The sequence below is a fragment of the Epinephelus fuscoguttatus genome, linkage group LG14 (assembly GCF_011397635.1).
Source record: "Epinephelus fuscoguttatus linkage group LG14, E.fuscoguttatus.final_Chr_v1".
NCBI lineage: Eukaryota > Metazoa > Chordata > Actinopteri > Perciformes > Serranidae > Epinephelus > Epinephelus fuscoguttatus.
In genome coordinates, this window is record NC_064765.1 from 23,386,384 (window position 1) to 23,454,804 (window position 68,421).

Consider the following 68,421-nt stretch of genomic DNA (forward strand, 5'->3'; position numbering starts at 1 on the left):
TTAGAAATTTTGCCTTCCATTAAGAATAAAATTAAGCACTGGACCAGCGCTTTCTAGAAAGTTCACCCCTGTCAAAATACACACACTTCTAATTTGTGATTTATTATGTTCTTGAGGTGTTAGGAGCATTGCTGTTGAGTGAGAGGTGGTTTATCCACTCCACGGTGGGTACAGTATATGCGTGTGTGTGTGTGTGTGTGTGTGTGTGTGTGTGTGTGTGTGTGTGTGCAAGCGTTTTATGCGTGTTAGCCAGTGCATATGTGTCACAGAGGGGGGTGAAGCAGAGTATGCAGCCATCATTCACTGCTGTGGGTCAGCCCTCGCACGTGACAGCAGGTGACCAGTGTCAGACAGGAAAGGTCATGGGCCTGCAGTCTGCACTCTCGCACAGTTTACACGGCTTAAAAAATCCTGTGGACAACCAGGCAAAATCTGACTCTGTGAAACAGATTATCTGCCTCTCACGCAGTCATGGTGCTGTTCTGAAGTTTGGTTCGTGGTGAGATATTCAGTGGCTGGAGCAGCGAATCGTGCAAGCTCACTTAGCTGGATGCCTCTTTGCCTGATGTGTTTCCTCTGTCCCACTCTCCTCTCTCACTATTTCGCTTTCTTCACTGTCCCTTTTTCTACTAAACTTAGACAGCACGTAGCCTTTCTTCCTGCCTCGTCTGTCTGCATGGACCCTGATGACAGTGAAGTCTGGAGGCAGTGTTTTTGAACATCTTTCAGCCTGGCTACTCTCTGTGGGAGTCCTCTGACTTGAAGGCACTACCTTATTTGTCTAATGCGTGATGCACATTTGACATTCACCTGTGCGTGCGTGTTGTGTGTGTGTGTTTGTCTGGACCTTATTCTTGTGTTCACAGGCCCATTAGTTAGATAGATAAAATGCATTCCTTTTTCATCTCTGTATGGCCTGAGGGGTGTTTTTCCTTGATTGCATTACAATCATAGTAAGCGTTCCCTCATTAGTGGTAAGCATGTTTTAATATCTTAATTTAGACAGGTAATTTCACACAAACACATGCACATTTTTGTTTCTTATTTGTGTGAGCACAAGCAGCCAAATTTTTGTTTTCCTGCTTAAAATGTCGGTTGCTTTGTTTTTATTTTTCAGGGAGGATAAAATCTGCCTGATGAAGATTAGCTATGAAGTGTTACGTTACGAAACCTTTGTGCTAGCCCCTCCATTGTGGGAAAAGGGCATTGATAGGAAGGCAGATACAGCTGATCAATAAGTAGTGCAGTTTTCTCCCCAGGCCTTCTTCCATATCTCTCTCTTGTTTGTGTTTTGAAGGGGTCGGGGGTAGGGTCTGGTAAAGTGGTGGCGTGGGCGGGCTTGTGCCCCTTTATCAATCAGGATTTTAATTACACACGTCTAGGGCGACAGCTAGATTAGAAACCAATCGACGCTATCGGCCACAAAATCTAATTACTGTTTATTGACAGATAAGGGCAGGCCCCCTTCACTTTTCCAAATAAGATAAACCTCCCCCCTCGTACACAATGAAGAGCAGCTCATACTGTCCATGAAAGACTCTATGATAAGTAAACCCCCACCAGAGAATTCCTCTATGCTTATGGAGAGACGGCACCTCTATGGACTTCTCTGTTATAGATGACACAGGATCAGTGTGAGGGAGCCAAATTACACCTCTCCTTTAAACTGCATAAGCTTTGTAATAGTAGACGCTTTTTGCTAATACATGTGTGCTCTGGATTTCTTTTTTTTCACTCTCATCTCTGTAACCTTTAACCTCTTGTTTCACAAACTACAGTGTCTCCCGTTTTTGTAAGTTACTCCTAAATCAATGGGGTCTTAATGATGAGTAATGAGTGACCCTTAACCCTGCCGAGTGCACACAGGTGAACCATTGCATCTCCTGTAGACACACATCTCGCCTGAGGACTGAGTCCATCCTCGCCCTCCTCGATGTCCTCCTCTCTCTGGGCTAGAGTCTGCCCCCAGCACCTCCCGCACCCTCGCCCCTATCAGTCGTTTTACAGCCTCCGTCACCGCGCAATGCACTTTGCCTTTAAAGCCGAGAATCTGCCTCAGGTAAATATGGAGTAAATGATTGGATTATTGTTCTTTCATTTGGCTGTGTAGTAATGGCTGGATTATAAACATTGCAGAGTATAGATTTCCTGTCAGATCCTATGAATCAGACATCCTTATCTCATTTCCAGACTGCCGCTCCACCCCAGCACTGCCATCTCCCAGCCAGGGAGTCTGGGAGAGCATGGGGAAGCCGTAGTCGTGCATGCACGCACACATGTGGACATAAACATAAACAGACATCCAGACACAGTCACACACACATATGGGTTAGATGGGAGAGAGAGAGATAGAGAGACTGTTGTCACCCAGCACAGCACAGGCACTCCAAAGTCCATTCGAAGATTTCAAAAACCACTTAGGCCCCCTGTCCATATTTGTTAAGCAAGTAAATCTAAGGGCCACGGCGCACTGAATTCAAAGAGAGAGAAGAGACAGCGATGTAGAGAGCATGAGAGAGAGGGGGAAAGGGAGAAAGATGTCTCCTAAATGAAATTTAGGCGAGGGTTGGATGGAGTGTGGCTGACAGCAGGTGGAGGGAGAGAGGCTCAGGACCCTCTGATTTGGTTTGAATCGCGCAAAGAAAAATGTTTGGGTTTGAATTATGCAGCATTTTTGACCAGGGCTGGAGATTGATGCCTGATTCATCTGCTGCTCGGACATCAAGTCACAAGCTGATATGTTTCATGTTTTTCCATCTCTGCCCGCCTCTCCGCCTCTTCACTGAATTTCTGTTCACTGGATTACCAACACTGTAATTGGGTTAGGGAGCTGTGTGGACCAGTAACCACAACATGAGCATGCTTTTGTTGGAATACATCAAAAGTCACTGCAGAACTATGGAAAGTCAACAAAACAACACACGCAAAACTGGTATTACAGAAATGTATGCAGCATGTATACCCCTATGTACATGGTAACATTGACTCTAAAGATAAAAGCAACAAACAAAAATGTAAATCTGCATATCAGCTTACATTTTTTTTGTGTGTATGTATAGGTGCTATTCCAGTGCATTCCAGTTTAACCATTTAAGTACAGTAGCAGGCAGGACAGAAGGCAGGTGAAATATACTGTTATATGTCACAGGGATGGTGGCCAATTTCATAATGTATTTGATGGTGACTTTCAGAAAACCATGAGAAAACCCCTTGAAATCACATTTGATGGGAATAACCATTTAATACAAGCAGGGTGGAGGACTTTATAGGTGCTGGATTAAAGAAATCACGCTAAGGCAAGAATCTGTCAAAAGATCCGCACATTGCATTAAATGCTCCCAACAATTTTAATTGTGCAACGTTTTATCAAGATCTTCATCAAGTTCTCTCTTTGATCGAAATGTTGCACTATAAAAATTGCTGTGAGCTTTTAATACAGTGTGCAGATATTGAGTTTGGCGATATGTAGAAAATAAAATACCACAATATTTTTCACCAGATACCTTAATATTTCAATTATATTGCTATTGGTGCTTTCACAAAAAAATTACAAAAGATTTTTGATGAATAATCAAATGAGTAATGGGGATAAAACCAGGAAAAGTCAACACTTACAACATTTTGCTCCCCAAAAGATGATATCTAGTCTCATATCACGATATCGAGATAATGCTGATATATTGCCCTGCCCTAGTTGTTTGGTCTATACAGTGTCAGACAATGGTAAAAATGACAATCGGTGTTTCCCAAAGTTCAAGATGGCATCATCCAATGTCTTGTTTTGCCCTAAACACAAATTTTTTTCTGTTTTTTTCTGTCATAGACGAGTAAACAAACCAGAAAATATTCAAATTCAAGAAGCTGGAAATGAAGAACTTTGACAATTTCTTAAAAAATTCCTCAAACTGGGGCGTCGGTAGCGTAGTGGATAGTGCCGGCACACCACTTTAGAGAAACTTAAAGCAAAGGAAGGCTGCAAATCCTCACATGTGGGAGGCTGGGAGGAGGTAATAATTGACTTTTTTGATTAATTAGGAATCAAATATAAAGATAAATTTTCAGGTGATCAACTAATCGACTGATCGACTCATGGTTTCAGCTCTACTTTGAAGTACATTAAGCAAAAACCTCAAAGAGTTGAAACTGAAATAAAGATTCTACAACTCCATAAAATCACTCTTCTATTTATTAGCAATGATGGCTCCGAGCAATATCTCACATGACATTACATATTACAGCCATCCATCTCATGGCTCCTACTTTTAAGAGAGGATTGTTTATGTTAGCCAATAAAAAAAAAAAAAAATCACATGTGAATTCATAAATTTAGGCGATATTCTCCTTCACAGTCTGAATAATCTCTCTGTGGGTTGTTGAGAGCCGCTCACTGGTAGTTAATACGCCTAACAGAGGGAACTGAACAGGACCGCTGTTGTCATTCCTTAGTGCTGAAGCGCTGTGCCATTACATTTATAGATTTTCTCTTTGATGGGATAATTTGGTCTTTATATCTCTCACAAATGAAGTGATCCTCAGTGCTCCTTGTGCAGCTCAATGTGCAGGTCCCATTTTCAAATACAGTTAATTGCATTCGAAAAGAATCAATGATACTTTCACGGTGACAATATCATTCTTTTAATGTCACTTAATTTCCTCAGTGAAATGATTACATCAATAGCCTGGAACCCATTTCTATCTTTCAGCATGAATTAATCTATTAAGGACAATAATTACACGTTTGTAATGGATAGGTTTTTGTGCTCATGAGTAAATGCAGCCGAGTCTCCATTGTGCGCCTGGTTGTTGGCACTGTCCTGACTGTCATTCATTCAGTTTATGAATTACACTATCACCCTGGGAAAATAAATAAATAAAAGGTACCTCTGCTGCAGCTCCTTGGTGGCCTTGTTGTGAGATAGCCCTCCCTCTAGTGGAGATGACAGAGTCGGTTACTGCTGTCAGCTGGCTTCATGCTCTGCTCCACAGCTGAGGCAGTCAGTCAATGATGGAGAATGTGAGACATGTGGAGGAAAACCTTTCATGAGACAGGATAAAACAGAAATTATATCAACAATTACAAATCTTTTTAATCACTTTTCTTAATTAAAAAGGGACTCCAGAAGTTGTAAAGTCAAGTGTACTGCTGGGAAATGTATTTTTAAATTGTTTGACATGCTAATGTTTCTGGTATATGCAGTGTTTTGCCATAATAAGACAGTAGATCCTAAAATAGGGCCCAAGAAGACTACCAGGGGTCATGCAGAGGGGTACCTCAGGAACTAGTAGTAAGTTTAATTTCACAGAAAACTGCATAACAAACTACACTGAAATGCATATTTAGATCACCCCTGAAAATCATATCAAATGGAGTTTGTGAGCACCTTGGTGATGTGATACTGTGATCTCTGCAGCAGACGCGCCACTGCTATCATCCTGTTATTTATTCATCAATAGTGGAAACCAGCCGACTCCCGCTGAACCTTTTCACTTCTGCTGTCACCTGTTTCTCAGGTGAACATGTTTACCTACAACACCTCGGTGGTGGTGATGAGCAGAGAGGCACAACAAACCAAATTCGAGCCTCTGACAGAGCTCAACAGACTTCAAAATGAGACTGAGTGAGTTGCCTTACCGGGTTTGAGCTCTTAAGAAGCAGAGAAAATAGTAACGGTGGAATAATACGCAGAGAATAGTGCGGTGTTAGAGTCACGAGACAAACAGGCATTTCCTCGTTCCTTGAATCACATTTGACCCCTCGCGCTAGGGTCCTGCTGCCGGTGGAGGTGTTTGGTTTAGCCACAGGGCGCGCGCCGGAGGAGGAGTTGATAGTGTGGCTGCCGTGTGTGACAGTTAAACGGCGCGCTCAGACACACAGAGCCACACCACCTCCTCCACCACCACCACCACCACTACCACCACCACTACAACCTGGAGACGTCTACTGCGCGCTGTGCTCACGCGAGGATGTGGCATGACTTGTCCGAGTAAGGTACCTTCATCAACCTAAAGTTCGTCTGCTTGTTTAGTTTTTCTCAGTTTCATTTACGTGTCTTTATTTTTAATTTAAAGAGTTTTAAATGTTTTTTTTAAATGTAGCTTCGACGCACCTGTAGCTACTGTAAATGACATCAGTGTGCACGCGACGTAGCTCTAATTGAGGCATGTACAGTGCGCGCGGACCTGCTGCACTGTACCTTTTCCTCTGGGAATGGTGACTGAATTACGTTATCGATTTGGCTATTACTGTATGCATGAAGAGGTTAAATATGGCGACTTTACAAGGCCTGGCTGTCTGTTTATTCACAGAGGTAAAATTGTTAAATGGAAATCACTGACAATGTGGATTTATTTGCTTATTCTTCGCAAAAAAATAAGTTTTAAGGATGCTGGGTTGTTTAAGAGCCAAACTTTTTTTACAGCAGCAGACTTAAATGACACTTTGTAGTGTGTAAAATTGACATGTAAATGAGAAAAGTTGATTAAAGCAACATTATAAGACTATAATCTTTTTGCTTTGTAAAGTTAAGCATGTTGTAGTTTAACTTAAGCACTGTGTAAGCTGGAAAATTAGCTGGTGTTGTGTTTAAGTTCTGCTGTGTAAAAAACAAAATGAAGGCATTATCATTTTATGACACTAATTTAATTCACTTAAGGTAACCAAACTGCTTTAAGCTACTTAAGTTTGCAAGTGACTGATTAAAGTAACTTAATTTTAGAAAGTGACTACACACATGACATGTAAAGAGACACACACATACACACACACACACAAGCTGCACAGAGTGTATTAATGCAGATATATATGATGCCATAGGATAGAGATATCAAATAAAAGATATATCAATTAAAAAAATAATGTTCGATAATCAGCCCTGATCCTGGTCATCATACTCCACTAACTTTGTCACGCCATGTGTGATCAAGCGTTTGCACAGTGCACCTCTATTCTTTATTTGTATCAGATCCCTTCCTGTCAAATCAACTGTCACATGCCGTGATTTTTTTTTCATAACAGAGCTGATAAGAAGCAACAATAGCAGCAGCAGCAGCAGCAGCAGCAGCAGCTGCGTAACAAAAGTCTGTGTGGTGTCAGTCAAAAACCTTGGGAGGCCAAAGGGAAAATATGCAGAAATGTGATTTATCAAGTGAAGACGTTTATCAACAGGACAGACATCACAAAGGCTAGATAACCAGGATAATGCTGCAGTCTGTCATGAGAAAGGACCCCCTCTTGTGAGTCTCTGGCAAGTAGTTACTAAGTCTCTTGACTTAAATCATGCTGGGCCAGCTGTTTGTAGAATTATGTTGTGATTTGTGCAGTGATTTGACTCAGAATTAGGGGTGTGTTGTAAGTTTTGGTTCCTTTATTGAAGCTATTGTTCTTGAAATGTTTTAAAATATTTTCCCACCCTAAATGAGGAGAAACAGCTGAAAATTATGGTTTTAAATTATTACAATTCAAAGGAATAAGGAAGAACAATACACATATAGTTTGTGCCTTGTGAGGTGTACAGATGTGTTTTATTTCCTTCTTTCTCCTGTGTTTTGTGCAGTGTCCTATTGAAGTGTGAGAACAGTGTTTGATAGTGATTTTACTCCTCTGTAAGGAATTAAACTGACAGGTGTTTGATTTGGCATCAATCTTAATTGGATTTTCATTTATTTTGTCGTTTGTTTTTGTCACAAAAAGAGAGCAGATGCTGTGTGATCTGTGCCACTGTGGAGGCACTCTTGCTGCACATCAATAGGCCTGTGATGATCAATAGGGATTGCGTGATGTTTTTGCATTGATTATAGAAACGTGAGCCGATGAATAGAACCGGATTCCTCTCCAAGGGTTACACTGTTCCTGTTCAGCAGAGAAAAACCCGGAGAGCAGCAGGGGCGACCTAACACACCTTTTTTTCGCATGAATCTGCTGGTAGATCTCGACTCCTCCTCACTCACTCCTATTTTCACTGAAGTAGCTGAAGACCGTTGTCAGACACCTTGTGAGTTTTTGAGAAGTGGGCAAGCTGCTGCGATTTCCCTTCTTGACTCGGCCAAGTGTCGGCCATTGTCGGACAGCTCATTTCTCCAATAAGATGCCATGGTAAGCTCTGCTCTTATAATGTGGGGATACAGTAACATGGAGACCCTCACTGACTGTGAAATGGTATCTGCATTCTCGGCATTCTTACTGAGCTTGATCAACAGTGAAACACAGGCGGTTCTAAAGCTGGGGTTAGAGAAGACAGAGCTGGATTTTCCGCTGCTTTAGAAGCTGATGGGCTTCCAGAATATGAGTTATGGCTTGAGATCATCTCTCACAGGCGGTGAAAGGTTCACAATGGTACCTCACATGTAACACCGGCAAATGGAGCTAGCGACACAGCTCAATAAATACATTTACTGTCCTTAGTGGTTTGAAAGCTATTGCTTTTTGAGAGTGAAGTGCTGCGGATGCACTCGACTGCTTGCTGGAGCTTCTATAGTGTGGCTTAGGCTGGTGTCAGATTTGACTTTATTATGTGTTATATAACAGCGCAGGGTTCATTTTGATATCTTAAAATGCATAGAGTTGATTATGGCAAGTTTTTATGTTGTCGGGGTCGAGTTCTGAAATGTCAGCTGCTTGGTGAAGTTCTCAGGTGTTGTCATGTGAAGTGGTATTGCTTTGGCTTTGCTTGATATTGCAATGCTTATTGATGTAAGCAGACAAACATGATATAGAAATGTAGACAAAATGTTTTTTTCTTTTTGCAAATTCTTAAATTATAAATTACAAAATGTTATAAAAATGTTAAAATACTTTAAAAATTACTTTAAAATACAGTAAATGTTGTGTTTTCTACAAGTCAATACGGAAATAAATAATTCAATATTTTTTTTATATATATATATTCCACAAATTTATTATCTATACTTATGTTTTTATGTGAGTTTTGAACATCCAGAAACTCACAACTCTTTTTACTTAACTGAGATGGAAACTTTGACTGCTCTTCGAGTTGCATCTCTGTTGTTCATGTGATAGGTTGTTTTGTCTATGTGTGTGTGAGCCATGTGTGTGTGTGTTGTATCTGTGCATAGCGGAGTGTGTGAGCAAGCGTTTGGATCCCTCCTCCCTGGTGCTCCGCCGGCCCCTCTGTCGCTTTAAGTCCTGCCCCTCGGAGCCAGCCAACAGCAGCTGTTCCATATTCATCAAGCCCTTGAGTCTTAAAGAGCCCTATCCCGACCATGGAAAGAGTCATTCCTCTCGCTCGCGCTCTCATGCTCTCTCCATCTTAGCGTTCATCCCGCTGCTGCCTGCGCTTCTCTCTCTGTCTCACCCCCCTTTACCTCTCCGTCTATCTGTCCCTCCCCCCTTCACTCTCTCTCCCTCTCTTCCTCTTCCTCTCTCTCTGACATACACACACACTTTCACTTACATACACTCAGACACACACTCTCTCTCCCCCACACATAAATACATAAACACACACATACACAACACACATGCTCACGCACACACACGCGAGTCCAACATACCTGTGCAGGCTGGGGGGAGCGGTGCTGGAGGGGGCTTTCGGCAGCGTTGTCTCTGAGGGTGCTGTGCCATCATTTGGGGAAGAAGCGGGTCTCAATTGTTTTCTCTTTCCTCTTCCTCTCATTCCTGGAATGCTAAAACTGGACTGATGGACATTTCAGAACTTTGTCTTCCAGACCCTCTCAGCTATCATAACCAGTAGGTGCACCTTGCTTCTTTCTGTTTCTTCTGCCACTTTTAACCCCTCTGTTGTGATGCAGTTTTGTTTCTTCACTGTCTTTTCTTTCATTCTTTTTTTCCTCATATCCTCTTTTAACAGTGCCTGCTCTAGTTTCCTGAACTAGTCTAGGCACTGAACTTTTTCTTGTTTTAGCAGTGATGTACTTTCCTCGGCTTCTATCTTTATATTCCCTCTCACACCTACTCACACTCTTAAAAATGCACTTTCTCTTGTTCATTGTTTTAAGGGCTCTTAAATCATGTAAGGACTTGACAGTATAGAGCAACAGGGCAGGTGCAACTGTGTATGTGTGTGTACGAGTGTGTAGATTTATTGTGCGAGCATATCACGTATGCCAGTCTTTATAAATTTCACTCAGAGCATGGCTGATTGATTAAGCTCGCCCCTCTGCAAAAAGTGTGTATTTTTTTTTGTTCCTTAAAGAATTTGGGGTACCTGTCCAGTTGGGTTAGGAGGTTACTCGCTGATGGCTTTGTTCCTAGATCCGGCCGCCCGCAGAGAATAATATTTTAAGGAGATGAGATTAACATGAATCCGTGGAATTGGAGAGGATAAATTACACACTGTAATATTTGTAGCCCGAGAAAGACGAATGAAAGCACCCTGTAACCTCAGTGAGCCGGCAGGTCTGTCCCAGCCAGCGGCACACGAGGCAAGCTGCTGTCTCAACAGTTCCTGGCTGCTGGGACAGTCTGAGCTCACAGCACCTGCCACACTTTAACTCTGTAAATCCATCAGTAACTTACAGTTAATACAAAATAAACCTTAAGTTGTGAAAAATATATTTTTTAGTTTTATTTTTTATTGGAAACAGTTCTATATACTTACTTCAACATATTCCTGTTAATGTTTGAACAACACACTAAAACATTGGGCTTGTGTAAAGATTATCTGTTTCAATTAACAGATTATTTTTATATCATCCTTTATTATATATTTTATAAAATGCCATAGATAATATTGATAAAATGCAAAAGTGGGGATTTGCGTAGGACCTATCAGATGTTTAAAGATATTTCAGTAACCTCTTAAAGTTGCCTGATAACTCATTTAGAAAAATTGAATTTTAATCTGTTTCTTGTGAAATGTCCACATCATTCCAGTTTAGATTGTGCATTCTTATTATCAGCCCAAACTGACTGTTCTTGTAACTTAACTTTTCATGCACTGAGCATTTTTTAATGGTACCATAATTGAAGAGATTATTTTTTATTTCATCAAATGCTAAAGCAATACATGCAGTAAAAATACCTAACAGAAAATAATTTAGTGTAAAGTTAGACAACTGGATGTTGTAAGTGTGTATTGCTTTACTCATCCCATGTGTTTACACATATTCCTTACTTTGGGCTTTAATCCCTACAAATTGTGAAAGTCATATTACATATTACAAACATATTAATATCTTAGACATTCATTCAGTAATCACCTTAATTTTTTCTCCAAAATTGTTTACATAAGTTCACTTCTCTCTCTCTGATACACCTAAATACACATTTTTCAAAGTGTGTATTTCTGTAACATGTCAGGTGTTATATGTACAAGTGTATTTATATTTTTCATTGTGGTATTCCCTGAAAGTATTCCCTAAATTGTAAAGCACTATTAAAATAAATGTCTAGTTTTAAAACAGATCTTCACACCACAACACTATACATGTATATTTAAAATTTTAATACAGGATAATCCTGAAGTGTGAGGAGACATTGATATTTTTCCTTTTTTAAATTATTTTGCCTGCAAATGCACTTTCTAACACATTTTGAATCATAGTCATTCCAACAAGCAGAAACATTATTAATCATGAAAACATGTTCGATGATGTTGAAAATAATTAGTTTAAAATGTTTTCAGTCTCAGTCGACTTTATTTGACTTTATCTCCTTTCAGATAATCTGACGAAATTCAGAATTGCTTTTTACTTTTTAAATTTTTACTTTACTCTCGAATGTTACAGTGAATTTATTGAGTATGAAATAAAAAGTTCCTAAATTTGTAAATGCAAAAATATGTTTTAGTAATATATGTTTATGTTTGTTGATTTGCAAGGTATTTCTTCCAGTTACATATTAAAAATTAAGTGATGGTGTGCACTGCATTGCATTGTGTATTTAGTAAAAGAAAATACTGATTAATATTTAACAACACTCCACACAAGAAAAAAAAATTGTGTCTCATTTTCATACTATTTGATTAATTTGGATGCACGTAACATTTAAAATAAGGATGAACAAGGTATTTACTCTTTTAAAGCTGAGATGTGAACAGGTATTTGATATATAAATAACTTCAGAGACTCACTGTAGATGTGTGTAGAAATTGTTTGTGGTAAAATGTGGATGTCATGTATTTTTTTCTCACTCCTCAGCTAAAAATCCGTCACAATAACTTATCTAGAATTGAAGATAGTAAATAAACATTTTCCTGATTATGTGTCTGCCCACCAACAGTTAGTTATTTGTGGGATCTCTCCAGCACTGGCCTGAGTGTGCTGTTAATTTTGGTTCAGCAGTGGCTCTCTTCTGCTAATTGTACAGCGGTATTTGCAGCCCCTCACTGTGGGCTGGATGTATCCGTGATGCTTGGCTGAGAGGATTAGTGGGACGTATGTGCTCCATGTAATTAGCACAGTACTGTGGTGGAATCACTGTAGTATACTCTCTATAGATTGACCCGGGGGCATCGCCACTGCCTGGGAATTAGATGGAAACAGAGTTTTGCCTTCAGAATAGACAGACACGCTCCTCTTGTCTCTTTGCACACTGGCGAGATTTAGAAACGTGAGCGCATGCAAGTTTTCACCAAGTATTCTGATGACACGTTTAATTCTCTGACGTATGTATTTTCTCAAAATTGGTTCCTTACATCGCCGCTGGTATGCAGCCCGTTATACTCCACCTGTTATTTACTTTTGCTCGACATGTTCGAGTCTAAATACCTCTTGGCTCATGCAGCGAGACGAGCCATTTACTGTATGAGTCTGACAGGCTTATTGTTGATCTTGTATTGCAGTGGCAGTTCGCGCCACTCAGAAGTCAGCCAATGCTGAGGATTGTCAGTTTGAGTTCCTCTGTACTCGCTAGAAAACACATGCGGTCTGAGCGGCAGTGAATTGAGATGTGACTTCTTTCTGCTTCTAAATGCTCCATCAACACCCTCACTTTCCTTAAGCCCTGGCACCGCCACTGCTGTAAACTAACTAGGCTATCCAATTTCCCTTCGTGAAATAAGAGCTTTTTAATGTATTTTTTAGAGAAGCAGAAAGAAGTTAGCACACAATGATGAATTAGATTTCAATTTATTTGACTTCATTCCCAGCTTGCTGCATTAGAGCCTGCAAACACCCATCCCTAGCAGTCCGTCTGCTTGATTCTTATTAGGTTTCAGAAAACAAGGCGAGGGAATTGCATTAGTGTATCTTAAGTTAAAAGCTCTTTGCTCTTTGACCAAGTGTTTCATTGTTATTGGGTTAATCAGATTTTTGCTGTCTTCATGGAGATGCTATCGCAGGCTAGAGGCAGTGGTGGGTAACCAAAGCAGCCGTGCACAGACACTATCCAGATGGGATCAGCTTACGGTAATTTGGTTTCAGAATACATTACCAGAAGAGGCTCCTGGCCGAGAATGGCCACCCCGCTACGAGCCAGGAGCTGGTGGCCTCTGTAGCTGCAGCGTCCAGCCCAGCTGACCAGCCAGTCCACCTGTCCCACTCCCACCCTCCTCATCTCCCCGAGCTTATAGGGGCTGTTTTTAAAAGAAAACCTAATGTTTTAAAATTCAGTCTGTCACTCAATTCTAAATACTTCTTCCTTGTACCAACAGGGCTTTGTTGTCCAATTCATTAGAGAGATTCCTGAGTCCACTGGCCACGCTGGAGCCCTCTCATTTCTGGTATCTAGTATCATTACTTTCACTGTAAATATGTCACTCAGCTCAGGCTGAGCGGGGGGAGGGTGGAGCATGTTGTCCCTCTCCAGGCCAAATGGGGATGCAGAGTATATTGACACTCTGTGGATGTGCACTGTTCTGTAGCTTCAGATTTTTTCGGGATCATACTTGTTAGTGCTTAGGCTGGCTTTTATTAAGTCGCTTCAGCATCAAACTCACCATTCATTTGTGGTAGTTCTACCCCACCTTTGGGTGCTCTATTTCATTGGTAATTAATTAGAAATAAGCATAAGAAAAGCATGCAATATCCAGACTTGTTTTTTTTTATAATTCTTCCTGTGGATTCCAGTGCACCATATTTAATATTGTGCATAAAATTCTGTGTAAAAATGCAAGTTTATTTCTAACATCACGTATGTAACAGAAAGTTTGCAGAAAGTATGACATTTATTTTTGGATATTGGACATTTTTGGAAGTTCCTGTCATTATAACATGCTGTCTCTTGAGACCCCATCTGATGTTCGGCCTTTACACCTCTCAGTGATTAGCTACCATGCCTCTTTGGCTATCTCACAACATCCACCCACACAGAAAACCGCCAGCCGTCACCGCACGCGTCCCTCCTGATTTCTCATCCATGGTAACCTTGGACACCTCCACCACAGTGTGAGAATCTGTTTAAAAATAACTAGGTCCATTAGTCTAGAAGGATAATGCTAGCCTACGTGGGCTCTCATGCCCTTGTGGCAGCAGAGTGCTATCACTGACACGGTGCGTCAGCACTTCTTCCTGTTGCTCCAACATTGAAGGGCTCCTCTTCATTTACACACACATGCATGTCTGCACACACACATTCATACACTCTAAAACACAGAAGTTGAGAAAAATAACTGAGTCAAGAAAAGAGATATAATAACATAATACAAGAAACTTAAAACATTAAAGTGAAGTTTTCTGTGTTTGCCATGTGTCCTTCACTTCGCTCCATTAATAGTGTGAAATATATGAATGCTCACCGCAGTGCTGCAGCTTTTCAACCACTCTGAATGTAGCGGAGGGAAAATTCTAGGCGCACTAATTCACACTTGGTAAGAAAATGTGATGTAAGGTGGGTAACTATATGGGTGTTTATCAGTGAAGGCTATTGGTATTGAACGGCCAGTTGTTTGAAGGTTATGTTTCGGAGCAGTAATTGAAATGCAAAATAACATTAGGATCGATGGTTAGCTTTGTTTATTTATGAAATCAATATTGAAACCGTCCGTCACAGTAGCAGCTCTGATTCCCACTGACAGCTTCACCAAGTCTCCTCTACAGAGCCGGGACGAGCCTTGCACCCATTACAGCTTTTAGACCAAGTACTTTTTTTCCTCATCACTCTCAGAAAAGCTGTGATTTAAATGTTTTACGCTCATTTTAAAACACACATCCCAGTGTGTTTATGTAATCTGAATTGCATGGCATCATCAGCTGTTTAAGACTGTTCATTTAAAAAGACTAATGCAGTGTACACACTTATAGTAGCTATGTTATGAGTGGGTCTTTGAAACAGAGAGAGAGTACTACTATCAGTCATCCCTGATTTGCCCAAGGGAAGTAGATGTGACCAATAACCATCCATTAACATGGCAGTGTGCAAAAAGCCAGCCACTGTGGGCCTAGTTTCTCTCTGCTGAACAAATCTGTATTGACGAATTTGCAGTGGCGCGCTGTCAGGCAAATGTTTGGGGGCCACCCAAAGAAATTTGGGAAAAGGGGCCCCCGATGGCCACTGATATTGGCACATTTGCAGTGACATATATAAACCTCATTATACCTTCCATGAAGGCTCTTCAGTGCACTGCTGCTGCCCCGAAAATCCTCTTCTAGCTTGCGTATTATAGCTGAATGTTCAAATACGGAGATGTGTATGTGTGCTCATGGTGTTATTTATTATTTTTTGATAAATTATTGTGACTTTTGATCAAGCAAAATTGACCGTATGCATTTTTTTACTTAGATTTTCTGCGAGCATGGGGGGCTCGATGCCCAGGGCCCCCAAGAGTTTAGGATTGCCACTGCGTATTCTTGTCTCTTGACCCATTTCAAATATGCATTGCTCATATTACAGGTAATCTGCAAGTGGCTCAAAACACAGCTGTAAAATCCTGTTTCTAGACATCAGAACTAAATGGTCTTCATTATATTTTTGATGCAACATAAATCCAAATGTATTCTTACTTTATAAACTATTTTTTTCCGTTTTGCTTTTTTGAATGATGGCCTGTTATTTTACTTATTTGTTTAAACTGATGGTGCTTTCATCTCAGTTTCAATCTGATTATGAGGCTAGGCTATAACTCTCTGTTACACAAAATGTTATTCATTACAGGTAACTTTGTTTGTCTCATGTCTCATAAAATCTCTTGTTTACAACTTCACTTACACAGTCATTTCATCTGATAACTGACAGTTTTGTTAGTGTAAAAGTGTGTATGTGTGTGTGTTTGCTTCTCGGTATGTACTCCTGCCTGCTTGTGTGCATCTGTGTGTATTTTTTGTCGCTCACAAAACACGTTCGCATTAAAATGCCTCCTTATGAGACCACCCCTACAGCGCTAAGTGCGATCGAATGGTCACATTGAGTGTCTGGCTGTTGAACCTGCCACTTGGAGAGTCCCTCCCTCCCAGTACATCCGGTGACACCAGACGTGGCGAACGCTGAAATGTATGTTTAGATTGCCCCCTGAAGGAGACATTAATTCAGGAAATATCCCCAAAGTTTAATTATTCCTGAATGGTGTGGTGGTGGACACTACCGTATAAATCAGTTAGGCCCACCCGTCTTTTTATTACCAGCACTATTTATGGGGAATGTGTGGCAGCTGGTAGAGATGAGCCTGTAAAAAGCTAGAGGCTATTGCTATGACTGTGTCTGCTGCTGTGGCAGACAGTCACAGCAGTAGTGTTGTGAGCAGCATCAATTCATGTTGGAACTGTTTGAAATGTGTGCTACAAAACAACATTTTATAAATGTGAGAAATCAAGTTAAATTTGATGATCATGTGTTATCATGCATGTTATTTTAATCTAACTTATGTGGTGTGCTGACACACTGACCGTGAACCTGTACAAACATTTACACATCTGATTGCCTTTAAAATGATCCTGGACACCTGATAAACCTGCTAATTTTGCCCTGTTAATTTTGCCGTGTACGTGTGTGCATGTGTGTTTGTCTGTTTGTATTTGGCCCCTCTTCATATGAAGAGGACAATTTATGATGGAGGCATGGTGGGCTCTTTGTTTTAAGCAGGTAGAGTTCCCTCCTAAACAAGGACAGCCTATCAGAAGAAGATTAATGAAGTAATTTCATGCATGGCTCTATGCCTCCGTCCTCCTGTACGCACAGTCACTGTGTCTAAACCTGTGATTTACACTGGACTGTGTTAAATAGCCTTAACCCTTTACAATAATATTTCTTTCTGTTTGTGACACACACACACACACACACACACACGATGCAAAACGACATGCAACACAATCAGGAATATCCTTCACCTCTGTGATAAAATTAACCAGTCTGGCTCTTTTGCTCAAGTTTCCATCATTCATATTTTATAATCCCCCCTCTTTATTTTACATAAGGAACCCTACGGAGAGTACGTGAGAGGTGTGCTGTGGTTGATATCTGCTGGCTTTCCACATAATTTATGGCAGTTAAACAAAACCTCGTCTTAAAAGGCTTTTGTAGCATAAAACAGAATTTTTATGTCTTATCCCTGCGACATCAGCCTGGTCAGTTATTTGGGTGCATATCACCAAATTCTTGTTTTTTCTTTTCTTCTTTTTACTTCTTTAACAACAGAGATGACACTTTGGTGTTCTTTGAATTAGAGGTTCACTGATCTCTTCACTATGTGAAAGTGACTGGGACCTTTCTATTATGTGTGAGGCAACATCAGACATGACTGAAACATTGCTTTCCTAACTTTATAAAACAAAATATAACTAATACATAGATATTACAGCTGTCAAAAATATCGATTTATTGATACATATCGTTTGTATGCTCATTGTCCAAAGTATCGTTGCTATTGATAGGACTTTATCTCGCTCTCTCTTCTCTCAAACAGAGTTGACACACACACAGTTATAGCGCCCCCATAGCTTCGCCTCCTCTCACTCACTCACTCACTCACTCACTCACTCACTCACTCACTCACTCACTCACAGTGCTGTCTTCTAGTCACTTGTGTCATTCACTCTGGTTATATAGAGGATTTTGTAGCACAGTTTTGTTTTTTACTTGCACTTGACTCTATTTTAAACATGTGAAAATCTCAGAGGCTTTCTAAGATGTTCACTTCCACAAGAATATTGTTTCCTTTAATGTTAATGTATGAAATGTTAGTGTATGAAGTTTTAATTATTGTTAATGTTTACTATTTTTTTTTTTTCATTTTAAATGTTATGCCCTCAGTGTCAGTTTTCTCAATCTGTTGTATCCAAAATCATATTGAATATTGATATTTTTCAAGGTATTGTATTAAAGTTATAAATTCCAGTATTGTGACAACACTTGTAAAAATTGAAATGCCTCCAAACAGCTGATATGTCTGTTATTAGCTCCGTCAGCTGTGCAGTCTAATAATGCACTTCTGATGCATGGTATAGTATAGCCATGTGTAATCAGCCTTAAACATACTAACTAATGCCCGATCCAGCTGTATGAATCAGTATCGGCCCGATATCCGTTATCAGTATTGGATCGGGGCATCCCTACTTTGGATCTTTTACTTTATCCATTCATGATATTATCATATTACACACGTAAATGAAGGAAAATCACAATTTTCATGACTGGCTGAGGTAACTAATGATTTGTGTCACAGTACTGGAATTTATAACTTTGATATGATACCTTGAAAAATACTGATATTTGTTACCATATTCAATACTATAGTGAAACACTGACATTGAGGGCATACAATAGTGTTAGTTACATTGATAAGAGTTTAATAATAAGCGAAAAAAATGTTTCAATAAATCAATATTTTGACGACACTACTCATGATATTTTGTCTAGACAGTGCTGATGATGGCGTCATGATGCAGGAGATTCTGTGACAAAACAATATCTTGCACAATACCGTGTGTGTAACACGAGGAAAATACTCAGCTCCACTAAAATGTCAAGACAATTTCTCAAAGAATGGAAATCAAACTGTTATACTTTTTTTTTTTTTTACGTATTATTATAGTCAAACAAGTGTAAAAATGGTCTTTTCAGTAACATGTGCCCTCATTCAAATGTTAATCAGTCATAAAGTGAAAAACAGTTGAACTGTCATAAACTAGAATAGTTAAAACATGTATTGTTGCAAAGGAAGGATCCACCTGTGCCTCAGCACTGCAAGAGTGTATTGGGATATTTGCATCAGTGTATCAGTGACATATCACACAACACCAGGTTGTCTCTGATGTCTTTACCTCCACCAGCCCTGGAGGAGTCTTAATATACAAAACGCTGATAATTAGAGACTGTTTTTAAGGGTGATTTTTGCCAGTAGCGGACTATAATTACTTTTTCTAGTTATCTCGGGCCATTGTAAATGTGTGTTGTTAAATTATACCATGGCCATGCCACATAATGGGTGTAATGGAAACTAATCTTTTCTAATGAAAAGGCTGAATTAGAAATTTGATCCCAAATGTACTGCATGGCAGGCTAGACTTATCACTGAACTTCTTTTTTACATTCAGTGTGATGAGCCGTCTAATTCTGCGGGGAGCTTCCCCGCTGGGTCTGCACAGACTGTTAACTCTTTGCTCTCCACAGCGGGAAGTTTAGACAACTCTCTCACATCCCTCACTGACAGTAGCTCTGTCATTAGCCATTTGCTTCTCTCAACATCCTGAACTCAGCCCTCTTATAAGAACTAGATCTGCCCAGTGCGGCCCAGACAGTTTACGTCAGACAAACAGCAGCGCCTGTATCACAAGAGGCTCTCTCTTTCCTGCCAGCAGCATCTCTAGAACAGGAAGGAGCAAGAGGGGAGGATCAATAGATGTGATCTGCTTCTTGGCCAGCGCTATCTTGTGGTGCCGCTGGAGCATGGGGCTCATGTTGTCGTAGTGGAGTGAGCTCATAGCTTTATAAAGACTACAGTGACATCGCTGTGGAGCGGCTAAATATAATCCTCTGCTGGAGACTGAAAAACTTAATTGCCCAGGCCACAGAGCAGCATGGTCCCCCCCAGTGGTAACCCTGCACGAGCCCCCAGCCTACGGACTATTGATCCAGGGCCCTCGCTCTCCATTGGTACCATAAACACCGCTCTCTCTCTCTGTCTCTCTTTCTCTATCTCTTCTCTCTCTCCCCCTCATGTATCGCTTACTTTCTCTTCCCCTCTTTTCCTGTTTTTCTGTCTCCTCCACTTCCCTTTTGTTTGCCTCCATAGATCTGCACATCATAAATCTCTGTCAGCTTCTCCTGAGTGTCTGGCATATCCGTTAATAAAGAGGCCCCTCCCCTCCCTTCAGGTCCAGCCCCTCCGCTCCCTCCTCTCTCTGCCAGAGCAGGACTAATGAATGAGAAACTCCAAAATTAGGGGCCTCTCCCTCACAGATTAGAATGGGTCCCTATGGAGTGCCGGGCTTGCCTCCAACCAAACCACAGCCATCAAAACCCCCACCCACCCACCCCTACTCTTCTCCCTGCTATATTTCCATCTTTCATATTCTGTCTGCAACACAAACACACACTCTGACCAATGAGCACATAAGCCAATGCAACATTGATACAGATACACATGCACATTACCCCAAGAGTCTTTTGGCCCTTTATTCCCCTGATGGTCATTAACCTGGGACCAGTTAGACAGAGAGGCGTCCTCCATATTTCAGCTAAGTGTGTTTTGGAATCTCCATTCCCCTCATTTCTCCCAAGAGCCACCCCAACCCCTGTCTGAGTCCCTTTTCATTTCCATTTTCCCCTGTGAAAACACACACTAGGCACCCTTGGTGGCACACACACTACCGAACATATTTCTGGGACTTTAGTCGGGCTGTGCAGAATTTCAGCGTGGTGTCTGCTCTCCTAAAAATGAATCCCCGGCTGTGTGTTGGAGCGGTAAAAGGTGGCAGTGGCCCCTGGAGGAGAGGTCAGCGTGGCAGCTGCCAGTGGGTTCTTGCTGTGGCGGGGAGGCTGAGCCCGACTGCGAGGAGGTCTGTCAGGAGCTAATTGAGTTCGTCCTACCAGCGCTGACTCTGGGGCCAGTGGCTTATCAGGCCACATCGCCTGGGGCCCTCCAGACAGATCTGCCCCTACCGGGGCATCTGATATCACGATCACCCTGCCTGCAGATGTCAACCCCCACCTCCACCACCCGCCCCTTCCCCTCCACTTGCCCAGTCTGATCAGGTAGCAAGGATGTGACACTCCGGGATGAGGTTAGCAAATGTTATAAAATGGTGTTTTTGGCATCTGGTGGCCTTGAGAGTGAAAAGGACATCAGGAATTTGCTCACTCTTTGAGTTGAGCCTCTAGCACGGGTTTGTGTGTGTGCTTGTGATTTACACATGAAGCGGAGCGAAAGCTGTAGTTACCCAGAGAACAGCGGAGGATGTCAGTATCCTCCTGAAGTGAGCAGGAAGCTCTCAGCAGGAATACTTACAAATTGGCTCAATTACATCCTGAATGTTCTGCGTTCTTACGACGGTGTCATCCAACGTTCAGGGTTTTTCGCTCGCAGGCGAGAGAGACGTGAGAGAATGAGCGCTCCTCGGTTCTCCTCTTGGAAGTGGAGGAACAGAGAGTGCGAGACGAGCTGCCAGATCATTAGGCCAGCTAATCCTGGTCACAGCAGCACCAGTGGAATGATATTAGGGATCTGAAATGCTGTTAGGAGGGCCAGGTGGAATCAGATTAAAACCAAACTGCGCAGTGTGCGTTTGCGGGCCCATAACCCACTACTCAGCATGAATTTTGATCAGTACAAAGGGAACAAAAGGAGGAGGAACAGAGAGAGAAAAGGCGAGAGGGAGAGATACTGTATCTTAGACGAGCGCTGCTCCTTTGGGCAGCCAGGCAGCAGAATTTGAAATGCTCTTACCTTGAGGAAGGAAGGAAGTTAGAACTATAGATTTTACAGCATCAAGTCTCAGTTAGTTCGGCAGACCCTTTCCTGTCGGCTCTGTCTGTGTAGCACCCAAACTAATTAGCACCTGCCCCACATATTGAATTATTTATTACAACTATTGCTGCTGTCAAACTATTTAATGCTCATAATTCATTTTCCCATACAATGGTATTTATAGATTTAAATTGGACCTGTCCCATTAGAGATTACGAATATTTATAGAAATATTTTAGACTATTTGATTAATACGCCAGGTTCAAGTGGTTAGTATTCCCTCAGTATCATTAATCAATATATGCAGGCTTGTTAAAAACATAAGCATAGCAGTGGTATAATGTGTCATAGCGAGCATGAGTTAAGGGGATTCTAGCCAGCACATTTATTATAAATGACCACATTGAGCTGGAGGGGAAACAGTTAAGACACTTATGCAATTATGCTAAGTGTCACCCTGAAGATGGCCTTTGAACCGGGGTTAAGCTTACTCTGAATTTGTGAAATAAAAGCTAAATGGAGCCATCTTGTGCTCCCGCGTTTTAATATATAGCCTTTAATAAGCCAAGTGCAGGTGCCCTATCGCACAGGTGCACATATCCATCTGAAACAGAGAACATAAAGCAGATGAACACAGAGCCGTGCATTAATTTATGGGGATGCAATCTGCATTCATTATCAAGAGCGGCAAGTTCTACTTTAGAAAGGCATGAAATGGAGTCACTTTTTCAATTTCTGTCTGCAAGGACATTTAAGAGTACATGTGGACCATTTTTAAAACAGCAAATCTGAATAACCGCCCCCGATGCCACCAGTAATAATAATTTTTTTCTTGCATTGTTTAAATTAAAGGCAGCTGAAAGGAAGACTAAATTGGACAGCATGTTCTCCAGCACAGTGGTAGTTGTGTATCAGTTTTATACAGTGAAGGCTTTATATTACAAGAAGAATTCCAGGAGTGCTCAGGCAAAGGGCTTATTCCACAAGGTCAACGGTTTTAACAGGGGGCATTTTTTATTATTTATTTTAGCAGTTAACCTTTTTGTGAATTTCCAGAAGTGGTAGGCACCTGGAGCTCCGATGAATATACATGACAGCAGGGAGGGAAACCTGGGAATGAGATTTAATTTGACACGCTGACCCCCATCTCCACGGGCCTAGGAAGCCAGGGTGAGAAAATAAGGTTGACCCACTGACCCCTGGGCCTGAACCCCTCTGTCACCCACCCTCACAATTAAATCAGCCTCAGAGAGCAAGAGGCAGTCCGGCCGACCGATAGGGGACACGGCGGAGGCCTCTCGTTTCCTGTTTCCTCTGAAGCACTCTTAGACAGACAGCTACTGTCCAATCAGGCAGAGAGAGCCCAGCAGGGAACGGCCCCCTCTCCCTGTGCTGATGGTAAACTGACATGTCAAATATGTAAACATTACCATTAGTTGGCAATATGCTAATGGAACTAATGTGCTAAGGCACAACTTCGGGCTGTCTAGCTGCCACTCACTAGGAGCCCCTGTGTCTGAATTTGCATAAGCCATGCAAGGCTCAATTTTGTTAATGCAAGCAAGTGCAGGTGACCTTTCACCCCTTCCGTGGTACCTAATGCAAAGGGGTGTGTGTGTATGTAAGTGTGCGACCTCGCCTTGACCCAAAGAGGTCACTATGTCTACACGGCATCCCCAATACATTGAGTTATCCATCTCCTCCAGCAGTCCACCCCTTTAGTTCACTCTCTTAGCGGATGGAAAAAATGAGCTGAACATGTCCAGGCTACGTTTTTACCCCCATTGTTCTCCCAGTGCAATTTCAAGTTAAAGGTTATAGAGTGAGACTGAAACAGATTTATATGGGCAAGGAAGGCTTCAGAGTGCATTTTGTGGCCACAGCCAAAAGGCTGCACTTTAGTCTGCACACGTTACAGCATCATATTCCATGTACTCCAAAATACAGTTATTAGGCAGACAGTGAAAAAGTCAATATCTTGCCATCATGTTTCCTTTTGGTTGACTGCTGACTCAAGGAGACAAGCCAAGGTCCACTCTGTGCTCTAAACTATGGAGATGCCCCAGACTTGATGCGCTCTGTGTGTGTTTGTGTGTGCACTTGCGTGTTAAGTTATTTGAGTGCTCTCTCCTCTCTCTATCTCTCCCCGTCTCTCTCTTCCACTTTCCTTTCTCTCTGTCTGTGTGTTTGTACTGTGTTTGGGCATGTGTGCAGCGGTGTGTGTGGACGTGCGTGTTGTAGTTGTGTGTAGTTGTACACTGGAGCGCTTTTTCAGCTGTCGTGGTGTGTGGCTAATGAAGCACTTAGGATCCTCCCTCTGGTTCACTGGTTTATAGGGAAGGTTAGGACACATAGAGGTGTAAAGAACAGAACATTGGAAAGACTAAAAAAACAGACACATGACAAACGTAGATACGCAATCAAGGGTTGCAACGGTGTAAGATTTTTATGGTACGGTAAATGTCTCAGAAAATATCACGGTATTACACGGTTATTATTATCAGTTACAAAGACCCTTAAAGGAATGATAACAGAAGTTTTTTTTTGGTTGAACAAAAGCTTTAAAAGTCTGACAGGCAGTCAAGGAGAAAAGATGATGCGCAGGTGAGATTCTCCATCTGCTTGCTTTTTTTTTTCCTCCAATACAACATTGTAAATAAGCAAATGTTCATGGTATCATAACAGTCAATTTTCATTTTATACCACTGCAACCCTATATGCAAAACATTTAATTGGGATTTAGCTAATAAAAACTGTCTGACCACAAAAATCCTACCTACCATGATACTATGCAGGATTTTCCTAATAAATAAGGTATAGACAGAAGTATTTCCTCTCAATCATCACATATGACCCCCTTAGAAGTGTGTGGCGGTGTATTAATCTGCAGAGACCCTGTCTTCTGGCTGCATTTTCCTCTTTCTTTGCTGTGTTCGGGACATTTATTTATTTATTTACCCTTTAATTAATCAGGAAGTCCCATTGAGATTAAAAATCACTTTTACAAGAGAGACCTGCCCAAGGTAGCAACCAATTGAAACACATTTAAAATGCAACAAATACAGCATATAATACAAAAATCCACAATGAAACAACAACTATTCAAACATAGTGGCTTCTCAAGAAAAAAAGCATATCATCACATTCTTTATGATGCCCTTAAATTCATCAGTGGATACAAGTGTTTCTAATTTTAGATCTTATGGGCAAAGCACCAGGAGACATTGGAACTTTATGTAAAGGTAGCAAGTGCGACCAAGTGCCAGACCATAGGCAGCAAGCAAGCTACAAAAATTGTGGGCGCAGCGACCAAGAAACGCAAATATAGCAAAAAAGAATCTGGGGTTGGCTTCACTTTTGCTGGCAATACTGTTTACAAACAGTACCTGATAACTCCCACAAAGCATATTTAAATGTAAAGAGCATTTATGTTGTAATTGTCACAAATTGCCACAGAATCATAATAATTTGTACCTTATGTCTGCTGAGTATTTTGCTGTTTAGGCATGTATGTCACTCCACTGGTTGATGAGATTCATTTGTACTCTCCAAAGACCTCTGCTAATCATCTTCCTCTTCTCCTCCTCCCTCTCCCATCAACCCTCCCCCTCCGTCTCTCACCCTGTCCCTCAGGCTGCTGAATAGAATGGCCGCTGATGACCGGCACCTACCCTCCAGTTGTGGGTCCTACATCAAGACAGAGCCGTCCAGTCCCTCCTCGGTCATTGACACGGTCAGCCACCACAGCCCCAGCGGCAACTCAGACGCCAGTGGTGGCTATGTCAGCGCCATGAACAGCCACTCAAACGGCCTGGACTCTCCTCCTATGTTCACCCCCAGCGGGCTCGGGGCCGGCACCTGCCGCAAGCGCTATGACGACTGCTCCAGCACCATCATGGAGGACTCGTCCATAAAGTGCGAATACATGTTGAACTCCCTCCCCAAGAGGCTGTGCCTGGTCTGTGGAGATATAGCCTCGGGGTATCACTATGGGGTGGCCTCATGTGAGGCCTGCAAAGCCTTTTTTAAAAGGACAATACAAGGTATTTTTCTCCTCTCACCTCCCCCCCCTACAAACACTCAATACGAGTTACTTCATCCGCTGCATCACCAGACATAAAAACACCCTGCATACAAGACACCTTTGGCCTCACAACAACACTGAAACATACTCAGTCCAAGCAATTTGCTATGTAAAAAAAATCACTGGAGTGTGAAACATGTCTTCTCTGCCTCCTGAGACCAGCAGCCTCCATAAAGATGTTTGTTTTTGATTCCATTAGAATCTACCGAACTACGACAGGATGACATTACAAACTTATTTAGTGATTATCAAATAACTGCATTTTAAAAACATCCACTGCACTGGTTTAAAAAAAAAAATAAACAGAAACCAGAAGGATATTTTGACATGGGACAGCTCACAAATGTAGGTATGATCACATCATCTGTCATGGTTGGTGGTGTATGGTGGCCATGACATCATCGCTCAGAGGTCAGATTTGGCGGAGTGTAGGGGCTGTTTGCCCAGATGCCTTGGGGGGGCTCAGAGAATGTGCTTTATTATCCCTGTCCTGTTTTGTGTTTGTGTGCATGAGTGTGTGTGCATGTGTGACTTGGGACTAGGGTGCGATTGGCTATCTGCAAGGCATAATGTATCACAGCTTCTCATTAGAGAGGCAATGAAAGGCCCCCCACTGTGAAACTGTGCGCTCTGCTCCAGATTAATCAGGAAGACGGAGATATTGTTGAGCCTGGAAAAAAAAAATCCGCACAACAGGCACAGCTGCCCAGGTCTAAGCTCTGCCGGCTTAGCAGTGCAATAAATACAGTGGAAAAACTAGATAAAATAGGTAAAACGAGCCAAAGGGTTGAGGTATGGTGAGATTAGATGATTGAGAGTGGAAGAATTTGATATTTAAACTAAAGAATCTGACATGTTTTATCCATTGCTTTCCGTAAATTTTCATCAACAAATGATTGCAGGCATTATATGGAGATCAGGCTGTCTGTCTGCTTGTTAGGTGTTGATTTTGGACCTTACAGCCCTATCAGCTTTAGACAGTCTATGTACCTTTTGCAGGCAAACAAAAGCATTAGGCCAAATCCTCCTGTTTACCCATGCTGCCATCAGCAATCCTGTCTATTGACAAAAGATGAACATTTTTTCTCAAGTAACATAACTGGGCTTTTGTCCCCTCACTAAAAGTACACTGACGGCAACACAATGGAACAGAAAAAAGGCATTGGGGAAGAAAGAGACATCTTAAGTGGAGCAATGGCCCAAACAATTAAGAGGAAGGTACATGGAAAAAAATTGAAAGCTCCTCTTTTTTTCCCCCCTCACTTTGCATTGTCGATTTGAAATCCCTCTCTTTCTCTTCTTGGAGGGCTGCCTGTAATGGAGCTAATCTGCCGTCGTTTGTCCGAGCCACAGGAGTTTTGTCAATAACAATCAGCGTTTGGAAAGTGTAATTAAGGCCGAGGCTTTTCATTAGGAAGAAGGGAGGGGGCCGTCTCCAGGGACGGGCATGCCAATTAGAAACTCAGGCACGCGTCGCCGGGTAATTTCAGGGAAAGGAGGGGAAAAAAACCCAGGACTTCTTTAGATTGGAGAGGGACCCTGCTGCTCTTTCAGAGGAGAGGAGGAGAGGCTTAATGGCATAATAATCAGACAGGGGTCCCAGGCAGAGAAGGCAGGAGGACGCAGGGACTTTTTGGGGGAGGTGAAAGCCTTTTCCGAAATGATAAAAGAAACACATGCAGGATTGCTAGAGGAAAATGGAGGCAGTAAATAGCGGGATGTAGAGCCCTTGAAAGAATAAGAGGGTGCCGTTGATGAGAACTGATTAATTAAAGGAATAACGAGGCAGTCAAGGGTGGAGTGTGAGACGGCCCTCTCTAATGAGAGGAAAACAAAGGAGCTGTCTTTGCCAGCCCTTTATCACATTGTTCTATAGCACTTAGGGCAAACAACATGCTAAGTTAATGTTAACCACGTACATGACAGTTTCTTTATCACCTTGCACTCACCTTGTGTGTATTTTCTCGTAATACAGTGGCTAATTCTCAATTGGAGATTTGTAGTTGTTTTTAAAAAATATTAATATATAATTTTTCAATTTAGTTGTATTTGAGATGTTTAGACTATGAGTACCAGCATTTATTCACTGAGCAACTTCACATCTTTGTTCCATTTCCTGCTCCGGCCTCCGCTTCCTCTGCTGATGCCCTTACCTTTTCAACAAAAGCGGATGGAAAATCCATCTTCCGTCACCTATTCATCCAGTGAAAAGCCCCTTGAACTCCTACGTGGAGATAGTTACATTAGTCAAGGCCAGGCTGAAATTAATGTCAACCTGGATCTCCATCCATCCCAGAAATACCTCTGTTCTCATTGCTCCCTAATCATCCCGCAATTCCTGCGCCTCACGTGCTCCACCAATCAAAAACATAAATCTCTTATTGAACCCTGTTTTCTTCCCATTTTGAACCCGAGTGCAAAAATTGCTTGAAAACCAACTGAACTCGGTGCCCCTCTTTTTATATGAAGTAATAGACCTTGACAGTAAGCCTGTAAAAGTCGGTTTAGATTTTGATGAGAAATACCTGCCATTTTACTGTAATTTACTTACAAGACCTGACTTTCCCCTCTGTGCCCTGGCATGGGTCCTGAAAAGCCATAAAATAGATTGAGACAGATACTTATCAAGAGAAGAAGGAGGGAAATCTTTTTCTTCTCCCTTCACTCTGTAATGTTATTGGTAACCATACCATAACCTCTCTAAAGACAGATAAACCCGAGCATGGCCTTCAGGTTAAAGGGGTTCCCGCCAGTATGCTTCATTTCTGAAAGTGAAACTGGCCGTTGTATTACTCTACAAGGCAGCATTTCCAGCCATCATTTCTGAATGACAAGGTTTTGTAAAACATTTACAGTAAAAGGTGTGCCCCTTTTAAGTCAGTGTTTTTATTTAATGTAACTAAAAAATACAAATTAAATCAGTGCTTATGTGACACTTTTTGTAACTACTCTTCAGGGGACTGTAGTGCTAAAGTAGATGTAAAAACATCATACAGTCTTATTCAGAGCCACAAAGCATTTGTTTCAGTTTATTTTACATACTTCTGTTTAGTTATCTTCAGGTAGAAATAGTGTAATCATCTCTCGGGTGGGCATTATCATCAGTGAGACAAGAAACACCTAAAGACAGCTACAAACAATATCCCAGCTGGCACCAAATGTCCATATACGTCAAAAAGATATTGGACTCTTACATCGGACAGACGTTAAATTTAGGTTTACGTTATTTAAATGTCTAATAATGTTCGATTTTCATGCAGTGTGAATGTGAATGAATTGTGTTTAACGGTGGGTCTTCTTCCCCATACGTTACAACTGAATCTCGTCATTCTACGTCAAGATGACATTGGTATGAGACGTTTAGGAGACGTTGGATTTTGGTTACTTAACAACACAACTTAAAATCAACAAAATATCAACATCATCTGTTATCAGTGTTCTACGTCAAATTGTCGTTGGCACTAAATGACATTAAATGTTGGACACCCGACATCGCAACCTAAATCCAACCAAATATAAACATCTAACGACGCTGGTGGCCAGCTGGGATCATTCATTCACATAAAGACAACGAAAGTATCTCACAGTAATAAAGCCTATTCTGTTCAAAGTAAAAAGGTAAATGCATAAACATAAATACCTATAAGGTCGTTTTTCATTTAACAGTTGCATTTGAAACCAAATCAAATTGACAACCTAAATTACAGGTATATTTTGCAGATAGTATAAATTAAGTATTTGCCCTAATGATGACTTAACACAATTGAATTACAGGTCTCTTACAAGTGTGGTCAAAAAGGTAACTGATAAAACCAACCTTTAGTGTTTGCATGTGTATTAAAATACCTGAAAACAAATTGGGAGTCAAAACAAGTTACAGTTGGTCAGTGGGGCTACAGTTTTGTTTAGATTGTGCCTTTAATATCAACATTGCTTGGATATTTTTCATCTTTCATCACTATGAATTTATGTTAATAAAAACAACAGGCCAAGAGGGCTCATTTAGATCTGCTAAGGGGCGTTAGACATGTTTTGAAGTGGGACTTACTGTATGGACACTGATACCGAAACACTCGCTCTCCTAAATATAAACCAAATGTAGAGATGAAAAATTGGTTAATCCACCCCTCTCTCTGCATTGAGCTATGAGAAGCCCCCTCTGACAGAACATCAGACACACAGAGGACTTGACAGGACAGGTGGACACAGTAGCACAGCAGCATGTGAGTGTGCGTTTGTTTTTGTTTCTGGAGTGTGCGATATCAAAGGGCTAACTCTCTTAGTTAGCCACCAGGTGTGGGTTGGTGCACGTGTCCCCAGCACCCCTGAGAACGGGAAGGGAGGGGAGGTGGAGAGAAAAATACCCCCATAAACACAGCGTCCTCAGGGGACACACAGGGTCAACTGTGCCTGGTTGAGTTGTGCAAACAAACCTGCAGCATAACATGAAGTGAATGAAGTGATAAGTAAAGATTTTTCAGATTTGAAAATCAAAATCAATGTTTCTTTCATGTATTAAGTTCTTTACATCCCAGCAAATTGTTGATTGGTTAGTCTGTAATAGGAATAGGAACGCAAACCAAAAAGACCTCAATGAATTGATTCCAGCGCAGGGTGGCACTGATTGCCTCCTCCCAGCATATGGGAGACAGATAGGATTATTATGGTCTGGTTCTGCTATGACAACAGAGAAAACAGACAGAGGAAAGACAATCAGAGCTCATCAGCCGCTTCCCTCACACCTTTATTTACCCCAATCCCAAAGAGATGAGGAGAATTAGCATAATGATTTCTAACCCAGATATAAGGAGGAATTTCTAATTATTTATAACATCTTGGGACCCTCCACTTGATCTGTCCAATAATGTTAACATAATTGCATAAGTTGTCAAAGGATGTTGGAGGGCTAGTGGAGGAACACCGGCGGAATATTACACAGCTTTCTGTTGCTCTGTACAGAAAATATGGAGCGCAGGGCAGAGCTGTGGAGCAGCTGCAGGATGTTGGGACACAATCCTGATGTGTTTGAGCATTTTTTAAACACAGTGTAAATGTGAACTTGCTGAATCTGTCACAGGGGTTCTGTACTGTATGTGTGTATTTAGTAGGTTAAACAGAAAGCATATTTGCTTACATATTATTTACTTATGAGACTCCCTAAAAACTTTCACCCAGATAAGTGTGATTTTGCAGGATGTAGCAGGGCACGATTTGGCTGTCTCAGCCCATGATACCTTACACGATTACCTGTGTGCACCTTTATCAGAATGCAGAATAAAAATCCTGAATTATTTTGGTTTGATGAAAATAAGAAGTTGGACTTAGTGGCAAAGTATGGGCTAGATTTATTTCTAAAGCCTGGAAATTAGGCAAGCTAGACTGAATAATACACAATAAGTACAAGGCACACAGAATTTATACTATTCATGTTTTTCTATAATTTGTATATTTGGTCTAAAGCCTATGTACATGGAAATTGATAGTCTGCCTTGTGAGCCCATTTTGGCATCTATTGATACAAGATACTACGTTGTTATCAGAATACATAAGTCCCCCATCTGAAGAGATTTTCCTTGTTGAAAAGAATTTAGTCCATCTAAATGTCAGCATAATTTAGCAGTGATTAGTTGTACATATTTTCCAGTATAATGTTGTGATGGTCAATTTGAGAATATATCAGCAGCCTTTTGAAAATCAGCTGTACAAAGAGCAAATATCTACGTGTATCTTCGTAAATTGATGAGGTTTAATCTTGGGGTTGGGGCAAAGATGTTAATACACAACTTTGTAGATCATAGTTAGCTTATCCAAAAAGTGCAGAGATGACCCAATGCAGGCCGACGAGAAAGTGTACACACAACAGGATGGATGAAATTCGTCCTGCTACTTACCTGCATTTTAGTGAAGGAAAAAATATATAAGTAATCATCATGATTAAATTAGATTTTTATATTACTCAATAGTTTATTTCACTGTACTAACAAAGACGTAAACCCTGGGTTAAACGAAAAGTTCAGGAAAAATCCCAATGTCAAAAGCTTTAAAACTGAAAGCCCATTCAAAAGGAAGGATAATTCAGATTCTGAAGCTGAAGCAACCATTATATTGAAACCCTTTATTGAAAACCCCTGAATGCAGTAAAATGTAGGGAATCAGACAGAAGCGAAGGCATTGCCTCACATCTCCTGCCCTTTCTGCTGCTAATGCTAGAGTAGAGCAGAACCGGCTCTTTTATTGTGTAGCAATGAAACTCTTTTTCATTGCTCCGTTCTGGAATCAGACGCTGCAGCTGAATAATGCATAAGGCCTCTTGCCTGTACACTATGTAAATAGTCAACAATGGCAACAGTGGTAACAACAGGTTTGGGTCTGCTGGAGTATTATGTAAAGTGGTCAGAGGCAGCGTGTCTGGCTCTCTAGCCCGCTATTGAGGCAGTGGCAGGCCCCTCTGAGCGCAGGGGGACATGGCCTGCGCCCGGGGCCCGGAGGGGACACGCACAGAATTAATGAGGCCAATTTAGTGTTGGACCTGGGTGGCGTCTACTGATGGGTCCTGAAGGACTATTGTAGCTTTACCTCCACCCCACACCCCCACCCTTTACCTCTTACTCCCAGCTTCTCCTCCTGCCGTGGCCCTCAGTGCTGGAAGGCTCTGTGCTCGCTGGAGAACACCTGAGCCACCTGCAGAAATGGTTTCTATAGGAATCTATGTGCTTAACAAGTGTGGTTGGCAAAAGATGATTTATTATAGTCCATTTGAGGGTACACACCGGTATTTATTTCATCACTAGCAGCACCTTAATTACCATTAGGTTCCCTTTAGTGCCTGCTGAAATGCTTCCACCTCATATTCTACTAAAAATGTCAATATTTCCACACACATTTTGTTTTAAATTCAATTTTTTTGGATCTTTATCAACTGATTTGTCGGTGGTGACCATGTGCTTTTCTTCTCTTCCTCCTCCTCAGGTAACATAGAATACAGCTGTCCTGCCACAAATGAGTGTGAGATCACAAAACGAAGACGCAAATCATGTCAGGCTTGTCGCTTCATGAAATGCCTCAAAGTGGGGATGCTCAAAGAAGGTAAGAAGAGTAAGAGCATTTTTTATTATTCCTACACCCACAGATAAATATACTGTACGTATTTTCTTTTATTGTTTATGACTTTCATATAACATTAACACATTTAGAGAAACTCCCACTGATCTGATAAGGAAGCAACATTACAGCATTACAGACTCATAGTTGTTTGGTTCAGTCCCACACTGCTTCCTCAATGAGTCAGAGTGAGAGATGCATGCAACTGGCTGGCCTCGACACCGGTTCCCAGCCCCCCTGTCCTCCCCCTACCTACACAGCAGTAAATAAATGTGCAGTTGAGCTGGGGACGGAAATATGCTGAATAGGTTGATCCTGCCGTCTGAGTAATAGAAATGTAACCATATTCCGCCTGGAAAGGCTCAGGCTGGGTCCCTGAGCACACACCGGGCACAGTCTCAGCTCTCCTTGGCGTATTGATCCACTAAATGTTTTCCGAACATCTCAGCTCTCTTCCTGTGGATGGTTTTTTAAAGTCACGCCAGCAGGGAATTCAGTGACAATTAAACATGCTTCCGATGGATTTGTCTGGCTGGGTTTCTCCCCCCTCTGCTGCCCTGACTGAGCCCCCTGAGACCCCGAGGCTTGGCACCTATCCATTCTCTCATAGCCTGCTGCATCAGTGGATGCATTCTCACCTGCCTCTCTGTCTCCTCCTCACTTGTTGGTTGCTCCAAAAGAGCCAGACAAATGAATAATGAAAGATATATGGCTAGGGGGTGAAGTGGCGGTGTTATATTTATTCAAGCCTCCTCTGGGAGTAGCTCAGGGACTCTGTAAGGAAACGTGTTTTCCTCGAGTGCTGATGAGTGTGGGTCAGGTAGCACTTATGTTGTGCAAAGTATGATTGTCCCTCGTGTTTATACAGTGGTATAAATACTGCCGGGTAGAAGCTCTGATAAATGAATTTCTGCACAAACTTCCTCTTTTAAGTTCTCTGTCAAGCTCTGTGCAGTATATATATAGTATATCCCGCCATTATTCCTCCCATTATTCATTGGAGAGCAGGATTTATAGATGCATATATATCTGGTCGCCACCTGAAGCCAGAGTCATAGCCCGTATGGATCTCCACACAGTAACAGAATCCCCTGGACTGCATGCAGCCAGATAAAGCCTCAGTGCCAGAAAGACAGAGTAATCGCATTACTATCTGATGAAAAATTTATGCCAATATATCATCTTGGAGAATAAGAGACTACAAAAATATGTAGCCGTGGCTATAAATGAATGACCAGTGTCAGGTCAGAGTAAAAAGAGTGTAAAACTCAAATATGCAGACTTCGGCTAAGCCCGAGGTTCTAATGCTGCACACTTCTGTGTATTCAGCACATTCCCAGAATAAGAATGACCCTACTCTTTTACACAGCGGCTGTCATCGCCACACAGCAGCTATTATCACAGGCTGATTGAAGTCCTGCGCAGATGTTGTCACAGATCCCTCTAAAATAACTGATTTCTGTCACAATAGAAATGATTATTATTAAAATCACACATTTGTCATGATTAATGGAGAAATGAGAGGTGCATTTCTGCCCTGAGGCCCGGCACTTTTAAAGTGTCACCAAGACGAAATGGAAAGAGAGACACATGGTCCCTGTCCACTGTAAGCTCTGTGAAGCCGTCGGCTCAACGCCATGCTCAGGCCCAGGGTGTGGAGATGGCCACCACTCATGTGACTGAGGTTGCCACTTACTTTCATTACTGCAGAAAGGTCACATTGTGTCTCAATGGAAAATCACCTAATTATAACTTTACAGCTCCAACAAAGTACAGTGCTGCCCCCCAATGAAGCAGAAGTTTAAATCCATCACTGTCCCTGAAATAATAACATCAGACATCTTCTGAGGAAGTTAAGATATTTTTGTTTATAGTCCCACTAGTAAAATTTATATCCTATCCGTATCTATGGAGCGAGCACAAAAGCTGCAATCATAACATTCATATCTCAAAGTGCGGTAACAGGTATAAGAAGAGTGGTCTTTGAAGATCGGCAGTCTGATTACAGGAGACCGGCGTGAACTCTGTGTTGAGTCGCTGCACTTTCCCTCGACTGTATAAAGGAGGAAGTGATCAATAGAAGAAAACGGATCAGAGCTTAGAGCAAGAGAGAAGACAAGATACTATTGAGAGATTGCATTGACATCATTCAGTGGCGGTTGCTCTTTGCACTGACTTCCTTTCTCCATCGCTCACTAACACACAGATCCCTCCACACATGGTTGCACACATACACCAGTGCAGACATGTATGTTTTATTTCTGTAAAGTTACATATACATATTTTTATCCACACATCTTCAGCATGGAGCAAATACAATAGCTTCTGGCTCCATTGTCCTCACGGTGTAATAGTGCTCTTTGTAACGGTACAAAGTATCTTGTCTTATTGTAGAGTAAGAGTGTGACAGTCATGAACATTTGCTGAACAAAGGAGCAAAGTGTGTCTCTGCTGATATACAATACACCTCTCATTGTTCGGCAGGCTGGCATGCAAAGGACAACCACATCCCACAATAGCCATGTCATAGCCACATACGCAACATACAGGACATAAACCACACTACGCTCACATGTATAGTGTCTGAAATACTAGACACCTAAATGTCCACATGTGTTGCAGGCTGTCTGTACCAGTAAGGCATATACAGTCTGCATCCACAATACAGTACATTTACAATAGTGTAATTTAGAGCAATGTAAAGTGTAGTTTAAATACCGTTTAGTCGTTTCAATTAGCAGTACGAGCAGGGATGTGAGCTCACTGGGGATATTGTAGCTAACCTGTAAATGGACTATGTGACGAGGGTGTCAGTATGGCAGCCCCTGGGGTCAGCAGAAGGGGAGGAGGGCAATGCGTGACAATTTTTCCGCTACCCTCGCTCATCACCACTCGTGATTAAAAATGCTGCGACACACTTACAAGCATGCAAAGCTGGCAACAGGGGCCCTTTGAAATAGTGCTGACGGCAGTTTAGCGGGGCGGCTTCCTTGAAAGGCAAGGTTCACCATGCCTTGCCATGTGGCCTTCTGATTTTCCCAGCTAAAATAGGGTCCGCCTAAGCCCCCCTTGGCATTGCCAACCATCCCAGACATCCTGACACTTTCCCCCATGGAGAGACACCCAGAACAGGTGAGAGACTCAAAATAAGGGCCCCTACCACCATGGCCGGCCACACAAAGTGAGTGAAGACAGGCCCTTTTGTAGGAGTGTACTCGGGAGGGGATTATTATTGTTTTTGGAGAGAAAGAAGAGCCCTAGGTCAGCTGGCCCCAGCCCCCACCCCGAGGCCTGCGCTAATCCGTGCACAAATGCCAGCCGCCTTGGCCCAAAGCCCTCTCCCCCTGCACCCTGCTTTGAAGAGATGATACCCGAGCTCACCCGCTGCTACTCTCACTGCACTGTGTAGTGGGCCATAAAACAGTGAGATGACTTTGGATGAGGTAGTACTCAACTCTCTTTACACATTTATAACACTCTTACTGTTTACTTTGGAGGGAGCACAACAGAGTCAGAAGCTTCGGGTGCCACCAAAGGGACATATGAACCTCACAAAGGCGCCCATAAAGTCCCCGCCAATAGCGCCCAACAGCACGAGTGACTGAAACTGTCTAGCTGCTCTTAATCACTCCCTCTTCCTCTCTGTCTGTATCTGGCCCTGTTGGACAGTAAAATGAGACAGGTTAGTGCCAAGCTTTAATTCCTGTCAGCATCTGTTAATTATGGCCAGGACTGTTCTAATTAAAAGAGGCACCCATCTACCTTCATCACTGGCTTTACACTGGCTGACACAGCCACATGACTCAACCGGCAGAGAGGATCATGGAGAGCAGAGGCGCAGCCAACTGGCAGCGGCCAGGCTCATCGGGAGAGCCGGAAGAAACCGTAGAAAGTGGTGACATCACGTTTGACAATGAGAGGAATTTTCCATCCCTACAGTAGTGACGGCACCATCACAGCTGAATCTGAAACTTTTTTAAGCGCTTAAATCCAAGCAGCAAGTGGAGGGTGTTTGAAGAGTATTCTCAAGACGCCTTCACAGAAAAAAAAAATCCTTCTTTATATGTTACACATAAAAACGAAATTGTCATGGTGTGTGTGTAAAGCACAGGTAGTTGCCATCAGATGATTCCCTGGTGCTTACTGGGAAGGATGAGGCTCTGTTGGGAATTGGGGGTAATTAGGTTAGTGGGTTGTCAGTGTCAGGAAATTGAAAGACAATCCTAATCAGATTTGTGTTTCTAGGGAATCAAATAATTTATATAAGTAGAAGAAATCTCTATTCTACAGTTACATGATAATACAGTTTACCGGACCCCCCTCCCCATGCGTGGAGTGTGTGGGAGAGGGGCCGATGGCCACGTAAGATAAGTGGCGAAAATCAAGAAGATATTTTGCATAAATCCACCGTTGAATTCCTCTTTGTTAAATGAAGGCCACCTTCTATCTTACATCATCTGATTTTCCTTCCTCCCCTCCTCCCATTCACCGAGCGACCTCCAATCACCGTGCATGGGACACATCCAAACTCATCCCCTCCAAGAGCACTTGCTGATGGGCAAATTGTATTAGGCTCATTTGCAGTGGCCACACAATGCCCAGGTTTGACACCGTCCTCCCTGTTATAAAGTGATGAAATCATCAAGGAAGTGCTCTGGCTGCGGGTGTTGTTCGCTCAAAGGACGCGGGCAGCTGACAAATTAACTCCTCCTCCACCGCAAGCATTTCATTGAGCCTTTTCTCCTCCACCCTTTAGTATTAAATTTGTTTGGGGAGCGGGGTGGGGGGTGGGGGTGGGGGTGGGGGGTGGGGTTACATTATGCATACAACGTAAATTGAAGGGATTCTCTCTCTTGACAGGATTAAGATATCAGGGATATTTAGGCTGCAGTGACACACTGGTCCAAATATGGGGATGTGGGATATAAATGTTTGCATACACTTGCATTTAATAACCAAACACCTGCCCGGTGGTATCAAATAAATAGAACAGCGTAGATGAAATATTTTAACTATGTTGAAAATTAATAGAATAGAAAAGACATCCAAATGGAAACATTCTTATCAAATAATGAGATAATAAATAACTTATGTTATGATGAGGCTGGCTTGACATTTACAGTATCAGTGTGGAACCTGGGCCCCTAGGTGTGGCTGGGGGTGATAAGGCCTCAGTGCTACTCCAGTGAAAGAGGGGTGAAATAAGGGTCTTTTATGGGAAAGCAATACCTAGTTATCTATCTGCGCTATGACAGCGGATGTTTTTGTACAGTGTGTGTGGGACTGTGTCTTTGCTCATAGGCTGGTCAAGTTTCTTTTTGCTGGATATAGCGAAGAACACACACCTGAGCTCGCACACCCGCCCCCACCCTAAACACACGAGCAAAGAAGGCATGTAGCTGGCAGCTAATTAGTATGCAGTCTGCCTCACCCCAAAAGCTAAATAATTAGAGGGCCAGTCTGTGAGATCATTGACCCTGCGTTAAATATTCATATGTTTAGACCTGCTCTGGGCTCAGCTGTGTCACAGTAGACCAGCCAGGCATGGACCACATATGGGAAGGCAGCCGTGCCTCTGACACATTCACACACACACACACACACACACACACACACACACACACACGCACACACGCACACTGGGGTGCAAGCTCATCCACGCAAACACACACACTTGTGCCACAATGCAGTCCTTTAACATTACTGCTTTTACACATGATCTGATACAGAATATGTTAGGGTGTCATCTCTTATCACAAACCTGCATGTTTGTTCTTGTGTAATAGATGAACACACGCTGACTAAAATATATATTAGCTTTTTTGGATTTATTTAAGTTTCATGTTTTTGCTATCCCTAAAAACATCTATTTTGAGCAAAAATACACTCTCTTAATCTCAAATCCCTCTTGTCGTTTCTCACCCAGGGGTTCGTCTGGACCGCGTGCGAGGGGGCCGACAGAAGTACAAGCGGAGGTTGGACACGGAAAACAATCCGTACCTGGGCTTGACGCTCCCCCCTCCCACCAAAAAGCCTCGTGAGTACTGCTCCGTCACTAGCCCACTGTCTCCCTCCTCCGAGGCCCCTCCTCTGCCAGGCCAGCATGCAGGTAAAACTGAGGCAAGGTTTCAGGCCAGCCTCATGTTCGTCCTGTCTCTGCCATGTTTGGGCAGTTGAGAGTTCATTGGTCAGAAAAAAAATAGGCCAGGTATTGTTCCGGTCAGAGCTGAGTTATAAGTCCATGAGCAGATGACCGATATTAAACAGTGTGCTCGAGGACACTAGTGTCTCGCATTTTCCGCACATACATTTTTCCACTTGCATGCATTCTGTAGGGATAAGAGCTTTCAGTGCCTTTCACTCCATCCATTAGTTTGCATAATGATCCAGAGAAAGAAGATGTGAAAGTGAGACCACCATTATGTCATGTGTTACAGTTTTCCCAGTGTTTATCGGTGCGGTGCATCTTTGTGCCTTGCTGAGCTTTGCAGTGATCTGACCTCTGACCTTTGCTTTGCTTTGACATCCTCCCCCTCCTTCCTCCTCTATCCTCAGTCACAAAGATAGTGTCTCACCTGTTGGTAGCCGAGCCAGAGAAGATCTATGCCATGCCTGACCCCACCATGCCGGAGAGCGACATCAAGGCTCTGACCACGCTGTGCGACCTGGCTGACCGCGAGCTAGTGGTCATCATCGGCTGGGCCAAGCACATCCCAGGTACACAACAAATGATTTTTGCTTCCTTTTCTGCTGTTTCTAAAATCCCCCACTTTAATTTTTTTCTGCCTCCTCCCCACACACTTTATGAATAATCATGTGCACTCACACACGTAGATAATTAATGATAGCAGCTCATACAGCCTTGGGGTGTGTGGAGGACGGAGGGCGTGCAAAATGGACATAGCTGTGCAAGACACAAATCAATAGAGTGCATCTAAAACCCCTGCACTGAGTGTAGAGGGGGACACAGACCCAGTGCCAAATGTATGTTGTAATCACCAGGGAGATTTAGAACAAAGTTGGGGACCTGCCCAACCAAACAAGACATCATATCACTCACACACATGCACATGGGAACACACACAAGCACACACACATTGAATTATTGATGGGCATAATCATGTTTCTTCCTCGCCCCATAGACGTTCTGATAGACGAGGTGTTAGGTTATAAGAGGCTGTTGAATTAAGGATACAGCGCTTCTCGTCAGCAGAGATTTTGCTTCCTTCAAGAGTTTTCCTCTGATTTTGACAGAGAACACATTGTTTAGCCGCTGCTTTTTTTTTTCTGCAACCGAGGCAGATTCTCCTTGATCTTGAGCTTGACCCCCATAACTCTATAACATTACAGTGCTGTAGGCATGGAGGTAACAAACTAAATGAATGTGTCCCTCAGCGGCACCTCCATAACCTCTTCTTCTCATCAGCATAACTTGGACAGGGACAGAGCTGTCAGCATGCGGGAAATGTGCGACACCACTACAGCACTGACGCACACACAGATACACTGTCTGCCTCTCACACACACACACACACACACACACACACACATGCACACATACATACAAGTGTGTGCTTGCTTTGGGATCGCATTAGTTAACTCAGAAGATAAATTTCAATCCCAGTTCCTATATTAGGAAGGTTCATTTATTTTCAGTAAAGTGGACTCCAGCTGACCTCAGGCAGGTGCATTTTGTACTGAAAAGGTATTAGAGTATTTCTCAGAAGGAGGGGTATTAATCAGGTACAGATCTGATAGTAAGGAGATTAGAGATGGATATGCTCCCAGCCCATGGCCTCAGCCTCGGCCCCTTACGCGTCTAAACTGTTTGGATCACTCCCCACGGGCCCTGCATGGTCAGCACACTGAGAGTTTAACAAGGAGCTTAGTCAGGACCGGATCACAACTGACCCGATAACACACTCTCATCGTTGTGACCCAAAAATTACACCGGCGTCGCAGACGGGCACAAAAAACGACAACATTCCTGTGCTGGCTGCTGCGTATAGGCTGTGTGAGCATGGCACTCACTACAACACACATACTGTGCATATAGAAAGGAGTGTGTCATCTTTTTATGTTTTACTGTGGCAAAAAATCCAGAATATTTGACAGGTCATCTGAGGCCACTGTGTAACCTGAAGCCTTGAAGCAGCCACCACACTCATGTGTATTGTTTATGATTTGTGTTTTTTCCTCCATGAACAATACTTTAACACACAATTAAATGTACAGTCAGTGTTAGAGGCATTAACTTGTACCCTGAAGTGCGACATCATATTATGTGTACACTCTATCTCGGATTTTGTGTGTCATAGTGTTGAAGCTCTGTTAATCAGATTATACTAACACGTATTGTACACTGGATAGATTCATAATGTTAATGGGATTTGCTGCGCAGATTGTTGCAGAGGACTTGTCATTCCAACTGCGTCGATTATGATTTAACCCAAAACCTGACGCAGTAAGCCCGGGTGTCTGTTCCAGCCGTGAGCGAGTACCTGGAACTGGACGGATGCGCTAAACAATGTGCAGCACCCACGAGATGAAAGAGTTTAAGTAGATTATTCTGATCTGCTGCTGTATGAATACACACAGTCACACTTGTGCTTTTGTTTAATATTTGATCATTTTTTTCTATCATTCCTATCGTTAAATCATACATATTCTTCTTGGATAAAAAAGACTTCCACTTCAGCTGAGTGCTTGGTCTGTGTCTGTCCCTTTGGTGGTGTCTGTATTAGGACAGTGGGTGTCCTCTGGCCATGAAATGGCTGCATAATTGAGTTGTACATGGCTGAACCTGATCAGAGACGGTTCACTGGTTGAGCGAGACTCCATGCACTAACACTCCATGCAACAACGGTACCCCAGGGCAACCTACCATGCTTGCTTCCTACCATATTTCTCCCTCTATCCGCTCCGGGACAAGAAAGGAACAGGGGAAAAAAACTGCTGATTGCATTCTGATAGATTTTTGCAGCCTTAGGCAATGGAATTAAAAAGATTAACAGTTCATTATGAAGTAGACCACATTGATTAGGCCATTGACAGATGGGCCAATAACCAAAGTCCAAATGTAACAATTTAAATGTCGCGAAAATTGGCACTTACCTTCTCCCGATTGATTTTTAATTTCCCCTATTCTCAGCTAACATTTGAAAATGCATTTCAAAAGTGGCATAATGTGGAGTAGAGTGGCCCTATTGAGTTTTAATTGGAGGGCGATTGGAGGATATCAAAGCTCTGTCATTAATGTAGATGGTATCTTTGCCTTACAGGGTCCAATGTCAACTTTGTCATCACGGCTCTATTTAGCATAGCATGAAAGGTCAGTTTCCATACATGAAGTACTTTTCAGGTTTCTAAGATTTCAGACGAAATAAAAACACAATTAATCAGATCAGGTGTTACCTTGGTTTAATGAGGTGATATTGAAGGCTGGTGTCACATATCAAGAGCCTTTTCACAGGTTTGCCATCGCCAGACCGCAGCCTTGCCCTCATTCTGAATCTGCCTTTGATTAATTGATAATCACTGCGGAGCTTTTGGACACTTGTGTCACTGCTCCAAATAGCACCATGAAGCAGAGTCTAACACGGCTGTTGCCTGAGGGGGGTAGGGTCATTAGGAGCAGTGTTAGGGGGATGCTGACAGATGGCTTGTTGCTCCTAAGGTGCTAACAACCTTTGACACACATAGCAGTCCACTGTCCACCCCTCTGGCCCCCTTCCATCCCATAAAGCTGCATTTCACTCCGTCCCGGAGGTTTAGGGATGTATACTACTGACAGCTTCAGTACACCAGAACCTGTTTACCACCTTGACATTGTTGTCTTCTTCACGAGTGGCGGGACACCAATGTGACCTTGTGGCCTCATGCCACCCCACATTGCTTCCCACCCGCGGTGGGAATGTCATGTGTTTATATGTAAAAACTGCCATGCATGCTGCTTATACAAGAGGCACTCGTTGTTTGGTGTTTGCCCGCTCACATCTTTCCAGGCCTGAGTGTTTTCAGCTGGGAATTCTTGGAAGGCTAAAGGGCCAAGCAAACATTGACTCTCTGCTGCTGCTGCTGCTGCTGCTGCTGCTGCTGCGGCTGCTTTGCTGCTAAACAATAAAACATATTTTTGCTCTGGCGTGTCACCCTGAGAATGTAGAATGTTTAAAAAAAACGTATTAATGTCTCAATTTTTTTTTTTAAATGTTACTTTTAAAAAAATGAACATCCTCCTCGTGTGTCGTTGCATTTTTCGGTATTAAATTCAGACCAGATTAATCTAATGAGACAGTCTTGTTGGCATTGTTCGATTCATTACTGGTGTTTTGGGAATATTCATCATCTGTGCTTTATTGGATTCCAGCTCATCAGCTCCGCGTTTGACAGACAACTGCCTGGCGGGTTAGTTGTTAGCATGGAGGCAGCGATGTTAAAAAAGAGATCGCGCCTCTTGTATGTTGTCGTGTTTGTGTCAGCTCAACCCTCCACCATAATCACCCACCCATCAGCCCACCCTCCTCCAGCCCCCACCGGGCTCCTGTTTTCTCTTTGCCATTAAATTGTGAAATCTACTTACTGTGTTGCCAGCCTGATCCCACTCAAGCTGCGTAATCTCCTTGTAATAGAGTGTGAATACTGCCCGGCAATAAATCAGCACCTCATCAGTGCACTTTATTAAATATAGACACCAACAGACAGCTCTTAGTATATTCAATTTACCCTCTGACGTAGGCTTCAACACAGGAGATAAAGATAGATTGAGCAATCAGGTGGATGCTGAGGCCTGAACCCAGGCAGGAGAGCGGGAGGAAGGCGGAAAAGCTGCAGGGAGATTGAGATGGGGGCGTATTGGAGGCAGACAGGCAGTCAGGAGTATGCAGGGCCAGGAAAGGGACATCTGCCAGGCAGGGTGGGGGAGGGCTTTGTTTAGTTACTGTGACACATGAGCAGGTACATCCAGCATCACAATTATGTGTGTGCACTGATCATATTGTCACCAAGTTGAATCTGTGAATCTGAAATTGTCGCGTCCTGTGTAAAATTTTATACAAAATGCTTTGAAGGAAATCTCATATGCTGATGTGCCTTTAAGTGATCGTCAGCAGAGCGCCATCCCTCATTAAGCAATGTTGCTTGATGGCAGAGGAGATAAATTATGTGTAATTATGGCAGTGATTAAAGCCTGATTCGTCCTGGTCTTTGGGGCTTAACAGAGATATGTAACGTCAGTATTGGGCAGTGGGACCCTGGGGAGGGCTAAAGATTTCTTGGTTAGGGTCAGGAGGTCATAGGGTGCAGATTAAAACAAGGGGATTACTGTATTTAACGTTCTCGAACCTCATAACGTTCACAGGCTACTGGTCAAATCACCCATTCCCCAGCTACTTACAATGAGATAATGGGCTGGTTATCGCATTGAAAGAAGGCTGATTGCGGACTCTCCTGAAAGTCAGCGCCAGAGCTGAGGAAAAAAAAAAAACCAAGATTAATTTTCAGTCATCACCCTCTTTTTCACTGAGTCAATTTAGTTTGTATTGACATGATTTTGTCCAATATAAGAACAGCCTTTGTGTCATCAAATCAGCGTCCAGGGAGAGCTCCCAGCAAACTGAGCTGCTTGTGTTGTACATGTGGCTGGACTTCAGGTCAAATTATTTATGTCAAGCGCAGCAATTTATTACCAAGCTGCTATTGATTGGGTCCTCCTGATGCTGTCATGTAAATTCAAGAAGAATCATGGTCGGCAGCTGCACACAAACAAGCCTGCACACACACACACACACACACACACAGCATTATAAAGCTGCTGAAAATTGCCCTTCATTCCTGTATTGGTTATACATCTTACACCATGGTGTGTGTCACTCTGCCAGATCAGAGAAATCTATATGAATCAGAGGTGCATACATTTTCACCTTGTCCTCCTTTTTTTAAACTGCCATCTAAAATAAAAAAAAGCTTTGATATAAAATAAGCTTATAGCAGCATGATCATTCAGCTCAGTTTGAGGTTAGGAAAAAAAAAGACGTGCTGAACCTCTGGGGTCCTGTTAGGGGCAGTTTTACTCCAACTGGAGCCCGGAGAGCACTTGACTTGGCTGAGGTGAGATTGCCGCTGGGCAGAAGTCTTCAGGGCCTGCTTGTCCTTCTGATAGCTCGCCATGATAGATCAGCTGCTGTCCAGCCAGAATTACTCTCTTTCCTCTCTCTATCTCCCTCTTCCTTTTCCCCCTCATGCTGCGGTCGCCTTTTCGCTGCCTGCTGCTGCTCCCTTTCTCTCTTCCTTATCTCCCTCCTCTCTGGCCCATATCTTTTCCTCTCTTTTATCCTCCATTTCTCTCCCTCTCTCTCTCTCTCCCTCTTGCCATTTTTTTCCCTTCCCTTTCTCTCCCTCCCTCTGTCTGCTCTGTTGTCTGATTGAGGGTGAGTTACGAGGGGGCTGCAGCTGGAGGGGGCCACCGTGCCTCGTAATTACATCTCTTTTTATTACCCGCGCTAATGGCCCTCGGGGAGAGGGAAACAATAATAAATTAATAGAATATGAACTCCAGCTCAACAGAAATCTCCAGCATTTCATTTTGGACCGTCCTGCGCTCTGGCAGATGAAACGGTGCTCTGATTAATCTCTGCGAGGGGTTTGAAGCAGCCGTCTGTGGGTTTGGGCTGCCCCCTCCTGCCTGCAGCCGAGTGCTTTTGGGGAGATAAAGGGAGAGGTGATGGTTTTGGCTTCTGTTGTTGGTCTTTAGTGGTCTTGTTTTCACCCTTTGAGCTATGGATGATGGTGTGCTGATGCAGTTAGCGGTCAGTCAGGCTGCTCTGTAGTGTCGTCTCTCTGTCACCTGTATTTATTTTTGTCCTTTTTTGTAGATTGATCTGAATTTCAGTCATGCCCAGGCAGGATAAAATATGTCACATCTGGTCATTTTGAAAGTGAAAATCCCTTTGAGGCATCTGATCGCTATATGAGCAGGGTGCTTAAGTCAAAGCGAACAAAGACAAACGCTGCATTGTTATTATCTCTGTATATCTGCCACAAAGACTCCCAGACAGAAATGTGCCGGTGCACTCAGCAGTGGAGTGGAAAAGGCCCTTCAAACGCGCAGACAGGCCTCTCTGATTTGGTCAATATTGTGTCATGTTTGGTCAAACCCCGCCAAGGCAGTGGGCTGGAAATGAAGATGTAAATATTGATATTTCATTAGAGGAAATCACCCACTCCGACGGCACTTAACCGGGCCACCTTCAGAGTGCGGCGGCCGGAGCGCCGTGTGACCTGCGGAGTCGGGAAGTCACTTCATTACTCGATTAAATTGAGTGGAAAAAGGCGAGGCAACGACACGAGATCCCATTTGGAGCGATAATTTAGGCCCTGAAGAGAGGGGATGGAGCAGGGGAAAAACACCACCTCTCCATCTCACAACACTGGATTAAATTCAAGGACTTTTAGCGTCAAAGGTAATTGTAGGCTGCTGGGCTGCATGTGTGCATATGGCTGAGAGGTGTCGGCTGTATCAGAACAACTCTAAAGCCTCTCCAACAAACCCTGAACAAGGCCTTCACACGGGCTGTCACATTGGGAGCAGCGCTTTAGTTCCGCTTCACTCCTCCTTGGCATTAAAAGGCTAGACAAAGCCTTGCCTGTGATTGTGATGCCAACCTGATGCGGCAATCAAGACCACGTCCACGCTTGCATGACAATTTCCCTCCGGCCAGTCCACAGTCTGTACAACTTAATGGCCACGTATGCAGACAAGGAAATAACACAACAAAAGATTTTAAGATGCAGTCTGGATATGTGTAATGGCACAGGCCTTTACAAAATATGGTTTATTGCCTCCACTGATAATAGCCAAGTGTTTTGAGTGCTTTCGGCAGTTTCCTTTGTTGGGTCTAATTTGGGCTCTTCAGACCTCTGACCAGTCCAGCCGGGCACCGGCACCTTTCTGTTAGCACTCTATTCTACTGACTATTGATTCCCCTTCAAAATGTGAAGGCCCTCACATTCTGATCACAATCTGTTAATTAATGTATCCTCCAGCTCTTCCCCTGCAGTGGTCATCACCACGATAAGGGAAATTGAACACTCAGGTACTACTTGCTCTGGCTCTTCTTTTCTCTCTGCCTGTCTCTCTGTCCATCCTCTTTCTTTTTCACTTTCTCTCACACTTCCTCATCATGTCTCTTGTTCTTCTCAACCTGCACATGTGTGTATATATGTGTGTGTGTTCATGGCGTCCTGGCAGGAGTAGATAAACATCAGGCTGGTGGCTGCACCCCAGTGAGATCATTTATATTTAAGAGAAAATGTGGGCAATAGGTGCGGTGTGAGCGCCCTGGTCAATACTGTAATCTATCGCCACTTAATCACGCGGCGGCAGGTCGCGTGGCAACGGCAAACTTGTAAAAGCAATCATATTAATCAGGGGCGGAGCTGAAGAGCCTAATATGCTGTCAGAATGGGGCGCCTGCAGGCACACTGTGCAGGAGGAGGGGAGGTGGGAGATGGAGGGGAAAGAGTGGAGGGGGTTCATGCAGTTTATTGACAGCTGAAGGGTAGCACGAAGGGAAAAGGGATGAGATGGCTATCTGGTTATCTGCTCCTCACTCTCTCTTCCTCTCTCTTTTTGCCTTTACCCTTTTTAATTTGTTTGAGTTTCTCACAGCTCATCTTTCGGGGATCTATCAGTTTGTTTTATTTAATGTTCTATTCTGAGCATATGTAGAGGTGTTGAAGGGAGAATGACAGCGGTTTGATGCGCCCGAGCCAATTTCAGCTCATCCAGCTGCTGTTGGAGAATGAGGCCCCGGGTTTAAGCGGGTCTTCAGGCTGGGCTTGAACCACGTGACCCCTGTGCTGTGTGTGTGTGTCTGTGCGTTCTTTTATGTGTATGGATTTATGTGCATACGTATAAGTGTCATGATCCGCATGTGCACACGTGTTTTGTTTCCCTGGTTGACACACGTTTGTGTATCTGTGTGTGCTGCCGCGTCCCCTGATCACATCCTGTCGCAACACGGTGCATGTCATGTCCTCAACCCCTCCAATGCGAATGTGTCTCGGTGCTAATCCCCCCTCACACCAACAGAGGTGTGACAGGATACAAGGGGTAACCACATGGCTTTGTGTATCCCGGACCTTTGCACCGATTTACTGTCCTCACTTACAGTAAAGCCCACTCAAGTGCTCTGACACCGGCTTCAAAGAGGACCTTCCACTGTGCATTTAAAATTAAACACCGCTCGCTAACATGTGCCTCGGCATGTACTCCAGGCTACCGGGGCTTGACAAGTCGTGTTTGGTTTACTGATCAAGTCAAAGTGCCATCTGTCCTTTTACTTAGTAGAACTTTACGATGAAAGAAGACTTCTGTCTGAATCATGGTGGAGGCACAGTTATGTACGTTTGAACAGAAATGCATAAACACACACACACACACACACACACACACACACAGACTCTGCGCCATTTTATATCCTCCTGTCCTCACACAGTTTCCCCTTCTCTGTCCCTCCAGGCTTCTCCTCTCTCTCTCTGGGAGACCAGATGAGTTTACTGCAGAGTGCCTGGATGGAGATCCTCATCCTCAGCATCGTGTTCCGCTCGCTGCCATACGAGGACGAGCTGGTGTACGCCGAGGACTACATTATGGACGAGGAGCACTCACGGCTGACGGGCCTGCTCGACCTCTACGTCTCCATCCTGCAGCTGGTCCGCAAATACAAGAAGCTCAAAGTGGAGAAGGAGGAGTTTGTCACCCTCAAGGCCATCGCTCTCGCCAACTCAGGTGAGGTGTCTTCAGCACACTGGCGCATCATAAATAGCATTCAGTTGTCGTGACTTTGCACTGAGGCGAATTTTACATGCATTTTAATGGAAACTATGGTATGTTTTCCATTGGTATCAGAAGAATTTGAGAATAACTTGAATACATAAAAAATAAAAATCACTTTCATTGTTCTTTTTAAGTATTTGATATTATAGTATTTCATAATAATCACATTACAATTGTGCTAATAATATTAAAGCAACAGAAATATCACTTCTACCATAATTTATCAGTCCTCTTGTTAATCATATATGTTAAAAAAATTGTTGAAATATTATATACTGTTTAGAATTTAGAGTTACTTTCAGAGGAACAAATATGTCCCAAAGCAGTCATTGGTTTGCTAAATTTTACCGCTATTCTTTCATTCAACAATGTAATTTAATTTTGTGTTAAAAACATCTTGATATTACCACTCAATTTTTCTTTTTAATGTTGTAAAAGCATTATTGCATTAGGTGAAATATATATTAACAAACTACTTTTTTTGCAATAAAAACACAAAAATAAAATTCACTTTTTAATGAATAAGTGAAAACTTTAGCTTTCCCTATCAACTGACATAACAGATTAATATGCACACAATATGTGAAGAATACAATACAGTTGTGCCTTTAAAAAAAAAAAAAATCTTCACATGGAAATAACAGTGTTATACTCACTTAGAATATTTCACGTTTTCCTGACTGGACCTCTGAGTAATGCACACTAGCCAGTGTAATATCCAGAAACAGTGAGGTATTGTCTGACACAGTTTCAGAAATGACATTTCTTAGTTTTTCAGGAGTTTCTCAGTGTAACCTTTAGTTTGGAGCGTGAGATGGAGAGATGGAGGGAAGATAAGGGCAGTGTATGGGGAAAGAGGGATGGAGGGACTGAGCTTTTTTAATTGAACACCTTCCATGTTGTGGTATTTCTCTCCAGCACTCCCTTCTCCCCTCCCTTTCTCTATCTCCATAACAGTAGCTGCAGGGCACAGCAGCCACGGGAGATAAATTTAGCATTTCATTAGGAGCACAGGGGCTGTCAATAAAATGTGTTAAGTCGAATGGAATGAGTATCAGGGAGTGATGGGCCTCGTTTGTTCCAATGCGGAGACGGCACGCCGCTATTGACAGGCTCCTTTTGAGGAGGCAGGACCTGTCCCGCTCTGATCAATGCATGCCTGGGTCACTGGGCCGCTCTCCCTTGTTTTGTCCGGGGCTGAAAAATGAAAATGCTGATGGTGGGCCTTTGCTTTCAGACAACAGAGCTTTGGTAAGGAGGTGGAGTGTGTGTGGGAGAGAGGAGAGATGGGGGTCGAGGAGAGAAGAGGAGGAGGAGGAGGAGGAGGAGGAGGAGGGTGTCCGGAATGTTAGAACAAGGTCTCTGGGAGATCGCTCTCCCGGGAGCCCCTCTGTCTGACAGCTGTGAAAATTCATAGCGATTGATTTTGTAATTAGCAGTTTATCAATCGGATCGACGTGGGCTCACTGATGGATTGCAAGGAAATTGTTTCTTCGAAGTTGTTGTTTTTTTTTAAGTCTACCCCTCCTCCAAGGACTACAAGCTGCATGCTTGCTGTCTCCTGCCCTCTTTTCCTGCCCATCTGTTGAGATGTCCCCATCTCTCTTTTTATTTTCTCCTCCTTTTTATCCCCTCCCTGCAAAACATTCAATTATAGCAGGTTCAGATCAGGTTTATTGCCAAAACGTGTTTGCGAGTGTGAAAAATAGAAGAAAATACGAGTTTGATTTGTACAAAAAAAAAAGAATGCAGCTTGTTAGGTTGTGAATCCAGCCTCTGTGAAAAGAACAAGAGATAATTATGTCACACCACATCCTCATCTGTGATTCTTTTTTTCTTTTTTGCCTTTTGTTCTTCCATCCTCCCCCCCTCTCACCGCCCTCCCCTCCCACATTCACTTTACAAAACGACCTACTTCATTTTACCACTGTGGATTTGAAAACCGTCAGGGTGAGAAATGTCTCAAGGTCTTGGGAATACAGTTGTTCCAGTCAATGAATTTGGGGCGAAGTCTGAAATCTGTTTTGCCTTTTATTGTCCCGTGTGGTAAAATATGCACCGCCAAGGTGAGACGAGTCAGGCAGCCAATGACGTGCCGCCACCGGAGTGCCAGACACCGGTTAACCAGTGAGAGAAACCGTGACCCGGGACTGTCCCTGAGAGAGGCTGGGAGGTAGAAACAGGGGCAGGAAAAGGCGAGAATGAGAGGGGAGTGCTGTAACATGATGTACAGTAGGATCAGTAAAAAATGGTGGCAGTGTAGCGAAACGTTATAGGAGCAAAGAACACCGGAGAGAAGCCAGACTGAAATTGTAGACTGCTCTAAAACTGGCCAGGAGGTGGGAGAGATCTGGGCTGACTGAAGCTGAGAGAGTCAGATTTTATTTAGCACAACATAAAAAGAAATACTTTTTTTTAAATAACACAAAACATTTACAGGGAAATATCTATTTGCTGGTTTTAACTGCTCTATTTAGAGAGCTGGTTTTGCTGCAGCATCTCGCTGTAAATTGAACCTCTTAGTGTTTGTTTTCCCTCCACTCTGATGGTCAGAAACTCCTTTGAGGGAGAAGGAAGGAAATTAATTGAAAGGAAGTGTTGCATTCATCTCAGGCGTGTTTATGGCGTCCAATTCTCTAATGGAGCCCCTTTCTTTTCCTTGTTTTTTTGTTCGTAAACAATCTGTCCTTTGGAACAGTGAGGTGTTTAATGTGTACTCGCTCAGAAGAGATTGGGTACTATTCATGCCATTGTTACCGCAGGATAACATTGATTTTCAGTCTCGCTGGTCAAGGGCCGTATGAATATCCCTCCTAGTCCACCAAAGACTAAATAAATAAATAAATGAAATAAAGCAGATGTTGTTTTTTTCCTTTTTATGATCTATTCTTTATCTTGTCAGGGCGTGAGTTATACTGATAATGTGCTCCCCTACCTTACTGCTACAGACAGAGCAGTAAAGATCAATCATGAGATTTAATTTAGTTTTAGAAAAATCCATTTCCCATCACTCCTGTTATATTACCAGTGTCTCAAAGTGCAAACTACATTTCTTACAAGTTACTTTTCTCCTCTTGTCAAATTTGAAAATCCATCAATCCTCACGCTGCTTCCTCTGCTCTCGTCCCATCAGACTCCATGCACATAGAGGACATGGAGGCGGTCCAGAAGCTTCAGGACGCTCTCCACGAGGCCCTGCAGGACTACGAGAGCAGCCAGCACCAGGAGGACCCGCGGCGGGCGGGCAAGCTGCTCATGACCCTGCCTCTGCTTCGGCAGACGGCCACCAAGGCTGTGCAGCACTTTTACAGCATCAAAGTGCAGGGAAAGGTGCCCATGCACAAACTCTTCCTAGAGATGCTGGAGGCCAAGGTCTGATCGGAAGGCGGCAGACTGGCCAAGGCGACAGCAAAGGTGGAGGGCTGCATTAGCGATACAGAAAGTGACTTGAACCAAGGCTGAGGGTACTCAGGAGAAGGAGACCCCCACTGACTGTGCTAGGCAGGAGAGAGACTGACCTCTCTCACTCCTCCTCCTGGAACCCTGGGACAAGAAAAAAAATGCAAAACTTGGTTATTAGTATAAATATAAAAATGATGCAGATTAATTTAAAATATATAAGAAATACTATGTACAGTAATAATTTTTTTGGTTTTTGTTAATTGTCAGTGGTCATGCTGTATATGAAGACGGACCCCTCAGCATCTTCAGAATAAGTAGTTGCCAGTTCTTGATAACAAGATAAAGAGGTTTTTTTTTTTTTTTCAGAGAACTAAAAGTTCCTTAAATTTGTTCTGAAGGCAGCCGAGGTGTCAACAACCATAAACAGACTCACTTGTCTTGCATTTGTGTTTTCTTTTTTTTTTACCTGGACTTGACCAGGACATGTATATATTTATTAATGGAAGACTGAGTGTACAGTTCAAAGTCTGGTGAACTTGGTGGCCATTTTCTCTTGTTCTCCTCCTGGGAAAAAAAATGAACTAAAATTGTTACCTAAATGTGAACTCTTATCAGTTTAAATGTCCTTGGATATACCTCTCCAGAGCAGTAAGCCGTGTGATCTTTGTGGATCCGTCTCAGACTGGAAGACTGGCTGGTCCCATGTTTAACCAAACTAGCATAGACAGGTACAAGTAGTCAGTCGTCTTACTCTGTAGTAACTCAGCAATAAAGGGAGCTGTGGGGAAGCCAGGCTTAACCTCCTATCGTTCATGTGCTTTTCAATGCTGCTGTTGCTAGAAGACCATGCCTGTGTATCTCAGTCCCACCAGCGGGACACACCACTGCACCGCTGTTGCACACTCGCGTCTCTCCTTTCCTCGTAGTGGTTTGTGTCGGTGCTGCTCATGTAACCCATTGAACCCCAAATTTGGTCATTGTTTAAGCCTGTGGAAATTGCCACTTGGCATGCAAATAGATGACCTGATTCGGGCTAGGTGAAAGATGATCAGCGTGTTTGGTGTGGCAGTATCAAAGGATTTATGCCGAGTGGCAGAAGTCCAGGAGATTCCTTGTTCAAACAATCAGAGGCCCATATGTCAACCACTCTATTTCAGGCCCCTTTAAGCCTGTGGCAGAGTCATCCCACACACAGGGAGCAAGGTGCCCAGCATCTGCTCTCACCATTTTAGACACCTCTCGTCTTTTAATAGCCGTGCCTGCATTTATAGAGCTTCAACCAAACAGAGGTAAATGGCAGGTGCAGAGCGGGAGTGGTGGCACTTCACACTGGGTTTATTTTTAACCCAGCAGGAGGTTGTTGTCTGCGCGGCCTCCCTCCAGGAGTACAGTAGACACGTGGAACACTTCTTCTTGACCTCATGTTGACACAGTGGCCAGTGCAGAGTAACACCCTTCCCACCAGCCAGGAGGCAGGCAGGCATCTGCGAGGAGACCTCGGGATGCCCACGCGTGCACATGTGAATAGCTATGCAAGAAACAAAGTGTCACCATGCTCCTAAGGGTAACAGCAGCCCGACAGCGTGTCAGTACAAGGTGTGATCCATGGTGGGAGAGAGAGGCCTTGAGCTCCCTTCTCCCTGTGTTCAGCTCCATGTCCATTAACACTGGGTGTGAGTAATACTGTAGTCCTGTCCAGCCGAGCCATGCCGCTCCTCTCCATGTGAGAGAGAACGTGCTGGAGGTGAATGCTTATACTACTGAAGGATTTTATGTGATGTGATAAATTGTGGCGCTGTCACAATAATATGATACTGTGATCAAAGGAATCCCTGACATTGCAGTAGGGTAGAGTTGCCGCCATGCTTGCGATATCAGTGGCTAGCACTGATCCAGCGGCCGGCATGCCTTTTATACAGCAGCGTGATTGGCCACGTGATGGAGGACGACTACCCCACTCCAGCACCCAGTCACCCCAACTTGAACTAGCCGCTGTCCAGTAAACAAGCTCCACTCTAGAGGGTGACAATATAACTTGAGTTATTTAACTGTTGTGCAATGCAACAGGGACCAATTCTGACTGGAACCATGCTAAACAAAGCATGCTTTTACTTAGATTTGGGAGAATTTGTATGCTACTAAGTGACATATTCTAAATCCCTCTAATCAGAAACATGTATCCTGTATAGCAGAAGAACTATATTTGATTTGCTCCACTGATAAAAGACTTTTGTTTCAATAAAAGTGCAGTATAAATGAAAACTTTTGCATAAAATCTTTACAACTAGAATTTTGTAGTGGCCCAAGATGATCAGCCATAAGAGTCATAATAACGGGAGTCCTCTCATCTCCCTGTTTTTCTTTTTACCTTGCAATATGGCACTGTGTAAAAGAAAACATGTCTTACATTACAAGCTGTGTCTAAGTGTGTAAATATATCAGCGTCAATACAGTAGGTTGCCGAAATACCATTGAAAATAAAGTATGCAGCGCCCTGCTGACTACTACCTCATTATCATATTGTCAATATTTCTCTGATTCAACATGTTCTGCTCTTTATCATCCTCACATCTGTGACAAACTGAGCCATCCATGTTTTTATCAAGAATCGTTTCTCTCCCTCAGTGCTCCTGCCAAAATATTTGTAATTGTAGTTACTGATCTTCTCTTCCCGCTCATTCTTCATAGATCTGTTGTAAAGGTAAAGCATGCTTCACGTTGACCACATGACTTGGCCATCAGTGGGTGTGACCCCCATTTTGGTTACTAAGCGGGTATGTGTTTTTATGAACATCAGTGTGTCAGAATTGGTCCCTTGATGATAAATTGCAGACAGAGGCAGGTTACTGATTTCCTGCTTCTGTGCTATGAGTATTTATGGTGTGAAATATATCATTTGGCAATGGTGTACATTGATATCTCTGATCATTGAATCACCAATATCTGTGTAACTTTTACGTTTTGATTTTCAAAAAGGTAAAGGATCAATGAATTAAATACTACCTGAACTCTGTGATTCTTTTGTGTTGGAACTAAAAATCTGTTCTTAAGCAAAGTATTAAGATAATAAAAATTATAAATCATATTCAGTATTATATTACAGCTTTTAAACAAGATGCTAGAGGCTCTGTGAGGCTGCTAATGTCAGCATGCTAACACAAAGACAATGCTAACATGCTGACATTTAGTTGGGACATTTACCATGTTTACTATCTTCTTATAACATGTTAGCATGCTAATACTTACTAATCAGCACAAAATACTGCTAAGGCTGATGGGAGCGCCGTTCGTGTTGCACATATTTGGTCATAAACCAAAACCAAATTCAGAGGAAACGTCTAAGGTAACAACAAAGTTTTTACAATTCATCCTCAGGGGTTTATGGATGTCTGTAACCTACCAAATTTCCTAGCAATCCATGCAATAGCCATCAAGCCTACTAAACTAAAGACAAAAAAAATATTAGCCTCTAGTGGTCTTAGAGGAAAAAGTCAAGGAATTACTAAAGTTATGTGGATATATCACCTGGGAACTGTGAATATCTGTACCACAGACTGTATATATAGATGGACAACGCATCTCCACTTCCTCCCAAAACCAAACTTATAAAAAAAAAATAAACATTTGAACATACATCAGGATGACAAGAACTACCAAAAATGACAGAGATCATATTTTGAAAAAAACAAACAAAAACAAAACGGAACTGACGTGAACTTTGGTTTTTTAGTTTGGCACATGTCCCATGGGCTAACATGAAAAGGATGGGGTTTTCTACCTTTACTGCAGCCAGCTACTGAGGACAATCAAGATGCTCTGGCTTCACTTTTACGATGCTGTCATGACATCGATCTTTATATACAGTCTATGGTCTGTTCAAAATTTTGCACCAATATATCCAGTAGGCTAGATATTGAAATTCTTTGCATGAGGGGGCTTTTTCCTACGGTGGTGGTGTGACAAGAAAAGTCAAAGGATTACTGAAGTCAGTAGGATTCATCTCTTGGGCACAATGAATAACTGAACAACATTTCATGCCAATCCATCCAATGGTTTTTGAGATATTTTGGTCTGAACAAAACTGATGGACCAACCATCAGATCAACAGTCAGTCAGTCCCCAAATGACAACATCTGGGGCTGAAAAATGAAGCCATAGTGGAAGTGCCAAGAGCTGCAGTTCCTTTAATAGCCACTTGAGGCTGGCTCCAAAAAACGAGTCAATCCCCATAGACCTCCATGTTAAAATGCCCCGACTTTACTGCAGAAGTAAACATGATTACGCCCTGGTACAAAAAATGGTTTACACTCTTTAGCTAGAGCTTTTTCCGGTCATGGTGACTGTACAGGGGGTAAATTATTATAGAACTTGCCCATTTAACATTTATTAAGGTTTAGGGTTATGCATAATAAAAGGCGAGGCAGCTTTGAGTGACAGGCTGTCTGCAAGGCATCACTACAGTCTGCCAGTCAGATCCACCCCTTGCTCCTTCACAGCTCCACCCTCTCATCCATATAAGCTCACTTTTGGCTCCAAAAATTCAAGATGGTGCCAAACTCCAAGCTTCAGTATGGGAGTCCAAAAACCAGTAGGTGATGTCACGGTGGCTACATCCTTTTTTTCCCAATCTATACTCAATGCAGCATGCTTGCGATATCAGTGGCTAGCCATGCTATTAGCATGGCTAAAAAAAACCCCAATATTTATTCTAGTAGTTGTAAAAAGAAGAAAGAAAGAAAGAAAAATCACATTTCAAATACCCATTTGCTCTGTTCTGTGTTTACCATCAGTGTAGTGTGTCTACTTAGTCATTCACCCGGTAGAGCAACCCTTACACTAACCCTGCCCTCTGCTCAGTGTATTTACCCATTCTACTGGCCAGTCACACACACACACACACACGCACACACACACTGAACTGACTGAGAGTTCAGCGCTGAGACAGAACAAAGAGCAGACCGAAGCTCCCAGCAGACCACAGATGGGTGGCAGTGCGCGAGTCAAGCCAGTCAGAGATTCACGCAGGCCACCCAGCCATCCATCCAGCCATCAACCGCAGCCACTGCAGGGCCAGGAGCTGTTGAAAATGGATCCGTCACAGGAAACAGGCAGACAGACACACTAACGCTGATGGAGGTGGGGGAAGTGAGGGGCTGTAGCTCCATTATTTCAGGAAGCTGATATTCCAGGGAGTTAAAGTATTCCCTTCTCTATATAATTATAAGAGCCAATTTCCCTTTTTGAAATAATGTCTTGCTAACCAATTAATTGTAATAATCCTCTTCGTGGAAACAATGGCATCACAAGACGAGATGACTTGGGGATGAAAGGAAAGAAAAAGGAGATCTGGAGGCCCCGCGCAAATAAAATGTGGAGCACGGTTGCCAGGTGCTGTATTTTTAAAAGCAATGTGCTCCTCGTTTCTCATGCAAATCATCCGGTTGGACCAGATATTGCCATCAATAAGTTTCCCACAGATACAGTAGCAAGGCAATCATTTACCTCCATTGACAGGTCAAAACACCTTTCATTAGAGTTACGAGGCATCTCATCAAGATGCGGCCCCGCTCGCAGCTGTATGACTGCTGTGTATTGCTTAAGTGTGTTTCATTATTCCCAAAGCAACGTTGATGATGGTGAGGGAAAGGATTACACGTCAGGGTGAGTGATTGGGTTTGAACAGAGCTGCTGCATACACTTTGTATCAACCCAGGGCTCAAATTACACTTAGGTTGAAAACGGAGCACGCAAATGCCCAGGAGAGCTTGTGGCACAGAAATGAAGAGTGGGCCACCATCTCTCTCTCTCTCTCTCTCTCTGTTTCCCTCTCACACACACACATACACACAGTTTTCATCTCTTTCCTTTGTCAAATTTTCTTTTGACCCTCCACTCCCTCTCCCTTCCCCTTCCCCACGCGCTCCTCCTTGTTTTTGAGGCACAACCATCCTTTATAGGCATTCTTATTGTTCCACTGATTCTGTTATGTGTATTTATTGCTCCATTTGTGAAATTGGAGGCACCGGCCGACAAGCCTATTACTATTCAATAACAGGAGCTGGGCATTTTCACAACCGTGGGCTATCAATGTCCCAGACAGAAAACGTTACGTCACATCAATTTCAAACAACAGACAGATTGCTATATTGTTGTTGTGTATTATATTGGAGGAGAAATTTCACCCATCTCCACTGAGGAAACTGCCATCGCCAGCAGTCAACAACATGTCTGATCTTCAACAAAAAGGACAACGTAACCAGCTCTGCAGGAGTAGATCTATTTCCTAATAGATCCTGGTTACTGCTGTCCTGTACCTGTCCCACTAGCAGTATCTGAGCCATGCATCCTCACACCTCTGACCCTGCCCAAGACTCTCTTTGGCTGATCAATAGGCTGTCAAAGTGCCTAGCAGGCACACAGGCTGAGATTTCGCCCTCTCATTGTCCATCTTCACTGTTTTAAGTGCATTTATCAGGTTACACGCCTGCTCTGCTCACCACTTAATGCATGGCTGAGTTGCTGTCCTAAAAAACCTAGTGGCCATCAGCGGACCTTTGTCCCAGTTTGTCAAATTACTCTGGTTACATTTTTTCATCAGACCATCATGCAACCATGCAGTGAAAGGCGAGACTTTCACCATAAGTGCAGTTTAAGCACCCATTTGTTGATCTAATATCAATCCCCAAATAAAAATCTAGAGCAAAAAAAAAAGGAAATTAAATAATCAGGTCTTGTAGTTTAGTTTAGTTAGGCCAAACTGTGGTTCTGGTCCTTCATAAGGAATCTGCATGAACAAGCTTCAGTGTTTCAGCTGATAAGAAATTAAAGCGAACCCACGAAATCCCCTGAGAAAAAGTCCCATGGGATACAAAGACAAGCGCACCACTGGGGGGCCGCTGCCGCCGCCGCACAGGATGCCTGTTAGGATGAGACCACACTGACCCTCTGGCGCCGCAGAGAAAATACTGCTTTTAGCTAAAATCAGTTGTTCCCCAACACTTGAACATTGTAGGAACACAAAGCGCTGCGAGAGAGTGGGGCAGGTAATAAACTGCACACACACACATTCACACACAAGATAACTGCATGTGAAGGCTTTTCTTCCTTCATTTGAGATTTATTTGCCCAACTGTATCTTTATCTGTGCTGCTCACTGATATGAAGCTGTTGGGGGGGGGGAGCAGAAATATTTCCAACTATCTGCTGAATGTATCTCACTCCACCCAAGGAAAACACTGGTGTGGGATGCGGTGGGGGGGCTCTTCTCCCCTACTGTTTTATTGCCTCTGCCATGTATTCACGCGTTCTTATGGGCTTTTCCAATTTAACCACTGGTTTGGAAATAATGAAGGGAGATAAGGAACATTGATAAGCATGGATACGTCCATCAAATGGAGAAAAACTCACACTGGGTGCTGTGTGTGCTCACTTCATAGGCGTTTAACACAATTACCCTGTTATTATTCAGGGTCGGGCCTGTGTTTTGAAACATATTAAGACATTTGCTTCGTCTGAGTGTGCAGCTGTGATTGGTCATATTTTCTGGGCATGTTTGGAACTTGAAACAGGCCAAACAATTGCTTATATTTCTACAGTATATTGTCATTTCACGCCAAGAATTTTCTTTTTTTTTCTTAAAGTTGCAAAATATTCTGACCAGTCATAGGTGTAGATTTTGGGGGAACACAGAGGATATGTTCCCCTCAATATTTAGAGTGTGTATTTGTCTGCCCCAACGAAATAATTAAAATAGCAAAGGACTTTTACACCATAAATTGATGCAGAAAAGTCACATTGCTGCACAAAAATTTACCAGATTGTAATAAAGTAAATGTTTGAGTCTCAAAATTTCCTTGCAGAGGACCCCTGAACCTTCCCTTTTATATGTGCTGTGCCATTCCTGTGTGACAAAGACTTCAAAATAGTGAGCTGTGATTAAAAGGTCCAGTGTGTTGGATTTAGGGGGATATATAGGCAGAAACTGATATATAATAGATAATATAATAAGTATGTTCTTTTTAATGTATAATCACCTGAAAATAAGAATTGTGTTTTCAATCGGCGTGTTGCACCACTACGTTGTTACAGTAGCCCAGAACAGACAAACCAAGCATTAGCGTTAGGGCCAGTCACACTTTTTAAAAATGTCGGGAAAACGCTTATTTTTTAACGTGGACCTGCTTTATTCAGTGTTTTTACCGTTTTAAATCATTGCATCCTTTTGTTTTGGAGAAGAAGAGACTTCTGCAGATAATTTGGCTCCTGGTAAAAACCTCCTGAATAATAAACACTAGAGGAATTCTTACTGGGAGAAGTTTCAGCTGGTTGCAAGCTGCAATCCTCATCGCCAAATGCCACTAACTCCTCCTTTACACAGAAAGACAAATTTTGTCATATGTTATTTGCAGACTACCTGCACAATAGCTTGTTGGTACCGTGGATCCAGGGATTTCCCAGGGTCCACAGGAGCAGCGAGGAAATGGTCAGGCTCAACTCCAGAGGGAAGCCACGGATGGGGCCTGACCTTTTCGGCATGTCAAGCAAAGGTTAGAAATCTCCACTGGCCTTAAAGCAAATGCACTTGTTTGCCATAATGGAGGAGGCCCCTGCCTTTTTTCAGCTAGAGACCAGGTCTGGTCCCGAGAGAGCTCCCTCTGATGGAATTCTCTCTGCGCACACGCACACACACACATACACAGAGTACTGTTTCCATTGCTGCCTGCTTTGCCGTATAATTAAGTTCAACTAAGTGTCAAGCTTTCTTGTATCAAACAAACCAAACTTCAGCATCCTTTTATAACAATAAATTACATGACGTATTTCAGGTCGTAAAACACACTGCATCATCTTCTTTATTGTGATCATCCTTGTTTCCATTTCCATGCCATTTGCATTTCAGAAAGAGATGAACAGGGAGTCAAACAGTCAACAGCGTGATGAGAATGTGCGCCATGTGAGAAATAGATCCGTGATCAACCACCTAAGACCCCAGCCAGGAAATCACCCATCCCTTATCCTCTTACGAGATATACTGTAGAAATCTCATAAATATTGGCAAGACACTCTGTCTGGGGCCTATAGACATATTGTACATCATATAACACATATGACCGCTCGTAATTCACACATTTATATTCATAAACGTGATTTTGTATTTAAAATATGACTCATAAAGCGTGATATATGGAAATTGACAGATCATATGTGATTCCTGAATTAAATATCATACAGATCACATGTTTTATGTCCTTTTCTCTCCCCTCTCTCCTTGCCTGAGAAAGGAGCCTTGACCATGCAGGTAATTTACAGTGTTATGGGATGAGTGCAAAACATGCTGTAAATAAATAAGAGTCAACCCATTTCATTTTAGGACGGGGGGGGAGGTTAGCCAGACCCCCCTCTCGAATACCCCACCCTGCTGCCCCTTTGAAGCAGTGATGTCCCATCACTGGGTGCATCTGTATATCACTCTGAGAAGAGGGGACCGCAAATGGGGCAGCAAGCGACACTATGCAGTCCATTTGCTAATTTCAATATGGTGTCCGTCTGTGTGGGTATGGCCTTGGGCACGGTAGCAACCCCCCTCTTAGTTCACCACCACCGCCCCCCTCCTCATCCCTCCCCTGTGTCCCTTTGACCTTGCACTCCATCACAAACACATACACACATATTGACTCCATAAGAAACTGTACACAAATCACATCTGCTTCCCAGCCCTCGATATGTTTCAACACAACACACACACGAGAACTCTCAAATAAATTTGATGTTACACAATCAAATTTATTCATTTCAGTGTCCAGTCATCTCCCTTTGTAGTGTCACTCACGCAAAATGCAGCCACCCAAAGTGCCTCTCACACTGTCAGTCCTCGCCAGACACAAAGGTAGCCTCTGTCGATGCCTGACAAGCATCAATACCTCCAGTGTACAGCTGCAGGACTCTTCCTATTGTCTTTGTGCAGAAAAAGCTCACATATCGGCAGGCATTTTAGGGCACTTTTAGTGGAATTAACACTGTCAATGAGCACAGCCAGAGGATGGATTATTTTAGAAATCCCAATAACGACTCCCAGTGTGTGTGTATGTGCGTGTGTGTTCTATAGCTTGTCTCCTGGCCCCAGCAGCACAGAGTTACACTGCATATGGCCGCGTTTGAATTGCTGTGATTTGCTCAATAACTCTCTACAGTGATATGGCTATGATCATTGCCCAGCTGTACGGTGTAATATCAAACGAGCAAATTAAGTGCGCTTTTGTTCTAATATTGTTCTCCTGTGTCACCCGCCCACCTTCAGCTAAACTGTTTATGCAGACCCTTCTCGCAAACTTTGAGGAACTATTAAAAAAAATGGTTATATATATATTTTTTTTAAAAAGCAAAGAAGAAGCAACTTTATTTCGTTCCCGTGCTGCACTCTTTGATCATATAACAATGTCATTGTTTTGTCCTCGCTGCCCAGCGGGTCTGACTGACTGCTGTTTAAAGGTTTACTGGCCCATGAATCGTGATTAAAACATCTCCCGTGAAAATGTTTTACGGTTGTTGCAGTTTGTGCCTATCCCCAACCCTCTAACACATCCGTATCTCTATGTCTACTCTCACCCTCCCTGCTCATTTCATCTGTGTGTGTGTGTGTGTGTGTGTGTGTGTGTGTGTGTGAGTTAGAGTGTACGTGCGCGTGTGTGAGGGATAGGTGTTAGAGCAGAAGCAGAGGGAATATTACACAATCCTCTGTGCATTATTGTAATTAGATTTCCCAGGATAGCTCAATTAAGTCATACTGCTCCGGGGACCCGGTGGTTTGTGGTTTGACACTCTCTCACAAGGGGTCCGGTGTGTTAAGTAAGGCAGAGAAACACAACGATAAAAATGGTCACTATATCATTTTGAGACAAAGTTAGATATTGCTCAACATTTCAACATGTTTGTTTTCCTGCTGCCTTTTTTCCCTGCTCACAAAGAGGGCAGGTAGAGGTAGAGCTCACACTGCAGCTCAGCTCTGCTGCTGTTGAAGAATGAAGGACAGCGTGCAGTTACCCGAGGACAGCTTTGTAATGTAATGTAATGTATATTCTAATGAGAAGAGCTCCATCTATGGACCACCTGTTGAACTGCATTCATGAGAGAAAAGCTTTAAATCCAGCTTTAGAAGAAGCTCCGGCATGTTAAAAGAAAAATGCTTGAGGGTGGTAAATAATAACTATTTTTAGTAGCCTCAGGATAAATCTGATGGACACTCAGTATTACTGTAGAGGTCAGCTTTAAAGCGCTGTCCTGGCTCCCTGTGATTATTTATTTGTATGAATGGCAACAAAACGTGAATATGTTTGGAGGAATTGCGTGTCATGTGTGGTGACAAAGGGAGATTCAGCACTTTTGATGATATGTGGTTACATTACTGGTCTCAAGGCTGGCGCCGAGTTTGAATGCTCCAGTAACATTTCCTTTTATTTATATCCGCAGACCTTGGCTGAAATAAATGAGTTGAGACAAGTGTGAGGGGGCCGATGTTACGAACAATTTCTTCCCGACATCGGGGGGAAACGAGTATGCGCAAGACATTCAACTCTTTCACTGCCAGTGGCTGACAGGCCCGTCCCGGCACGGCAGCAGGAGGCCTCTTAAAAAGATTCAATGTCGGCATCAATGTGAAAGTCGTTGTGTCATTATCTTAAATCTTAACTATCCAGCAGGATGAAAGTGTGAGAGACAACCATATCTGTCAGGGGTCGGCAGGAGATGTTTTATTCTCTGTGTACAGTGAGTGCCCCTCTCATACGCCGAGATTAGAAGTCCCAACCGAGGAAGTCACTCCACAAGGGTCATTCTGCAGCCTGCCTTCAATTTACTGCCACTTTTAATATTCTGTCATAGTTAAAAATTTTATTGCTCTCTTTTATGACCATATCCTTATGTCCCGTGCTTATGAACTTTTCTATGCAAATCACTCACTTGAATCAAAAATGGTGTCCTGTGCTCTTTGTTTTCGGGCAGCTGAGACGTCAAGAGAATCAGCTTCCTTCTTCTGCAGTTCTTGCCATCAAACACTCTCTTCAGTCTGAATTCTGCTACTGCAAACCTTCAGTTGCTTGTCTCTCAGTGCGTGTGCATGTGTGGTCCGATGGATGGAAGGGCACAGCTGTCCAGACAAAACAACTGAAGGAACACTCTCAGATATTTGGAATTCGAAATGACGTCAACTGACCACTTTGTCTCGCACCGAAAATATTCAGAACAGAGGAAGTTTCTCCACGTATGTTAGAAAGTGGGTGAGTCTACTGTGAGAACAAACAGCAAATCCTGAGCTGAATGTAATGATTCTATTTTTTTGTGTGAGTTGGTGTGTGTGTGTGTGTAGTGCTGCACATGTACTCACAGGGGACTGGTTTCCTCTGAGCTCAACATTTGTACTTGCTTCACCTCGCTGTATTTTCACACTCCTCTTCCTCCCTGACGACTGGCCCGTTTTTGTTTTCCCTTCCTCTGAGGCTTGACAGGCCAGCGGGCGTTGGCAGACAGAGGAAAAAGAGATGAGAGGTAGGATGAGATTTACGACTATATGGACCTGTCACTTTGCGGGTGAAGTTTATGAATACATTTAGATTTTGTCCTCTGACGCTGCCGTCCTACGCGCTTTATGTTACCAGGCAAAGACACAGAAAACCATGCCTTTTAATGTGCTGCAGTATGGATCATCCAGCCAGCCAAGTGGGGGAGGAGAGAGGCAACAGAGGCTGCTGAAGGGACTGACCAGTGGCCGGGAGGACTGGACTATTGTCCTGGTGCCATGGTGACTGGGACCAATCAATATTACATTAGTATGATCGCGCTATATGGATACAACTAGCTTGCTGTCTGTGTCTCTGCCACACACACAGACACATTGGCTCTTAATGATAGTTATTTGATTGGGAAAGGTACATCGAGGAGAGGGCAGACCTGACCGGGGTGATGTGTAGATGTGCAGGGGGCCTCTAAGTGCTCATGAATGGCCCTAATGAGGGTGGAAAATGGAGACATAAAGAGGGAATGGGTACACTTTTCACTTTAGTCTGACATACCGTTGCTGCCCCCTGAAGCCCTTGAGGGGGCATTTGGAGAGGGTGCGACCATGCTTCAAATCCTCCTCCTCCTCTTCGGACTAATTGTTCAGGATATTGACCTTGGGAAGGAGCAGAGAACGAGGGAGGGAGGGGAAATTGGGTGAGGGGTGGAGGTGGCTCACAGTTCACGCTGCTTGTTTGACCTATAGAGAATGTATTCCTTCCTCAAAGCGGCCCCCACGCGCACAGTATACAGTCTACATGCTGCATGTGGCCATTTTGGAAGTAAGAAGGATCGAAAGGAGAGTAGCACAAATCAAAAGGCATCAATGAACGTGGCATCATAACTGCTGGAATCAATCACTCCAATTTCAGGCCCCATTTTCACCCCATGTCATTGATTTGGAGCACACACAGCACTATTGGATCCATGAGAAAGAAAGCAGGGGTCTCTCTCTCTCTCTCCCACGCACACAAACAAACATCCCCATCCTCTGTCCCTTGCCCTGACCCTGATCTGCGTTAGACAAGTTCACCATCCTGTTCTTCCTCAAGTGCCAGTCAATGGGTGTCAATACGCTGGACGACAGGGGCTAGAAGGGGAGTCGATGAGGGGCTGATAAGCAGCGAGAGGCTGCTTTGTTTTAGTAATGACGGCTTAAACGAACGCCCACCGGCCCTTCCGTTAACCCACAGCGTCACCTCAAACAACAAGCTCTCATCAATAAAGGGACAGACACAAACTGTGGACCCTCACTTAGCAGCATCCGCACACATCCCATAGCTCGGCGTTTCAGGAAAACTACTTCTTGTTGAATATTTGTCCCCTCAAATATATGTCTCATGCACTTTGAAAGTCAACAACTTAGGGGGTTGCAGGGTTTTAATTCTCAACACTCAGTATTGTGGAAAAAATTAGAAATCTATAGGATTTAGAGCAGTAAAACTTCCCTTTTATTTTTCAAGCTGATTAATTGCCAGCTTAATGGCATTTTATAATGTTACATTAACACTTTAACGATTTAATACTCTTGCAATGTAATATCCAAAGTTCATTAGAAGTAAATCATATCTCATTACTGATAGCGCTGTGGTTATTGAAATTGTAATTCTGATTTATGTCTCAACAAGATATGTAGGATAGTGGAAAAATAAGGATGCACCAGAGGTTTTATCTGAGGTTTCGGTCTCCAGAGTCATTGATTCAGATTCAGTGTTTGTTTTGCGTCTGCTCCCTCGTCCCCACTGCTGCAGGCAGGCATAACTGTGTGTTTGTTCGGTCAGCAAAAACAACGAAAATAGTCCATTTCTCACTGCTCTGCATGCTTACTTGTTTTTAACAGATGGTTTACAGGTTAGTTGGTGTAAGAGCTCTGCTATAATGCACGTGGTTTGATCAAAATAATCATTACCAGCACTCCAATGTCATATCACAGGACCTGCATTGTCATTTTACACCTTTAATTGACTCATATACTCCTGTTCACAGGGTTAATTTTACAATATGTAGACAGGGTTTACAGACATAACAAAACACTATGATAATGTAAATCACTACAGTATAAAAAGAATTGCTGTGATATATTTATTACATTAATATGTGAGGTGGTAGAAAATAAAAGAGTCGTGTTTTCAATGGCTCATTGCCCCTGTTAACATTTAGCATAAAGGCTGTTCCACCGTTGCTTTGACCACTTGCTGTACTGTGTGACTGCAAACAATAGCCTTTTACTAGAAAGCCCTCCTCCTCTCCTATGACAGGCTTTTATGGCGTGACAGTTGCACTATACCTCCACAATTACTTTTCAATTAGCGCGATGAACATTTCCAACACTGCGGCGCAATTATTTTATAGCCCAGTGTCTTAGCCCATTAATGGTGCTACCAACAGCACGGGAAGTGATAAACCATCTGGCCAGGCTCCCAAAGAGATAGAGCACACTTAATGGAGTGAAAAAGTAAAAGCAATTAATGTCACATTAATATAATGATAATAATGCCTTCCCTTACAGCTCTGGCAGGCAGAGCAGGGGACTGGGACAGGGCTTTCATAAGCGCCGCTAAGCTGAAGAGACGAACTCTGCTGGGACTCTGCACAGGCCCCCAAACAGCCTGCAGGACGGGGAAAACAAGCTCACTGCTCGTGCAGCTGTAATGTGAATGAAAACATTACTCCAGCCAGGAAGAGACAGTCTGAATGGAGAATGAATCGGATATGGGAGCAAGTAGTCGATGATGTCAGACAACTAATGTGTGTGCATCTGGCAAGGCAGTAATTATAATATACATTGAGGGGACACATCACCCCAGTATTCAAATATTCAAATATGCTCAAAATGCCCCCCCCCCAGTGAATTGGTAAATATACATATTTTAAAAATTGCTATGCTGCGACAGGCAACCATGCAATCATTAGCAAATTAAATTACAGTCATACATAAACTGAACAAACTGCCATTATTATGACTACCAGTTCTAGTTTTATGGTGTACTGCAGTTCTGTGTGTGGTTTGTCCAAGTGCTGTTGCCGTACATCAGCATTCAGTACTTACAGATATATTAAAACGTGGAAAATTAGAATGTCAGTGTAAGGCTACATCCCAGGTACCCATCGGACTCGGTCCAGTTGAGGCCGAGTGTCAGCTGACTCAGCTAAGTTCTGGCTTCATAGTTCCAAATGTCAGTCAGCCCGTTGCATTTTGCCAAACCTGGCCCAGATTTAGATGTCATAGGTGGATTAAATGGTGGCCAGCACCAAAATTTGTTATCAGGTGTTATAGACACGGGCATATCCCGGCTGAGACATGGTTGCCGGATGAAACCACAGCCAGCACCAAAAAGTGCTCTGGCCCATTCGTTGATGGTTGCCAAATCTGGGCGTGATTGGTCGTTGCAGATGTGGGCCTATCCCGGCTGAGACACCGCTGGGCTTCATTCATCATGAGTCTCAACTGAGCTGTGCTGAGTTTGGGCTAATGCAGAGCCAGGTCATTTTGGCTACTAGGCTACTGCCGACTGTGGTAGGTTTGCAAAGTGTTATGAAAATTATATTTTTATGAATGGTTATCTTCTCTGTTCCTTATGCTAAATTCCTGTCAGGACGCTAGCTAGCTAGCATATATTCTGTGCCTTAGCTAATGAACATGTGGAGAATATTCCCCTCGCTCTGGGCAACATTAGGATCTGTTAATGTTCCCA

General features: G+C 43.0%; 1 protein-coding gene across 14 annotated transcripts; it reads left to right on the forward strand.

Annotated features, from left to right (window-relative positions):
• Positions 1-5,887: 5,887 nt before the first annotated feature.
• esrrb (estrogen-related receptor beta) lies at positions 5,888-55,184 on the forward strand. Of its 14 annotated transcripts, none has more exons than XM_049596422.1 (8): positions 5,904-5,989; positions 13,572-13,640; positions 25,389-25,798; positions 32,809-32,934; positions 38,867-39,049; positions 39,496-39,657; positions 48,458-48,727; positions 51,909-55,184. In XM_049596422.1, exons 3-8 carry the CDS (start codon positions 25,402-25,404, stop codon positions 52,151-52,153), a joined length of 1,383 nt encoding a protein of 460 aa, XP_049452379.1. In that variant the 5' UTR covers positions 5,904-5,989; positions 13,572-13,640; positions 25,389-25,401; the 3' UTR covers positions 52,154-55,184. The 14 variants fall into 14 exon arrangements, with proteins under 14 accessions (XP_049452377.1, XP_049452382.1, XP_049452379.1 ...); XM_049596414.1 differs by having other exon boundaries at positions 5,911-5,984; XM_049596423.1 differs by having other exon boundaries at positions 5,981-6,008.
• Positions 55,185-68,421: the final 13,237 nt, after the last annotated feature.

What these genes read in the sequence shown, in the direction of transcription:
- esrrb (XM_049596411.1), top strand. Translation starts at nt 9,657, where the DNA reads ATGGACATTTCAGAACTTTGTCTTCCAGACCCTCTCAGCTATCATAAC. An exon ending in CCTCTCAGCTATCATAACCA is followed by an intron (nt 9,707 to 13,571) that starts GTAGGTGCACCT and finishes TTGTACCAACAG; the next exon opens with GGCTTTGTTGTCCAATTCAT. An exon ending in CTGGAGCCCTCTCATTTCTG is followed by an intron (nt 13,641 to 25,388) that starts GTATCTAGTATC and finishes CCTGTCCCTCAG; the next exon opens with GCTGCTGAATAGAATGGCCG.